We start from the raw sequence: 72,089 nt of genomic DNA, 5'->3' as shown, positions 1-72,089 counted from the left end.
TATGTTTTACCAGCGCCGATGGAATTCGTCTTGTTGCTGATACGTAATGGGCGTCGTCCGGATATAAAACGACACTCAGTCCCGTATGTATTCCGGCTCCGGATATTTGTATCGGTTTTCGCTTGTATACTGAATTTACATACTCCCCTCTAAAATATGTACACACGTATGTTTTATCGACTTTTTATTGATATTGAATAGAATTTTGAGTTGCCATCTGAACATTCTTATGAGTGTGAGAGTAGAGACAGAGTGGATCAAAGATTACTAGCGGACTTTATTCTTCGTAAATTCATAATATAAATACATTATTTATTGTTGGTAAATAATTTTATATAAAGCTTTTACTTAATATGTAAATAATCCAAACTAAGCTCAACCTAATATTATATGACTTGTGACTCATATAATACAAGTATATAAATGATAATATTTTAGTTTATACGGTTCTTACACCAAAGTTTTCAAAACTTATGTATTGATACGTCTGAATCTTGAATTATTTAACTATTTTTAAAACAAGGTGTCATAAAACTTAACAGAATTACACTACAAAATATGGTAAAAAAAACACAAGTTTTTGCTAAAAAAATGCTAGTTTGCTAATTTATGAAAACTTGAAGCCTTTCTTACGTACTTTTACATTTGTTTATGTTTAAAAGATATTTAGTTAGTGCTTAAAAGTTTTCAGACCACCCTGTGTTATAAAACAAATATTATTGTTCGCATAAAATTCAAGCATAACATGAACACATAAAATATGTAATAGCTAATAATTTGAGAAGTACCACTACGTCCCTTTGGGTTTCAGTTTCACAGTCATATTTGTATATGTTCACCAATATTAAAATATATTTATATTTGTATTTATGTAATAAATATGTTTTAATTAGGTTTTCAATCTAATAGAAATACTGGTATTTTGATATTAATTTAATTTTATGTTTTACAGAAATAGAATGGGAAAATTAATTTATTACGAAACTATTGTATTCTATGTATATATTTGTGGTATTTTTAACCTAATTTGTCTATATAGAATGCCATTAAATACATATATAATATAGTTAATATTACAAGAAGAAATAATGCATTAATTTTCCATTCGACTCATAAAAAGTAAACAGATGCGAAACACACAGCAAAACATTTTTAAGATTTATATTTAACTTCCCATAGTATAATAAATATTCTTTGTATATAATGCGCTATGTGTTATTATAAAGTAGATCACAAACGCGATGTTTTAACAAATTTGAACTACAAACTAGTAAACTAAAAGTCTACGCAAAATCGCAAAAGACACAAAATATGTTTTTGTATACAACATTGAAAAAGCTTTTATTACTATAAAATATTTACATAAAACTTTTAAATAAAAGCGGGATCGTCTCACAGCGTCTTTATTATTAAAAAAACAGCAAATAAAGACGTTTCAAGAAAGGGCGCAAAAAAGGTCCATAGTCTCTATTGGTTTTTCATACTGAGTTTTACCCGTATTCTTCAATAGGGATAATGATTTGATGTTCGATATTTCGGCTGTCATACTCCTATCATGGATTTTAAGCAACTGAAAAATTGTGATAAATATTAAGTAGCTGAAAATTCGTAACCACAGCAGGAGTATCACTGCCAAAAAATCGAACAGTAATAAATAATATAAATATATCATATTGTTTTTTGAGTGATATGTTTATTATATTTATTAACATAATATACTCATTTTTTGTTATTAATTATGATAAAATACTTAGTTTTCAATTAAATAACCTCTGCTATACCACATGAAATTACCGTATAATGCATAAACTCACTTATCATATGATTCATTTGAATGATAATAATTAAAAGTGCAGCAGAATCCCTCGTCTGTTTTCACAGTTTTGAACAAATCCATACATTTTACTTCATCTCCCATCCAAGTGCATCTCTTAAGAAACTCTTTGCAAGGTTGCATCAACTGTAACAAAATATTTAAATTAAAAAAACTTAAAATACACAACTATAGTTGCCACACACCACAGTTGGATGAGACAGGCAATTTTAATTTTATCATTTTACATTTCTGATCATCTAGATTTGTTAATTAGATATTTTATAACTAATTTTATAAAAAAATATGCTGTAAAATTGTTCAACTATTTTTATAAATTAAACAAATCGAGAGAACCGCGTTTTGTGTAATCGCATAAATCATCTAGTCTGATAACTGAAAAAAGTTTAAACGAGATTTATGAATTATATAAATATTACATAATATAAATAGTATTCATTCTTGAAAGGTAACCTGGATTATAAATCATTTTAATCACGTTGACGTGTATATCTAAGAGAAAATTTTATTTATATAATACTTTTTTTTTAAATTAAAATTTATCCTTTTTCAAATATGCACCAATTTGACAACAAAGTTACATAAAATTATTTTTTTAATATACATACTTCTAACATCAGCCTCTCGGTGTTGTATCCATTGCTTAGTAGGATCTGAAATATATTAGTGAAATTTCCATTGTCCTTTTGCATTACGATTAAATTCGCCAATGATCCCAGAAATAACATAGCTTCTTGCTCTGCAATTCCGTTGGAAAGCCTGTAACGTTATCACTATTTTTAGGTGGACGATCGCTCGGGAGTAATATATCTTAAACTAGCAACTCTCAAACTTTTATAACGGGCGACCGATACTTGTTTACTATTATTTTCGCGTCCCATGGTAATAATATTTGATAAACACGATAAATCAGTGACTAATTTCAAGTTTTTAAATTTCCATCATTTTTTGCAGATCTTTTAGTGATTATTATATAATTAAGATTCTAATAATTTAAAAATATACCTTATAAATTTCGCAGCCACGCTGATATTTCGACATAATCGATTAAAATATCGTTAATAACTTAAATAAAATGTAGGTATTTTATTTCTTGCTATTTAATGCAAAATAACTGTATAAATATTTTATTTATATTATATTTTCACTACAGTTGTTATTTTATATTATTTTAGGTGTTTATAAATACTTATTGTGCAGCCATAACTATAAAAATAGCGCACCCTTTAAATCATTGTTTATTTAATCTAGTATTTTGATACAATATAAATAAAGATGTTGTTTATTTTACGTTAATCAATTGATTAGACAATGATGGCAATCTTATTGCGCGGATAAATGGTTTTGTGTTTTTGATTCATCTTAATTTAATTTAAATTATATCAATTTACTTTGGATATTATATTTACGGTTTAACAACTACGATTAAAATAAAATTCAAAGGGCGAATATAACTTTAATAATTCGCAAGAACTGAATCGGCCCTAATTCGGTATACGGATTAATTGTTATAAAATACAAAGCCGGTTAGTGAAATGTATGCCAGCAAGGGGTCATCATTTTCATTACAAATGATAAGCAGAAAGGTCAAGGAAATTTGGTATTAAAGTTCTAAATAAGCTGTGGGTTTCAGAAAAAATATAAATACTGGACGCTTAGAAGTAAGAGCCCTACAAATTCATTTTTAAAACAGATTTTTATGCGCAATGAAGAGTCAGATATCTCGCCAATTAAGTTACATGTACAGTTAAACAAGTGTTATAAGTGAGTTCAGGACTGCAGTCACAGTTGATAAAATGCATTCTTAAAATAAATTATATATAAAAATAGAAGGGGAATTGACTTGTCTTTGGCCTAACCAGCTTTCGCTAATACCTAAAACGGAGAAGTAAGTATTCTCTAAATCAGAGGTCGGCAACCTTTTTAGAGCCGTGGGCCACATTCCGTTTTTAGTTTTATTTACCGAGCCGCAAGTGATTTGGAGGACATGGAGTTCTTAATCAGCGATCGCGATCAACTAGTTAATCACAAGATAAATAATCATTCAATTCTTTTTAACTTATAAAATGTGTAATTTTAACTTAAATTATTAGGAACGGAAAATTAGCCGCAAAATAAAAAAAATCCTTATTAACCACTAATTTATATTTTTTGTAGTTAACTTTTAATCCGGTGACTCCACGAAAAAACCTTTTCGAAAGACCCACCGGCTTGGAATTCATTATATAGAAAACGTAAAAAATAATTCAATATAATAATAATATATGTATATTATATAAATATATATTTTTCAATATTTGAGCACAGAATAAAATATGTGAAATAAGTTGAAAAATCATGTTTTTTAACATATTTGCGAAAATTAGGTATAGAAGAATAAAAACCAAATAAATACACATGTTTTATGTTCTATTCTATAATGTGAATTTAGTTGCTGTTTTTCCTTCACTAATTGTTTTATATGTTTTGAAACCGGAAATGGAAATCTAGATACAAGCATACAGATGCTCATATTATTTCTAAAACCAATTGCGGAAAATGCTTATTCGCAAATATACGTACTTCCATGTGTCACTGTCATATTTTTTGCGAATCTCATTAATCCCTCTAATTTTTGCGATTAGCTTAAAAAAACTAGCTAGATATTTTTCGAAGCAAATATCTCTTCCAACATTTCGTTATTTTGTAACTCTAAAATTTCCATTTGTAGTTGATGTGGTACATAATCAATACTATAAACTAGCCAAAAAGTCGATCGCTAGCTATAAACCAGTCGATTGCAACACAATATTTACAATTTTGGGGTCAAAAAGTGTCATTTTGTAGCCAAATAAACAGTTAATAATCTATATAAATGCCTATATAAATAGAGAAATGTAGATGCTGCTATAAGACAATGGGGTTGAAATAGCAGTCTTAGATTTCGGAGGGCTTTTATTGGCGTGTCGAGTTGTATTATTGTCGGCTATGATTTCGGTGGCGCAGCTGGGAGTTGTCGTGATGCTTTCTAAATTATCCGATGATGATCTCCTAGCTCATCTTTGCTGCTGTGGGGTCTCTCAGGTGTATCCCTTCTGCGTCTCTCTCATCTGTTACCAAGTGTCACAACTTTTATAACGCAGGTTTGAGATAACTCGCAGATAGGGAATGTTTGTGAGCCAATTGTATCGTTTCTTTCAGCGCCAATTGACCACATGCTGGATTTGTAGCTTTTTGACGAGCTACAGATTGTAGCTTTTTGACGCGGCTCCTTTTGTGTTAAAGTTTGTTTGCAAATTATTGTTGACTTTATTGATTTTTTTACGTTTAAAAAATATAAGATATGAGAGAAAATATTCAACGTCAAAAATAAATTAGTAGCAGTAAATTTAGGTATTCGATCTGAAAATTCCGATGGCGGGTGGTTTTAAGACACAGATTTAGCTACTGCGGTAGTATTTATTAAAGTAAGTTTATAATTAAATAACTTTTATTTTGGAAATTACATGATGCGAGAGATCGGAGGACGAAGCCCCGCCGGTGGAGGTTCACCATGCCGCCGTAACGTCAGTGTTACCAGGGTGGCACCTAATTATGGCCATAATGAATCGGCGCCAGTCGACCACACGCTGGAGTTCGCTGTTAACAGTGTGGGAGAGTGAGGGACCTCTTTCGAGCTTGAAAACCCCCAGGCTCTTAAGAGGAAGTAAACTTTGTGAACACCCAACCGAGGTAGCGCCCTTTGGACTACCAATGATGAGCAAAGCACTGCATTTCAAACCAGCAGGCTAATAAGGGCTCGGCCCTTAGGGACTGGGAGTCGAAACTGGAACTGAGGAATCAGTGATGTTCAATGATGAAGCATAGAAATGCAGGAGCATGCAAAGCTAATGCTATGCAAAAGCTAAGCGGCAGCTTGCAGGTGATCAGGAGAGCGTTTCCCAAAACACTCAGGAGAAACACTACTGAGACTCAAATAACGTAGACTACGGGGGTGGTTCCCGCTCATCTAGCCCTAAAAAAGCTAGCTGCCACCCATTGGGTTAGACTCGTAGGGCCCTATTACCGGTAACGGCAGTAGTTTAAGCAATGGATCATGTAGTAACACTGTATCATTTCTTAGACGCAGACAAAATGTGTACAAATTTTAAAAGTTACACGATTTTGATGGTTACTCTAGTGTTCGGTAACTAAAGTGTAGAATATCATTAATGCGCAAATTATGCGCAGGGTAGAATGTATAATCTAACGCGCATCCTTTCCAAACAAAGGGTAACTTTTTAGCGGTACATATGGGTGATTAATATCTTGGGACGGGAAAATTATAACAAATTTTGCAAATGGTTGATACCCTTACAACAATATAATTTCCATGATGAATAGAAATTAGTATTATTAAAAAGATAAATGTTGCTGTTTGATATGTGGGGGTTTCTTCGTAAAATAGCATGTGTCATGCTATTTTTTTTAGAGATCTTAAAAGGTTTTAAGTTTTGAGTTTTGAATCAATTTTAAAATAAGAATAAATAAGCTGCAAAAATTTAAATCTAAATTTATTACGCAACAAAATATGTTTTTAAAGCCAATAGACTAATATAAGGCTGCAACAATTGTTTTCTTTTACGAGCGAGTTAGCAAATTCTTTGAGAACAAATTTGTTAAAGTAACCCTAATTGAATTCGCGGATAATACTTGAAAACATTAAAAACAAAAGTGAAATAAAAAGACAAATTCAAGATAAACAAAAATATCGAAATATAAAAATGAGCAAAAATGTAAATAAACGCCTCATGATATAGTAATCAATATATTTAATTTTACTTACAATTTGATGAATCAACGGATGTCAGTGATATTTTACAATTGAAAGTTCTTATTAGAATGATTATTGCAAATTTTTATATTAAGGAACTTGGACGATTTCAGTACGAGGGAGAACTTAGGTATCGATATTTTTATCGGATTAAAGAAAAGCGTAACCAAGATACAGTTGCCATGGATTAATTGCCTTATGTCAGAATGACGAAGAGTTTTCTGATATTTTGAGCTACCGCTGCTTTATTTATCAATTAGTTTTATATAACAAGACCTAAAGATAAAAGGTGTATTAGATATTGCGTTCAAAATTTTTAAATTAAATAAGAGGAAAATCTCTTTAAAGGCGACTTTTTCAAATGCAATTAAAAGACGAAAAACTGTATATATGAGGTGGAAAAACACATAGATGTGAGGTGGTTTATATTTAGATCTACGTATTTATTTTAATCTGTTTTTTTTATATTTAAATGATAAAACATAAAAATCGGGTAACTTTGACGCAGTCACACGGAAGATTCTTTAAGGTTAGTGTAAACCAATTATTCTCTTAATTTTCTCATTTTGGTAGAAGAAATGAAAATAAAATCTAATGCCGTGGACTACAGCATTCGAATACTTAATTATTTCAATTATCTGTTCCGCCCTTCTAAATTAAATAAATGTTTCGCCGAACTGGTCAAAAATTGTTACTACAATATGCTGGTACTATATGTACATATATTTAATTTCATTTTATACTATTGTGCTGGCCTTCTCTGAATACTGGAGCAAAATAATTAGTATAGTTTTAATCTCTATATCTAACTTAGAAATGTACTTTCAAATTCTACTATGTATCCAAACATAACGTCAATATTTTTGTAAAAATCTTGTAATTATACGTTTAATTCATTCATATGAATAAAGGAATCTGAAAAAAACATTGTTGTGTTGACACACGTATGACCATTAAGCTGAGTAAAGTTTGCCAAATTCCTACTTGCAATAAATACTTTGGGTGCCTTATCTGCATAAAAATATAGACATAATAATGCTTAGAACGCGGAATGTTTTTATACCAAACCCTAAATATCTTGTTCCCTGATTCACTTTTTGCCACTAATTCAACTTTTATTTCACTCTTCTACCATAGTTTGATCATCAAAATTTCTAGTAATGGCCAACCAATCACTTGATGATCAACTTCTGCAAAATCCACTTTATAGTGATTCGGCGATTATTGAGGACAATATTTTCCTCGTTGGTTGATATCCTAGGCCGTCTATTTTTCTTGCATTTCCAAAGTTTTCCGGCTCTTTTGAAAACGTTTGTACCATTCATAAGCCATACATTTAGACATAACATATTTTTTCAAAGCCTTCTTCAATACTTACAATATGTAATTTAACCTTATTTTATTTTTAACGCACAATTTAAAGATAAAAGCTATTATAATGTACGATATTCCATAGTTATTAGTATCATACATACACATAATTAACCCCTAATAAAAGCACTAAGTGTTTGTTTTAGCCTACCGCTTAATAGATTTTTTGCTGCAAAATTAGCTTTTACATTTTTTAAATGTATAGCTAATTCCAATATACATATGTTCACAATTATATTTAAAGCCCTGGACATGTGTCTGTACCCATGTTTTATTATATTTTCTTGTTGAGAAATATCGTAACGTTTTCCTTGAATTCTCTTTATTATAATTTAATATATCTCATACTTTCCAATTGTTTCTTCTGCCGAAACAGACATCGCAAGAGGGTCATAAATATTTATTATCATTTTATCGTATAATTATTAATACATTTATTTTACTTTTAACTTATATATAACAAATAATCCGTTAATTATTATTAAAAATAGTGTAATTCTTTAGAATAAGCTTTCTATAAAAATTCAACAGCTTGCTCTCTGTCGTCTTTTAGATCTAATTTGGATGTATAATAAACCATTCTATATAAATAGATGTATGATTAACGTTAAAAAAATAATTTTATAAATAATTGTAATACCTAATGTTGCAATGTATGTAATAATTCATATTACAAAAGTTTAATGTATAATATTATATATATTTATGTTTATAATCTATAACACCTCAGCAAATCCATTGGGTGATGAATTTAATGAATCCGATATTAAGCAAACAGCTTTTAACTATGTATGTTAAGCTTAGTATTAGCTGTCATCTTCGGTAACAAATGTTAAATAGTATTACCCATATCTTATTCGAAATAATTGTCTCTTAGTTGTATAATAACAACACATTACCATATTACAATTGCTGTTGCAGTTAGTAAAATAAAAGAGTTAAAAGTTCAATGTTGACTGAGCTTAAACTGGGTCTACTCCTATGGGGACTGTTGAAATTAAATCGAAAACAACATTACTGATGATACCGAAAGAAATTTCGTTCCGGTTATCATTAAAAAAACAATTTTAGACTAAACCTAATATGATTGATTTAAATACAAAATCATGCAACGTATCAAAAATGTCAAACATGAGTATTTATTTTTAAAACTTATGACCAAAGTTACTAAACCAATTATTACAAGGCATATTTATACACATACTTTAGCGATTTTAAATATTATTATTAAAGCAGTGCTAAGAACGTGAATTTATTTTATATATAAATTTACTAATTTTACTTTATGACTATAATAATTGTTTGACCTTGATGCGCTTCATTCAGTGTGGATATTCTTCCTGGCAAGCAATATATACCTGAACGTATATTGTTTGAGTTTGAGAAACTCTGTCTTAAGCGGCGCTATTTTTGCCCTTTGGGGTTTTTTATGTGTCGGCTTTCACATCGGATTTTCCCCCGAACCATTACATAATTTATGCGATGAGGGGCGAAAACGCTACATATGCTTCGCCCAGGGCGCGAAACACGCCCCGGGCGCCCTGATTAATGCTAGCAATATATTTCCCAAAGCACACAAATATGAAGAAATAATATATAAGCTTTAATCTTGATGATGATATAAAAACAAACTATAATGTTAGTGTCTTCAGAGATGCTATAAAAACTCATTGCATAGATTACTTTGGGTTTGTGTACTTACAAAATGTTTCTTATTGTGTTTATCCTCGGTCTGTGTACTTTGTTGGCGTTGCAAATGGTCACAGAAGGGAACGGTATGTTCCAGACGGGATAATTGATCGTTTCAACCTAAAAATTATAATAAATAGTATAAATTATACATAAAATAATAATATTTATAAACAATTAATATAAATAACATACAATCTCACTAAACACGAATCAGTTCCAATTTATTTTTCATTACACGTCATGATATTCATCCGTGAGATTAAGAAAAAATAATTTAAGATGATCAGTCATAACTATAATTCTGATTTCCTAGACACAAAAAAAATCATATGGGATTTGAACCCATGACTTTCAAGTATTGGTCATTGATATACTATGTTAAAATTAAACATATTTTATTATATATTTAATATTATTCTACGTAACACTGTGTTTAATTTTATATTATTTTTTAATTACACTGATCTTGGATCCCACGTGAATATCCAACGTATTTCTTTAATAATTAAAACTTACCGCCGTAATCGTAGGGTTAGTATAGAACCGAGTCCAAACAAGCATCATTAATATACAGCAGAATACTCCGCCGAGTACTATGAAAGTGGCCCACATCAAAGATTGAAACCAATGTGCTCCTTTTTCTGTGACATATCTTAGGCCGTGTATACTTGTCCTGTCGCAAAACTCTCGCGTGTGTTTCATAGCAAAACTTTTCTGTAATTTATATTAAAAAATATATTCAATATTCATAATAAAGGATTCTAACACGCCCAATTTTTTTTAATATATAAAAACATTTGTATGTAAGATATAAGATAAAGTATTGACTATAATTTCTAAGAACGCTTTGGGGAAAAATTACCAAAGTTCTCATTAAAACTCTTATTGTTATTCTACGAGTATTGTTTCAACATTGATTTAATTGTTTATATATAACGTAAAGTTAATTTTGCCAAAATACAGAATAAATATTAAATTTGATTATAGTGGCATATAATAATACACAATTTCCTACAAATACGTATAATTGAAAATATTATATTTATAATAAATTTTTAACTGATAAAATATTCGTGGAGTTATGAAAAATAAAAAGATATAGTTTGAGTAATGAATACATGTGTCACACAATTCTATGTCATAAAAAAAATATTAAAAAGTATCAGGACTAGGGATTCCAATCCCGGGCCAAAATTTTGATCCCGGGATTTCGGTATTGCAATTAGTCGATCCCGGGATCCCGGGACCAGTCCCGGGATAATTTTCATGTTATTTTATCGATAAAAATAATTTAAAATGAATAATACAATATATTTTTACATCTGTTTTTTATAACGTACAATGTATAAAGTACGTATAATTTTAGTATTGGACTTAAAATAGAAAATAATGTAATAAAAATAAAAAGGGAAGGTCTTATATATTTATTTGAGAAGAAAAAATGAACTTTTGACAATGTATGTATTATACATACCGTCTTTTTCCGAAAATAAGACATCCTCCGAAAATAAGCCCTAGCGTGATTTTCAGGAGTTTTTGGAATATAAGCCCTCCCCCGAAAATAAGCCCTAGTTAAAATAAAATGAACGCCAACATGTGGCGATTAAAATTCAGGATGGAATTCAGAATTTGATTAGTTATCATTATGTTCCAAAAGAAAATGAAATGACTGTATATGAATAAATTTGAAATAAATGTAAAATTCCTATATAAAAATAAATATAAATTTACATATATAAATTTACTTATTGTACGTGAAAAGTAAGCCCTCCCCCGATAATAAGACCTAGCTCATATTTCGGACCAAAAAAGAAAGTAAGACAGTGTCTTATTTTCGGAAAAAGATGGTATGTACATACATAGACACAATTAATTGAAAACATTATTTTGAATAAAACTCACAAAGTAACATCAAAGCATCAAGTGTTTTATCATTTAGCCTTGATCTGATTTTGGTTCCTAAGCAGCCTGCTGCTGAAAAAGCACGTTCAGACTCACAGCCTCAAAGATTCACAGATGACACATGCAACTCGCGCAAGTTTGTACACGAAATATAACGATGTTGTCAATAATAATTCGATTGTGCTTGATAAATCAACCAATCCGAAAAAATCGGGATTATGTTTTATAATCCCGGGACTCATCGGGTATTGAAAATCGTTCGGGATCCCGGGATCCCGGGATTCGGGATCCCGGGATTGGAATCCCTAATCAGGACTATTTATTTTGAGTTTAAAAATTTGTATTAAATTTTAATCAGCACAAAGATTAATTTTAATTAAAGTAAAATAATTTAATAAATATTTATATTAATTTAGGTGAAAGAAAAAAATCCATTCTAGCCATTGAAAAAGTTCACAGCTACATATATTAACTCAAAAATATAAGTGCTTTATGGAATTTCGAATATTACAAAGTGTACTTAAGCTAATTATTTTGTTATTTTTTTAAATGGCCATGCTATAAATAGCATAAATTTCTCAAATAAATTATTTATGGCACATTAGAGCTATAGATAATGCAGCGGTTAATCGAAATAAAAAATTTAAATCACATTATTGTATAATATATAAGTTTTAGATATTTTTATAAATTAAAAAATTAAACTATTCCATTACAAACACATATGAATGAACAGTTTTTCTAAATGTTAGACAAGTATTTCACTAATAAATATATACAAAATGGGCGAGTATATTTAAGAATCGAATATGCGAATATTCTGATTGGAGTCTAAATTTTTAATAAAAATGTACATATACTCAAACCCCAAATTAAAACTTTTTAAATATGTTTTCTAATGCCAAAGTTTTGTGAAATATATCAATCAGGTCAACTCGAAACAAAATCTGCATTATTTTGGTGTTTTTTATACACTTTTTACCGCAAATATTTAATAATTTAACGCTTAATTTAAATTATCATTTTTTTTTTGTCGATTTCATCATTTAGTTAAATTGTGTTCAATCGCATCATAGATTTAATGTATAACTATTACTATGAAACTAATTGTCTAGTGGTATAAAAGTCTAAATATACAATAGTTTCATGAATCCAATATATATGAAAATTGGAAATATTGGAAATAAGTTAGGGCAATTGACTGCTCGTTTCATTGACAGCGTTTCGTTTAGAGTGTATAAAATATGATATTTCCTTTGATGGATTGTCGAAATTTTTCATTATGGTGATGATGCGAATATAAATGATTCATAATATATTAGCATAGCAAATGGTACGAATTATTTATAAAGGACGATCCCTATAATATCCGCTTAAAAAGTATTAAAAAATAATAAATTTTATATTAATTTGATTGCTATAAATAATTCAGAAATCAGCCGAAAAATGCATGTCAAATATCAACGGTTCTGGCGTACAAAAATGTAGATTAAGACACAAAAACTTAGATAATTGGTAAACGCATTACAAAGCATTACAATACATATACAATATTATATCGCCATAAAAAAAATCAGTTGCTTTTTGTGTTTTGTGTAAAAATTTTAAGAGTCAGAGTTGAGCCATTTAGAGCAATTTTAAAGGTTTTAAAAACTTTTGCAACCAAATAATGTTGAAAACATGAATACGTAAAAAAACAGCATTTGATTATTTATTTATCAACAATATTATATATAATTTCATTTTAGATATGTTCGATTTTTAAAGCTTGATACACTACTTACCAATTTAAAAATTTAAATGCAAAAATAATAGTTAATATGATTTTAGTTATGTTATAACTTGCATTAAAAAAATAATTTTAGGGTTAGCTTATGACTACAAAAAATACCTATTCTCTTCTTCTTTCTCAAGAGTACAAATTTAACAAAAAATAAAGTCAGAATTGGGACAATTAAAGACTTTATTTAAAAAACTTAGGCTATTTTTAAAATTAATGTTATTATTATAATAATCAATAGCTATTAAAACTTGACTTATATCATGTAAGCTATTAAAATGTGTATTTAAAAACTATAAATGTAAAATTTGCTTATTGTGAAATCGCGAAAACAACTGAAAAACATTTTCCATCAATTTTCAATTTATGTACTGTATTTAATATAATGCTAGCACCATAACATTTCAACGACATATTTTTTCACCTAAATTTACAAAATATTTCTAAATAAACTACCTAGTAAATCATCCTGTGTACCTTTATATATTATATAAACCGTAATTTATACGAACCTATCATGTTGATATATCACACAATAATACCATTAAACAAGCCATGAACTTTTCTGTGCTATGTTTTTTTCCGTTTCCGAATAAAAAGTATTTTTTGTGCGTTTTACCGGTTGGATTTTATCCCTCCTTTCTATTATTTTTTGTAGGCTATAAAAATCTTAAAAGTTTTTCCAACGAGAAGAATGATCAAATATATGTTGAACCTTTTCCTACCTATGCATATATGTAAATATATTATATATGAATATAAAAAAGTTTATGAAGCGAACTGTGTTTATTTTAACAACGTTTCACCTAAAATACACACACGTGTTTTATTGAACAAGTATATAAATTACCAACTTTATCATATGTAAAATTATAACTTATGTTTTCAATTTATTATTTTAAAATTTAAATATACATATTACTTAGATTTTAAATTGATATTATTATTTAAATCAAAATATGAAATTCACTGAATTAGCGATTGCGTAACTTGGATCCACACAAAAGTTCTATATTGTATAATAATTAAGTTGCTTATGCTAAAAACCAAAAGTTAACAATATATTGCTAATTTAATAAATACTATACATTTTACTGTAATACGACGAACATTTTTGTGTTTATAAATCTTTGCTTTTCCTTAAATTTAATATAATAAAAAAATGTAAAGGTGCTTAAATAATTAATAGAAGAACGCGACCATCGATCTAAGGTATCTTGCAAGCAAAAACACGAGTGAAATCGTCATTTGGGAACACCCAAGAATTAGAAGAGCAAGCTCACAATATCCAAACAAACTTTAGAATGCCTTAATTATTGATGACAGTACAAGTACTATTTATTCACACAAAACACTTAAATGTATGTATGATTAAACTTATTATTGCAATATGTATTTCATATAATATAGTTAAAAACGTTTGAACATTTTCCCAAAATCAAGACCTACGTGAAGAGATATTTATTTTTATTTGTACTACTTTTTTTTCTTTTTTTGTAAGATTTTTTAAATTTAATACGAAAAATGTTACAACAAGAAAATAAAGAATACATAAAAATGTAGTTTATCTAATTGCATTTTTTAAATAAATTTAAAGTGTTTCACGCTTTCTCTATTTTCATACAAAGGTTATAATAAATAAAGAGTAATTTTAGTATATTAAAAATAACCCTTTAAAAAATAAAATTTTACTCCTACTGCGACTACTCTACTCCACTATTTTACTATGGATTACTAGCTCTATCACATCACGATTCATCTGGACTCTTATGTAATATTAAAATATTAGCCATTAAGTTGTTTTTATTAAGACCAAGTCTTATATATAACGATTAAGACCAAGAGAAGAGGTGAACGGCCAACAATCGCGAGGTGGAATTAACGATATCAATTTCAGATTGCTCAATAAATGTACAAACAACGCCTTTGGCTTTCATTTTACTACTCTCGGAAGCAAGTACAACACTACATACATATAATATGCATTAAACCAATAAAAAACATTCTGATTTAATTTTATATGTTGTGTTTTATCTTTTTATCAAATACAATTTTTTATTTTAAAATAATCTATTGTATAATATATTATATATATAACCATAGTTAGCAATATTTTATTTATTACCCTCATTAATATATACCTTTTTGTTAATAAGGGTGAGTTATCATTTAAAGTAATCGTAGGAGGGGTTAAACTAAAATAATACATATATATATATATATATATATATATATATATATATATATATATATATATATATATATATATATATATATATATATATATATATACATATATAATATTGCCTTAAATATGTAAATATATGTCGGTACTTTTCAAGGGTCAAGCACAAACTTTGCGCATAATTGTATGTGTTTATTTAAAGCAATTGCAAAAGCTTTTCTGAACGCAATTCATTAATAATTACATATTTAACGCCAGGGCCAGATTGGAACAATCGAGTTGAAAAATATAATTTATTTACACGGCACAATTTATAATAACAGCAAAAATAATTAGAACACGCTTACGAAATTACTTTTCCCGGAATACCCGCGCTTCTTGTGAAATTCTCTCATGCCGAACATGTTGAAGGAGCAATGAGTGGAAGGGTTGAAACTGAAACACTTTGTTATTGTTATGTTTGGCGATATATTATGTACCTGTCGGTTAAAAGCAAATATTGATTTTCAATCAAAGAGAGTGCTCGTAATTGCGAAGCAAATTATATAAATTGATTTTTTTCAACATAAAAATGCAAAACTTTATTACAATGGATATTTCATTAAAATTTAAGTCTAAATTTATAAAGTTCGAGGGAAAGCACGATATAATGGAGTTTGGAACATGTTTCCGTCAAATCACTTCAGGCGTAATGGTCTGACTTTATATTATATAAGATTTATAAATATTCTGAACTAGCTGTCTCAGACAGGTACCCCCGAAAATTTACTTTTAATTAAGCCTGCAGCATAATCAGCGTTTCTGATCAAATTATATAAAACAATCATGACTTTCTTACAAAAAATATATGTGTTCAAACTACTGTACTTTATTTCTTTTTTTGTGAAGTATTTTATCTGAAGTACCCTTGTGTACTAAATTTAAACTTAAACTTTTTTTAATATCTAATAATGAAGTAATTAGGTTTTCTGATATCCTGTTATATGCATAAAGTTTAAGCGAATTGCTAAAGAAAACAGTATCTCTTTCTTTATTTGTCTATAAAACTTTAAGTAGACGAAAGGTAGAGAAAATGCCCTTTGTGTTAACAGAGAGACTAGGCTAGGCGCTTCAAAATAGTTTTGGTCCAAACTTTTAAACTTTAACCATTCCACCTTTTAAACTATTTTTTAATATTATATCAATTAAAGATAATAATGTATGTATCACAAGAAGGTATAGCACAAAAATTCTTACATTTTTATATACCTGAATATAACTGAATAAAAAAACAGAAGCAGAAGAGGGCGTAAATATTATAAACAAACAAAATAAAATAATTAAAAATCATTTTTTTAAATAAAACAAAACAAAATAAACTATTTAAAAATCCTATTTTCCTTTCATATTGCAAAATCTACACAAATGTCACATTTCACCGCAAATTACCATTTTTAATCATTATCCATATTCAAAGTATTTAAATCTCATTAAAACATTTCATTAAAGAATTTTATAAAATATGTATTTATTAATATTTGTAATTTAAAAGGTAAGTGGGAAATTGAAATCGCCGCTTTGCCTAGATCAGGTTAACCTACTAATTAAACATACTTACCGGTGTTATCACTTTAATTTTATTTTATTTTGCAAGTGTTAATCATATTTCGATTTCCATGATGGACTGAAAAAGATTCATATTATAACCTGAACTTTAAATAAAATGTAGCAACCCGAAATGCAGATTGTGAAGCGTTAACAATTATTCCAACACTAACTTTCTATTTGGTGTACTATATAAAAAGAAGTACTACAAACATTTCCCCATTTATGTTATTTTTATTAAAGGCTCTAGCTCTTAGTTTTAAGACCTCATAAAATACCATGAAAAATAAAAAATATTTTCACATTAACAAAATAATATCATAAGTCAATGCTTTTTGCTTTGATTATTTATTTAATTAAGTAAATGTAATAATTTTCCAAGCCACTCTTATAATAAATAATTATTACTTCGTGCATGATTTTTTTTCGAGAATCGTGAATAAACCCTTCTCAACATTAACGGAATGTTCATTGATATAATTACATTATAATTTTCTCTATTACGCAATGAGTTATTTAGGTGGCTTAGTCATATATCAATATAATGTAAAGGTACATAAAATATTCATTACAGAAATAACATCTAAATGGCTAGACATTTATATACATAAGTATATTTATATATTGTATGTGTACACACATATTACTGATAAAATAAAATACATTTGATTAGCTATATTGTCGATTAAGTTTGAAGTGGTTAATTAGTAGTAATGGAGTAGTATATTATAAGTTTGAACATTAATACTTTTTTCGGGGCGTTTTTTTCGAATAGGATAGCTTTCTTTAAGTTTTTTCCTCGTATTCGATGTTTGCTCATATAACAGTTTTTTTCTTTCTTATTTCACAACCTGTCTTTTTACAACAAGGAATTCTTATAACTATTTTATCTCTTTCTTGATTAAAAATAAAAAAAAAGTGAATAACATAAGATACTCAGTGGAATCTTCCTATACTTTTTGCTATCATTTTTAACATGTTTATGGTTTTGTTAGTAATGTTAGCTTAAATGATGTATATATATATAAACTAATTAAATTAAATAGTATTGTTTGCTACAATGTATATACAAGCTTAAGTCTATGTTTTTTGCGTTTATTGACACGTAGTATTAATTCCTTAGCTGGTTAATTAGTCTTTTTATATAATTTACGCACAGATTTTTCATCATAATTTAAATATTTTCACAGTCACTGGTAATGTACTAAAATGTTTAGTATACTGAGCAGTTTGCTCTAGAACCTTTGTATTATATAATGTGTATATTTAACCTGGAAAAAGCACTTCAGACCTGAGCTTTTTAGGTCCATAGCAGCATCATTATTGTTTTGTATATCAGTATTTTATTTCAAAGTCTAAGTTGCTTTCGTTTGTCCAAAATATGAGTTCTCCAAGTCAAACCTTTATCAAGGTGAATCCCTAGATATTTTGCATTAATTGATCTTGGGATCGCTTTGGACCGGAGGACAAGTGTCCTTGTTTAGCGTGAAGGTAACATAAAGAGATTTGTTTTCATTGGTTTTTGTCTTCCATTTTCAGAGCCATGCTTGTATCTTGCTTGAAGGGTCTTGTAATCTCTTAGCTGCTAGTTTTAAAAACTTCACAGTTGGTAGATCACAGTGAATAACAGATACAGTACTGGTCCCTTAGCACTTCCCTGTGGCACTCCTTCAAGCATGAGAAGTGGCGATCGCTCAGATATGATTTAAGTATTTTAAATAAATTATGAGAAAGTTGTCGCTTGATTTTATAAAGTAGCTCTGGATGCCACACTTTGTTTTCGTGAATCTATAAATGTTGATTCTTATATCCGAATGATTTTTATATTTATAATTATGAGCTGTATTATTTTTAATGCTAAACTTTCTAAAATTTTGACATTATTGGTAGAAAGCTTGTTGATGTAAAATCGTCCGACTCTTTTCCTGGTTTTAGTAGTAGAATTATTTTAGTTACCTTTTTTTGGGTTGAAAAGTAGTTAGGTCTGGTTGTTGCATTATATAATGGTCATAAATCTTATCGTCTTTATTGGTAGTTCTTCAGCCAACCTTGTCCAACTTCGAGAGAGTGTAGAGAAGGCATTAGCGTGGATGTTTGTAGTCGTGAGCCACACAAAGGATGTTTAGCGTTGAAATCGCCTCCGACGAAAGATCTGTTTCAGTGTTTTAAAGAACTCTAACTATTTGATGTTTAGGAGAGCTATATATGGCCGTGGATGATATTTGCCATATGTGTGACATTGGTACTGGTAGCTTGAAGATATTCTTTGTTAAATTTTGGTTTCTCGTAGTGTTTTATAGATGTTTTTATTATTCAGTATGATAAATATTTTTGTAGGAGATTGTTAAATTACTTTTTGAGGTATAATCTAAGAGTAATACTTATTTTTTTAAACGTTTTATGTAATTTTTTATTTTTGAATATTATTTAATAATCAATAATAAAATAGTTATATATTTTTTACATTTATTTTTTAAAATTATATAATATATTTTTTTCATAATTATATTTTTTATACAAATTTGTTCCTATAATTAATATTTTTATAATATAAATTAATAAATAATAACATACATGCTTCTAACACTTATTACAATCTAAAATAAACATAAAAAGTTACAATATATATTTAATTGAAATATAAAAAAAAAATTAACTTATCAACTAAAGGTAGTAATTTAACCACTTCTGTGTGGACTCTTTTTGATGCATAATCATAATTGATTTCATGCAATCATTAGTCCATTTCCCTATTCTAATATACATGTATGTTTTGTATGCCTTCTTATCCAAGTTGATGCTCCGTGATTTCACATTGCTTTATTTTATGTATGATAATATCAATTTGTGTAAGAATCGGAATTAATGAATTAATTAGTTAATAAATTAAAATGTGGATATTCTAATCCAAACTGCTTAGCAACATTAATGTATATCTCATAGCTCATGTCACACAAAAAAGTATATATAATACAACACCCTCTAGTAACTTATATATATTATTCGATATAATAAATAATCTCAGTTCGTTTGCTTGGCGTGACGCGCAAAGTATAAAATGTTATTAACTTATGAATAATAAAGTAGACAATTTCAACAGCACTCAGTATAGACCCGCCTATTAAAAGGTTTGTAATGCCACCGTAAAATCCTGCAAGAATTAAAATATTATTAATACGTACAATTTTCGTGGTCAAATTTTATGTTTTTGTAGTTCTATATTTTTTATCTTTTTTATAAAAAAATGACATTATTTATTAATATTATATTATGTACGAAGAACACTCTAAAGATACAAAATAAAGTATAGCGGAAGCAGTTTTATTATTAGGTTAGCGAAACGTGAGAAATTAGGTCTCAATTGCATCAACGTTTCTTTGAAATGACTGTGCAAAGTGCGAGATTAATTCAGTGCAAAACAAGAAAATAACTCCGAACTTGTTTTTATGTATAACAGAAAAAATGACAAAATGTAGTAAAGCTTAGTTATTTGAATATAGATTATTATTATAAATATTGGTTCAACTCTGAATTTCAGACGTCATAGTTGGTCCAGAGTTGACGCGAAGAGAGAAGCGGCTGCTATCTCAGTCAATGATAGACGTATCTCCGCTTGAGGAAAGTCTGTTTCAAGTCTGTAGTTACTGGTGAGAGTTATTTATGAAGGTTCTTCATGGAAATTAATTCCAAATAAAAGCGCCGATAGAAGCGAACTTCGAATGTAAGTGATAGATATGCGCTATATAAGCGCTAATATAGGTTAGATTTTAAATTTGTGATAGGTTCACTCGGCTACGCAGTTAAAGCTAAGCTCAATTTAGAACTTAAAGAAAGGAAATAGCAACGCGTTTTTACAAATACTCAATATTACAAATGCGTAATTTACACTTGCAACAATGGTGCTAACATATACCATAATTATCGGAGATTTCACCTCCCAGCCAGCATCCGCCCGTTAACCGCTCGTTAAACACCATAAAATTGATAAGTTGGTGCATAACTAATGCAACAGACAATGCGTCTCATAGCGTAAAAACTTTTGGATTAACTACCTTGAAATGTGTTTCACTTATTCAAGGCGTGAACATATTTTATTTGGCAAATATGCAAGCGATGCCATTGACCAACCAATTTCTGCATCTCTGATTCGCCAGAGTCAACTCGAATCAGAGATACATCTAATATACATCATAAGAGATAATAATTTGCATAGTTTTTTTTAAATAATAAAATATTTTATGGTTCACAGACTTTCATTGAAAATCTCAAATATTCCTTATTGGTATATCATTTTTATTATATTTAAAAAAATCATTTTAACCTGTATAAAATAAGGAGAAATCCGGCTGTAATTTTACATATATTTTTTTGTAGCAGAAAGGTTAAAAAAAATAGAGATGCTATAAAACCATACCTATTAATTCATTCCAATCCATAAACACATCGGTTGTGTATTTTTGGCAGACGGCTCTTGGAAAGAAGACAGACATAATTGATATTGTAGATGTATTTTCTCTAAAAATAATTTATTTTATGGTAAAAAAATAATAAGGTTGACTTAATTTATTAAAAATAATATTTATTGCAACAAAAATCTCTTCAGAGCATTTTCAATAATTGGGTGAATTCTAGATGCATGTTTTATATATTTACAACTGTTCTTGTAAGAAGCAATAAATTAAAAAGTAATTGTCTATCAAATCGAATAAGTTCAAACAATGTGTAGTTTTAATTTTGCTAAAGTAGTATATAGAGATTTTCGGTAACTTTAATTATAAAGCATGGTAGATGCTCTGGAGGTTAATTTAATTTGTAAATAAGAAGTTTTGTAATAGGATTAGATTATAATGCATACTTAACTGATCCAACATATGCTGTATTTTTTATTTTATAACTTCTTTTACTTATTTCATAAGCTCTCTCTGAACATTCCGCTTTACATTCACACCTTATTCCATATGATTTATTTTCTATAAATCTGCTATAATAAATTCCTGAAAATATATTTAAAATTAAACGCGATATAGAATATTTTATTATGTAAGCAAAATTTATTAAAAAAAAATAATCTCCTTAAAACGCAAACAATAACTGTCTTCGCTATCAGGGAAATCCCTGTCATTCCTTCATCTGTCCAGACAATCACATTTGATAATGAATTTTTAATTTGCGACTTGTCTTTCTATATAATCTCTTCAGCTGATACGGTTTTGTTTCAATTATATTGGCCGAGATTTGAGCACGTGCAAGAATTATTTATTGATTTAAGCTTCTTGGAACGCGATCTTTCAAAAGCTCTTCTACAATATTGTATGCCAATAAACATTATCTTCTGGATAGCAGCATCAAGTTCATTTTATAATTACCAGCTGAGGTGAAAGTATAAGTAACAGTTTTCTTAAATTGTGTCTGATTTCGAGTAAATGCATGTTTTGTTTTTCTTTCATATAAATAGACTCTTATATAAACATCTGCATAACTACAGTCAGATGGAGAGTGTTCAAAGATTATCTATAAATGAACAGCGACATTTTACAATATATAAAAAAATTGCAAAATTTCATACTGAGCGACAAAGTAACTCGCGTCAGTATACACTGATATAAAATATACAAAATACGTAATTAATTTTTTACTTCAGATTGAAGATTTGGAAATCCTTATATGTTTCGTATTTAATTTTCTCTACTTATCATTATAAATATTTGTTTAGCACAAGAAACCACTACTACAAATACACGATAAATGTCAACAATAAGGATCATATACCTTTGTTAAGACGTAAACATTTATTATCCGATAGCACACATTTTCGTCTTTTATCTATAAAAATAAGACATTAAACATATTGGAATTAAAATAATATTTACTTATAAAACTTACCATCTCCGATAGGAGGATAGTAAAATGGAATACATCCGCAAGTTTCATAAATAGCCAAAGCTCGACATCGCACCATGCAGCTTTGAAAACTATATTTATTCTTCATATGGAGAACTTCGTTTTCAAACCAACACTTTCGCACTTCTGCGGGTAAGTACTGAACACTCGCTGTACTCTCTCTGATGATCGGAGTGACTTGGTATTCAAAGTTGAAGCTGTTTTGAATAATGAAGTTAAATGACGATGTTTCAGGATAGTCGTTTGCATCATTTATTATCACCTTATTAGTTAAAAAAAACATCGAGTCAGTTAATTTTGCATATAAGAAAATATATTATAGCTAACTTGATTACCGATGCTCCATATAGATGCTTCGCAGATGACATATAATCAGCAATATTCACTTGAACTAATACTGAAATACCTCCATTACTAAAACAAATATTTATGGTATTCATTATCATAAAAGATTTTTGATTAAGATGTCGTACATTAACAACCTTACTAACATTTGATATCCCTGCAAGTATTTCGGATGTCTTTTGTCGACTGATGTGTTGAAATTTTTTGATATGCTGTACAAATATATAAATACATGAGTAAAATATTTGAAAATTGAAAAATTTATATTACACATACTTATCATAAAATTCTGTCGCCCCTATATAATTGAATGAACAACAATACCCTTCTGATGTTTTGATCATTTTAAATACATCTGTACAGTTTTGAGATTCGTTTTCAATGGCACAAAATAAAAGCCAATTATCGCATTCTAATTGTAACTGAAATCATGAACACACTGCATTAAAAACTTAGCACATAAATCATTAATACTTTTTACTTTAATAAACATTTAGTTTTGCGCTTTAAATATATTATAAAAGTACAATAAAGTAGTGCAAATATTAGAGAAGGCTTATAAAAAATATGGACATTGCGCTTTATTATAAGACAGCCCAGAAATGCATCAAAAAGGTCATGAATATTGTATCAAAAAATATAGAATTTTGTGCTTTATAAATTGTTTGATATAATTATTAACAAATATATCTACAATCACTATCAAGCTTTAGTGGACTAGCAACACGGTTTTCGTCTACGTCGTTTCGCGGTCAAAAACCTTGCAACAAAGTCACTTAATGCTAAAACTCAGTTTCATATAGTCTATATCGATATTAAAAAAGCATTCGACAAAATTTTTCATTAGCATATTATTTCGATGAAGCTTGAACGAATTGGAAAAGAGGGCAATTTAGGGCTAATTATGTTATTGTTGAACTTCGCCTCCTGTACATCTCTTAGTTAAAGCGTAACTCTGAGGACGACTATCCAATAACTACAAAGTATACATATAGCAATAAAAACGTATTATTCTAGACATATGTTTCAAAGGTTATAAAAAAGTGTCAAAAAATTTTTAATGCTGTGGTAACTGTAGCTTGTTGTTTAGCTAAATAAAATAATTTATGTTTTATTTAGCCATACCTTTTATGTTGTAGTTTTTTGCATTAATGCACCCGTAACATATTAATCAAATAAACCAAACCTGTCTCATTAAAGAATCCACTGTATAATTATTTGCAAACAATATTGAGAAAATCTTATTGTGATCGGTAATATTTTTATCGTAATAGTCAAACGTAGAAAATGTGACGAGTGACGATAAAGACCTTCCAAAATCTTCAATTTCATCCTCCTGAATATTGTTATTGACCCTGAAAATAAATTATTTATTTAATATTTTTAAATTACTAACTAAATCATATTATTATCATACAGTAATTCTTTGACAACTTGAAACTTCTTCCTCGACACTTTATTAATATCGCATATTGTCACGCACGGAAATGGAACATTTTTTACCGGATGTGTACTAGAAGAAATCTACAATTGAATTATGTAAATGTAACATACTTATTTTATTATAATATATATTATTACCGATATAATTGTGTAATTGTTTTCAAATTTAGTGTTCAAGAGTAAAGACATCCAAATGCAAACGACGCAACTGACGAAAATCAAAATCAGCCATATAATTTTATGGTTCCAAGAAGTGTTCCTTTGGTTGTTGAAAACATAGCGAAAACGGTGTATAGTGATTTTATTAAAAAACAATATATTGTCATCGAATATACTTTTAAAATATTGCCAAGTAACTCTTGACTTTGATTTCTGTAAAATGTTTTATTTAAGTATGTAATACATAATAATAAATAATTTAGCTTACTTGTTTATCCAGCAATTTATTACTCCTTGACTTCATATTTAAGTTCGTTGTTTGATCACTTGAGAGCATATGTATATCTGTTGTAAGTTACAGTGCTTTATATAATATTTTAAACTAATTTGTATTGGACAATTATGCCTAATAATACATTTACGTGCGGAAAGCCAATATTAATCAATCAATCACAGCTGAATAGCTTTATTCACATCAAACACTATAATGTCAATTAATCACAAATTAATCCATTGCTTTGTAATTTATTCATGTCAAAAAATTAATCATTAAAGTAATGCGTGTTGATTTAATTCATTATATTTTTTTAATACGAATTTTATAACATATACAGAACGGCGCATACAACTCGCTTAAATCTAAATAATCAATAACTATTTTTTCTTATATTAATACTTACAAGAAAAACTTTGTAATAATTATAGTAGTTAAAATATACAGGTAAGTTAATTCCGGCAATTGTATATAATATTTACAATAAAATTTTCGTATTCCAATCATGAACTGCCAATCAAAAATTCACTCTTTAAATGTATTATATAATATAGCTAATATTTTTAACCTTAACCAATAGACCGTTATGTGTGGAGTATCTTTTGTTAAATCCCAAAGGAGCAAAAGGTTCGACAAAGGCAAAGGAACTATATAGAGTTCAAATACATTCACCAGTGATTGAAAAGTGCCACAAATTCAACTTGCTGGCGATACTATGCTTTGTAATAAGGCCTGTGTAATATGTAGCAGAATATTGAATGTATTATTTGAATTGTGTATCATTAGTGTGTGCTCACATCTCGTATCTCTTATGAATAAAATGTATCAATACAACGTTTCAATGGAGAAAGAGAGACCAATACCCGTATTATGCCCTGTGCAAAGAGGTGTACCCCAGGGATTTTTTTTTCAACCAATATCTAGGTATCAATACAGCATTGGCGGAGTCAATTTAAACTAATATCTAAAATTATTGTTTAGTCAGGAGAAAACTTATAATTTTGTATATAGTTGCGTGCTTTCAATTGCAATTATTTATAACCATAAATATTACAAAAACAGCTTAAAAATTGCTAAAAGATATCTTCAGTGCATGGGTGCATTAAATCTATCACAAACGGTGAAATTGAAATTGGGAACGATTGTATCAGACAGATAATGTTGGTTCTGCTCTCGATGTTTTTTTATGAGAAAAAATTTACCCAGAAAATATCTAACGACCAACATAATTTATCCAATATGGTTCTCGAAAGAGGTTATTGCCGTTTTTATAAAAAAAATGCTATACATAAGAATATGTTTTACATTAAAAGAACGCGTAACTCTCATGTCTACGAAAAATTTCGTACTCTAAAATCGATTACAAAGGTCATGATTTTCGATTGCCATCAGAACTATATTATGGATTGTGAAAAGTCGTCCTGGAAAAAAATTTTGGAAATTCGTAAACTCAAAACGGGACGGACTGGAACATCAATTTTGACGGTTCTGAAGAAATCGCCGTTGGGTGTGAAAAATATTTACAAACCATCTAGCCTGCCAAGAGGGAGGAAGAGGGGACAAATTCCCGGAGCCCGTTCTCTTTGAGTGGGTGCTTTGGAACACAATATTCCACCGGAATATTGTGTTCCAAAGCACCCACTTTCTATGTAGTACTTTCACAATAAACATTATTATTCAAAGGGACAGATTGTAGCTTTTTGACGCGGCTCCTTTTGTGTTAAAGTTTGTTTGCAAATTATTGTTGACTTTATTGATTTTTTTACGTTTAAAAAATATAAGATATGAGAGAAAATATTCAACGTCAAAAATAAATTAGTACCAGTAAATTTAGGTATTCGATCTGAAAATTTAGATCGAATACCGAAGGAAGAATTTTCCAATGCGGCATTATGTATATCTCACGCAAACTAAAGAAAAATACATATTTATGCAATTTTATATTAACAATAAATGATTTTTTATTCTTATTTGTGTAATTTGGCGGATGGATGATGGCGGGTGGTTTTTAGACACAGATTTAGCTACTGTGGTAGTATTTATTAAAGTAAGTTTATAATTGAATAACTTTTATTTAGGAAATTACATGATGCGAGAGATCGGCGGACGAAGCCCTGCCGGTCGTTGTCTTCCGGTGGAGGTTCACCATGCCGCCGTTACGTCAGTGTTACCAGGGTGCCGCCTAATTATGGCCATAATGAATCGGCGCCAGTCGACCACACGCTGGAGTTCGCCGTAACAGTGTGGGAGAGTGAGGGACCTCTTTTAAGCTTGAAAACCCTCAGGCTCTTAAGAGGAAGTAAACTTTGTGAACACCCAACCGAGGTAGCGTCCTTTGGACTACCAATGACGAGCAAAGCACTGCATTTCAAACCGGGAGTCGTAACTGGAACTGAGGAATCACGAAAGTGATGTTCAAGGATGAAGCATAGAAATGCAGAAGCATGCAAAGCTAATGCTATGCAAAAGCTAAGCGGCAGTTTGCAGGTGATCAGGAGAGCGTTTCCCAATAACACTCGGGAGAAACACTACTGAGACTCTAACAAATAACGTAGTACTACGGGGGGTGGTTCCCGCTCATCTAGCCCTAAAAAGCTGGATGCCACCCATAGGGGTTGGACTCGTAGGGCCCTATTACCGGTAACGGCAGTGGTTTAAGCAATGAATCATGTAGTAACACTCTCTGGCCATAATTAATAAATAGTCCCTCAGTGATAGAATAAACAAAAGCATTGTGATAAATTTAATTTGTCAGCTGTTAATTATTTTTTTTTTCCTTAAATTTGAAAAGAAGCGGCGTTTTAGCCTTAACTATGACTAAGGCATGCTTAGGCAAATATAATACCAGCTATGTATAGCAAAAATAACGAAATAAATTGAGCGTAAGGCTCGCCCACCAAAATAAATGGAGCTTAAAATTTCATTCTGTCGAATTTATGCAATCCATAACAAAAGGCTAGAAAGTCAATTTTAATATTTGAAAGAATAACACAGAGATCACCTCTTCGTCCCAAGTATCCGAATTGTGCAATGAGTCTATTGAAAGTAAAAATGCTGATCTCCTCCCCTTTCTCTGAACGTTTATACGCTGCAACACTGCCATACAATTTTTTTTACTTGGACTTCTTTCGTTTAGAACTAATGGAATTTTTCTCTAAGCTTCCAGCTTAGAATATAATAAAGTTATGCGTGAACTTGTATCTAGCTGAGCTCACGCCAAAGCAATACAATGGAAAAAAACAGTAAATGGATTTTCAAGATTCGAACTCACTATGTGTCAGGTGCCGGTGGGAGTGCTGCGCTGTGGTGTGATGTAGTGATGCCTTGATCATCCCAGACGCGATGTAATCTAGTCACGTTGTTGAAAAAGGCAGTTTCGATACATCATCATGTGGATTTATCGATGGAGATGGGAAGTCACAGTATTTGTCGGTCACCACTTTAGGGAACGTGGTAGTAATGAGAACGAAGCGCCACTAACCGTTTGGTATACTTTTATTGATGACGTCACAAGGTAAAGACAGCCGATAAAATTCCACTACCGACCAGGCTGTTGTGCCAGGCGAACAAAATACAAATATAATTCCCACGAAACTATTATCGTATTTTAATGAATAATATTCTTGAAATATGAAACTTTGTGAACGAATTGTGCCTGCGCATACATAGCGTCGCTGCAGTTTGTTTTGACGCCAATCCGCCGCCAACAGATATAAAAGGCCCTCGCCGCATTTTAGCCGTCAGTCTTTTGGTAGCCGGCGCAGACGTCGGAGGAGAATAGCGCAACGAGCCGTCTGACATATTGGAAACCTTGTCGCAATTACAATAATTTGTGAGTAAAACACTTTGTATTTTATAAATGCATATTCAAAACACGTGTATTTTTACTCAATAATTCATCTAATTAATTGCAATATCCATAAATTTTAGACCAAATCATCGGCCTACCTCAGGGTTGAAGAGCTCTTCATCTCGAACCAAGATTGAAATATAAAAGGACAAGCGAAAGTAGAAATGAATTTCTTCAGAGCGAGATATGCAGATGAGGAGCGGTTACAGCGTGATACGAATAAGAAACTAGGTAAATTAGCTCATTTATAATAATTAGGCCATATTAGAAGAAATGCGGCACGCACTGGATTAGCTGACTAGACACTAACATAATTAAAACATGTATAATCATCAAAATATCACGACTACAAAGAACGTCGATGTGCATTTTATCGTGTCGTGCCTTAGTGTGCGTCATATCATTATTAGACACGTAATGTCAGCATCATTTTTGCAACGCGTATACTCGGTCATATACTTTGAAATAATCTTTTACACTTAAAAGCCATAAACAATATTGATAGGTATATCACAGACCGTTGATACTATAGAAAAAATATATGATCAATAGAAGCTACATAGTGAGCTTAACACTAAGAAATGGATTACTACGTAGTGGTTTTCCAATTACCTTCTACGAGTATCATAGTGGTAACATTTATTCTTGTATAACCCAAGTGTCTGTAATGTAAATGGAGTAATAATAATAGCATTTGTCTGTACTTCATCTTCCGTTTATTTTCCCCTGAGAGATGAGTTGGCTTAATTTGTATTTTGAATTTGACCTAATGAAAGTTCTGAAACTAATTAGTTTTAGAACTTTCATTGGGTCAGGTTGAGTTTGGATAATTCGTGTAGGTTAGGTTTGGGTTTGAACAGCAAACGTACGTTTCACAACTGGCAAATTGAGTTTCATCTTCTGGTGAAAATGTATTTGCAGTATTTATATAAATTCACTGAAAAATACACATTTACTGTAACACTTGTACTCCCCATCTAAATAAATAATTATAAGTACATATGTAAATGTATATATTACTTGAGAGGACCAGATTTTAAAAATATCAAACGACACTAAAATAAATAAAATGTCATCTCAGAAATTTTTGTTCGTTTAGAAATACTGCGGGAACTAAAAAATAAAAAAGGATCACTCCGGTCATTTTTGTTCAAGGAGGATAAATAAGAACAAAAGGAGGACAAAAATTTTGAGGACAATCCTACTCAAAGGAGAATGTATAGTCATCTTATATTACTGCATATAGAAAAGTTGAAATCATATAAATTTACTTAAACCTTGCAGATTTCACTATTAAAAATATATATCTACTGGTGAAAATGTATTCCGATATGATTTCACTGAATTATTTATTTCAAAAAATATTTTTGGCATAGATTCAAGAAAAGTTGGCCAGTCATGGACTTTTTTGTTAATATTAAGATTTCATTAAATTCATAGTATTTCATTAAATGACTTGAATTTGGTCAGAAAAGATTTTTCTGACCAAATTCAAGGGGGCAAGTGTCTCACCTGCCCCCCTTCTTCTCCAATGACTCTAGAGAAACTTGAATATGGAAAAGATCCTGGGCATCCTTGTTTAGTAAATCAAACATGGACCAAGACAAGGATATGTTATTTTAACATCAACCTTTTCGTCGCGACGCAGCGCAGCTAATATAATATTTTATCAGAATAAATTACCAGCGTTAAATCTTTTCTAAATGCCCATTTCAATTAAAATTCGCAATTTTGCTGTTAAATAAACGATACGATCGTAATTTAATATTTATGTTAAAAGTAGGGGTTTAATTAAGATAAAATCCAGTTTATTATTGGTTAATGTTGACAGTACACCGCTGCGTACATGATCTTTAACATAATACGAGCAATTACACAATATATTGTTACTTGTTTCAGATTTTAAACGCATGATTATAGCGTTAGTTCTGATATGTGGCGCAATCGGGATTATTTTTATGTCTCTAGGAGGAATTGAAAAAGTCAGCAGAAATGTCAAACCCATTGACACTTCGACACATTGCAAACTCCAAACGAATAACTTAAATAACAATGTATATACACACATCATTCTCAAAGAAAATGAATCTCTTGATCCCAATAAACACGAAAAGATATATAAAAAATTCGAAAAAGAGCATCCCAACACCATACTAAATATCCTAATCCTGCATAACCACAGAATAGAGTATCAAAATGAGCAAGCAACAATATTAGATTTTCAAATAAAACTGGAGACTTGCAATAATGTCAAAATTGTTGGTTCTACTTTAAGCAATTTTTTCAAAGGCGGTCCGATGCAAAAGCACTGGAGAGCTATAGCTCCGGAAATGCTTCCATTTATTTTAAGGGTTTTGACTATTTGGGAGAATGGAGGAATCGCAATGCCATTTTCACTGTTATTTGCAAATTACCATTATTACATGATCCCAGAGGAAAACACACGTAAGTTTACAAAATATGCTTGTTCATTAAATCTATCATATTAAACTAATAATGATTTTTAACATTTCAGATGAGACTAAAGAGACAAAAACTTGGCCAAGCTTGGACAACACTAATAAATTAATTTTGAACTCAAGTAAAAATTTGAAAGAATTTATAGAATTTAATGTTAACCATGACCTGTTAGAGTATGTGAAAAATCTCTCATTGCCTGAAGTAGCTGGCGTTATAAACACAGACAGACAGGGATATTATTTCTCTACAGATTTCTCATGCCATGCATTTTTGGGCACTGTTATATCTTTGTTACAGTCGAGAGTTGATTTAGCAGATCCGAGAACTGTAATGTATGAGAGTTTTCGAAAATTCTGCTTCAAAGAAAATGTTTATAGTTGCAAAGGTATTAATCTGTTGTAAATTGATTATTATAGAGAATATTTGCAATATAAATATTGTATTGTAACATTGATTATATTTTTATTTTGCAATGTTAATGTAAAAAGTTGCAAAGCAATCAATTTATTGTACTATAACACAACTTGTCTATGTAACATTTAAAAATTGTATTCACAATACTAATGTACAAATGGTAAAAATAAAGTTTTCTTTCTCATCTTAGTTATGTGTCTATATATTGCTAAAGATAACTCGAACAACAGTTGAAAAATACTTATTACAGATCCTCCGATACATAAGCTATATACTCCTCCGTAAGAAGCTGAAAATATAATAACAATTAATTACAAATATAATACATCATATACTATACGTAAGTCATGTCGAAAATCTGAAGATATATAGAAACTCAATTAATCTATTCATCGATAACTAACTAGCATTCTGTTCGCAGTTCTTTAATAATTTATCATAGAACAAGTTTTTATGTCAGCACATATAAGCGTTTGAATTCTCTACTTGTGACATTTTGACATACAATTGAGCACAAAAGAAGCGCTCATCTTTGAAGACAATACTGATCATATCATTATCACATTATTGTCAGGGCGAATACAAGGCGAAATGGGAATTAAAGCCATTTAAAGTAAATCGCTATGAATTGATAGTTTTTTTTTAAATTAAATAAATATAAATGTGCCAGACTTGATCAATGGCATAATAGGACTACCAATTTTGTGGACTAGCTTTATCTTTATCTTGTAAATTGATTTGTCTAAGTCACTTGATATGATTACTGTGATTTCCTCGTTTCAAAGAATTTAAAAAAAATTAATTCAAGATTATTTGTCCATATTTTGGTGGTTTAACAGTTTTTCAGTGATGAACTAAACTAATTATCACTAATTTGGTCAACACAAAATTATGGAATTGAGTCTTAGTTGTGATTTAAAAAATTTCGACATTACTTTTATAAATATGATTCAATATGAAGTTTAGCTATTAAATAATTGGATGAGTGCTATTCAATATACTTAGTTGTTCACAATGTTATCCTTACTCACAAGCCGATGATTTAAAAGCCACTGTTCATAAATATTTTAGTTATTTAATTTACCAATCGCATCATTCCAATATAGGTAGACATCTTTTATATACAGGGGGCATGTATTTTTGTGATAAGAAATAGTTACTATACTTTTGTTCACCAAAGAAAGGTTCCTAAAAAAAATATTTAATGTCACATACAAATTAATACTATAAATAAATAGTGGGCCAAGAAAGACTCAAATATGATTCATTTATAAATATTTACAGAACATAGCGTCGATTAATCTGGGCTTATTCTAGAATTTATAAATACACTTAACAATGCTCGTGGATGATCGTGGATTAGACTATAATCACCCATGTAATTTTATTTAAATATATTATATTATAAATTTATGTGTCTCCAAACTTCTAAAGCAGCAATTTGTATCCAAATATTATTTTAAAAGTCTTTCTTGACTCATCCTAAATTAAAAAATAAAAGTATATGTACCCTAACTGCTTTAGGTAAGACATGCTAGAAACACTTCTTTGCATAACATTGATATTATAAGTTGTTCCAACACATTCGGCAACGCAATCGCAATTGATTCCATAACTTGAATTTACATCTTTTGGAAATGATATGCTGTTGAAATATCCTTAAAAATATATAAATAAGCTTATATTATATACGTATATTATGTTTTAATTCAAAATAAAAACCTTTATGTTTTATGATGCAATCCATATCACTTAATAAGCAGATCCGTCTATTAGCTAACGGCAAAAGAAATATAAATTATTACTCATAGTACAAGGAGAATTATTTTATGAAACTTATTCTTTTTAAAGTACACTCAATGAAACTTATTATTGCAACTAATGAAGCAGAAACTTAAATGGAGGCATGTTACTGATCTAAGGAAATCACCGGTAAGATAATTATAATTGTTGCATTAAGTCAAATGAGCAGTACTTTGAAGAGGATTATAGTTTCAAGACTGTAATTACTATATAATACCAGAAACTTTTTAATATATCTTTGCTACTATACCTTTATTTGGGTGTATATATAATACACAGTTGCAACTTTTGTATATAAAGTCCATTTTACAATCAAGAATGCATTCCTGAAAACAATAATTAGATCCGTCATAGAAAACCTCTTCAGCAAATTTGCACTGCCTCTTTTTATATGGAACGTGAATAAAAGACGGAGAACTGCCAATGTAGCTCGGCTTAACTTCAATATGAGTGACTTCATTCAGATGAACAGTTGTGTATTGAATTGATACGTCCGGAAAATCTGTAGGATCAGCTATCATGACCTAAAATTTATTAAATAATTATTTTCATAAAAAAAGTATATTTTTTTATCGTTAATTATTCAATGTATATACACATATGTAAAAATAAGTAAAATTATTGTTACATATTTATGTATTATTATACAGATTATAAATAAATAATTTAAAAAAAAATATTCAACGAATGGAAAGAGAAGTAAATTAACACTAGCTTTACGAAACCCATCAAATTGATGGGTTTCTGATTTAATTTGAATTAGACAGTATTATTTCTGGGTTTTTTACGACTTTTTATATATGAACAATATTAACACGATTTTCATTTTCGTGATTTCTTATTTTGGAAAATATGGTCACTATATACTTATTTTTAATGACATCCATAAAATTGACGAGTTTACACCCATAAACCTAGTGTTAACTGTAACTTTGTGGATCAAAACTGATTAATCAAGGGTTCTTGTGAATGTAAACTAAAAGAATCATGAGCAATGTGAATTGAGTCGAAGGTTAAAATTTGGCATAATTAAAACAAATCTCGAAAAACCAAGATGCATCCACTTAAACTTGGTTTTTCTCAATATTCCTCAACTATAAGCTCTAGAGCAGGGCTCGGCAACCTATGACCCGCGGGTCACCAAGTGACCCGTTTGATGATTTGAAGTGACCCATTTCAATTCTGCAAATATCATTTTTTTAGCATGTTACGATGTCACGACTAGACCACATATATAGTTGTTAGGACCAAAAATATTTACTGACCCGAATAATCTTTTTAATAGTCACATTTTAATTATTTTGACCCGCAGTAAAAAAAGATTGCCGAGGCCTGCTCTAGAGACTAAGGATAGACGCATTTGATACATGATGCTGGAGAAGAATGCTCTCTTGGAGAGAAATGTGAGCTGTTGACGATAAGCAGAGATTACTCCATTCACCGACCAACCAGTCGTAAGATATGGTCTCAAATAAGTTGCGAATGACGATTCGATGTACTGAAACTCAGCCTTTTATATCTGCTTTTCAAAAAACTTATTTACAGCCGATTACGTTTAAGAATGATCTGCATTTACATCTACTACATTCCTGCAGACTGTGTTCAATCGATTTTTATTCTTTAAAACTTTATTTGGAGCACACAAGTCATTGCTGATATGAAATTCGAACCAAAGTATTTCAGGTGTTTGTCATCAACATATTATCTATTACCCTTTATCTATCATGCTGGTTTATTTTATTTTAAATATACTACATATAAGTCTACTACTAACGGAAGGGCTTAAACCATATGGTGTCAAGAAAGTTGGACGTCAATACAAATAAAAAATAAAATTTTAATTCAGAAACGCAAAATGATGTAAAGAAAGAAGAATGATTATAAAAACGATAAAAATAATTCTCACCGATGCCCCATAAATTGGTTTAATTGGTGACATATAATCTTCAGGATCAATGTTCAAAACTGTAATTACTCCATTAAAACTATAATTTGATGGTATTACAATAAGAACTTGCACTATTAAAATAAATATGATTAATAATATAAATACATTCCACTTCCAAATGTTCGTTTAATTTGAGAATCGTCAATACTAAAATAAAGTAAATTAATATATAACAAACAGAATGATAATGCTATTGTAATATTAGATAAATTATTTACTTTACAACTCTTCCGTGTCCTTGATAATTGAAAGAACAGCAAAATCCATCCATCGATTTGATCATATCAAAATTTTCACTGCAGTTTACGACCATAGATTTAAAAATGCACATTTGGAGGAGTTCCTCACATCCCTGGTGAACCTGCACTTCAATAATGTGTCTTTAGTAGAACAGTATTCAAAATTATATACATATGTTTAATTCAAGCGACTATTACTTCTTTGAGTAATTTGTCCAATGTGTAATTATACGTTTTCAAAATATTGAATATTTCCGAATGGTTGTTGAATCTCTTGTTGTTGTAATTGAATGTCGATAAAGATGTTAATAAGTGTAGAGACATTCCAAAATCCTCTATCTCTGAATTATCGATATTATGATTTGATCTAAATTAAAAATGAATATTTAGAACAATTTCAAAAAGATTGGGAACTTTTGATGTTTTATACTAGATACAATAGGAATATCTGAGTGGGTGGTAAATCGGTAACTATACTTACAGAATATCAGCTATTTTTTTAAAATGCTTCTTGGAGACTTTGTTTACATTGCATATGGTAACGGAAGGAAACCAAACCTTTCCCACTGGATACGAAGTCGATTGGAGCTGAAGTTTGTAACATTTTGTTTATTTTAAATCTTTAAACTACTAACCCATTAGGAAATTCACCCACCGTTGTAATGGTTGGTATATTTTTGTAATTATCCGTATAAATCATAGACATCCAAGTTGTCAAAGTTATAGCAAACAATATTTGTAACAACCAAAGCAATCTGTGATGCGACGGAATGATTTCAATATCACTTAAATATCGCAAGCCGTGCAATGTAGATATTTGACAATAGTGATTGATGAAATGCTTGGATTGTCTCAGGAAATTTTTAAGAATTTTAAGAAGCAACCATTTTTGCCGGTACTTCATATTGTTGTTTTATTGACATGAAAGCTACAATAATGATTGATCAATGTACTTCTTCGCTTTTTATATCAGTCAAAGCTGAAGGTTAAATGAAAGCCAACATAAAACCTTTTAAGTTAACGACTGTCATCAGAAATAATGGATGAAAAATAAAGTTTTTAAGTTTGGGAACTAAAAATAGCACTAATAACACGAATGGCTTTTATAGTGAAAGTTCTGTAAATTAACAATGCTATACAACCCTTGACAGTCCATTTCCTTAAATTATACCCTTCATTTATGAAATGGTGTGTGATTTATACTGTCTGACATTTCAAACTTTAACGTTTTAACTGTTAAGTGGATGTGCGAACTTATCCCTCATACTTAAGATCTCAGCTACCAGTCAGAACCTCCTTGGTTGAGCTTGAGCCTTTCGAACTGTTAGTACGTTATAGAAGAACACCCTTGTTATTAAGTCTTTTCATGTACCAAAATGTAGAGGAGCGACGGACAGCATTACGGAACTAAATTTTGCATAAAGCACACAACCATGACCACATGTTTTTAATCTTTGTTAGCTGGCATGTAGAAATTGAAACCTTTTTGACTGAATGTATGAAGAAAAATTTTTAAGATACATCTATAATTGAAATGTATTGTTTGTATATGACATAAAAGTAGGGAGGCTTTCATGCTGCCATTTGACTGCACTTCTCCACAAACTAGACATTGCTGGCTTCCTACCGAAGTCGCCTACCGAGGCGACTCCGGTTGAGACTGGAAGCGGACCATCGGCTTGCCGATGGGAAGCAAGCGTTCAAGTGCTAGGGTCGCTAATGAGCCGATAGGTATGGGGAAGCGGGCGGGAACACCTGGGAGCCCGTCGTCGCCAGAGGAAAATATTAATAAAAAAAGTGATTATCATAAAAAAATATTTATTAATTAAATTAAATTATGGCAATACTGATATTAATCAACTTTGAACCACCTATTACAAAAATGAGGATCTTAATTGGTCTTCTAATTCTTATGAATTACTATTTACAATAATCGTCATGAAAATTACCCGATAAACATAAAACTTAACATAAATAGTAATTAAACAATAAATTAAGAATCGACAACATAATTAGGATGGACGACCAGAAGAGGATCGTCTTCTGATTCTTCAGAGTGCGCTCCTCGAAGTCCAGTCGCTGACAATGGAATGATTACTTGATCCTGAAACATTTATAAAGCAAACATATAACATGTTATAACACAATAATGAATCAATATAACAAATAAATACTCACATGATACATAAGTCTGTCCAACACTTTTTCAACAAGACCTTTCTTTTCAAGTAAATCGTCTTCGTTTTCAATTTGATCAACAATTTGTTCCAAATACCAGTTGATTACTTCGCTCTTTTTCCTTCCTGCTTTTTCAGTCCCATCACCTAAAGCAATAAACAAGTTTTATTTATTCTATTGTAGTTTAAATGGTTTCCATTTAAGTAACTGGGAAGGGTTGAAAGACAAAGTAATACTATGTGAGAGGAATAAAATATTTACCCATTTCAGAAGCCATTTCTTCGTTCCTCATATGAACAATCAAAGTATTACTGAGTTTCTTGTATTCTTCAAACGCAAGTGTCAACTTCTTCTTCGGTTGATGATCTTCGGTGCTAGTTCCGTTCGTTCCATTTGTTGTACTGTTTTGTGCTGAAAGTACGATTAATATAATACTCAATAACACAAATTTGACTGATATTATTCTATGAAACACTTACATCCGTGTCCATTAAGTCCGTTAACTGTTGAAGGAGTATCGACATCCATAGAAGGCTCAAACTGTGGTTCATCTTCATCAAAGTGAATATCTGGTTGTTCCACGCGAATGATTGATTTATTTAGTAATCTAAATACATAAATTGGTTATAAAATATTTACCCATATCATATACAACGGGAATTTACAGAGCTATTTCTAAAAAAACAATGGGTAAAATGGAATAATTGCATCGCAAAACTGAGAATCTTTAAACTACTAATGGAAGGAAAATAGAAAGTTAGCGAATTATTCATATATAATATTTAGATTAATAGCTATTTTTTAATCAAAATCAAAGACATGTCTTGATTTAGTAATAGTGCTCATGGTGCAGAAAGCTAGTTTAAGATAAGATGTAGTTAAGAAAATTCATCATGTTAAAATAAATACACACCTATAAGCTTCTTGTACATGTTCAATGCGAACTTCGGAACTACAGTGCAACTTTGCCATTGCTTCCGAAAGACGTATCATCGACTCCAACTGTCTAACTGTAATTCTCCAAGTTGACTTTGTACTTCCACCGGTGCTGTCTTTCTGTCTGAGAATTCCGTAATTTTCTATCAGTAGTTTTCCAGCATCCTGAAGAACAATAATATTTAAAAATTATATGATTTATTTAAAATTTTTAACACATTACTAAAGGAGTCTGCGGTTACCGAATTGTTTAAAATAGGACGAATTTTGCAATTCATGTGAATTCAAAAAACTAGTTTTATTATTTACAATTTTTATGCATCAAAACATGGCCTTTTTAATTGACATTTACAAATACCTCTGAACATGCAAACAAATTTTGAAGAGAAAAACAAAATTTGCCTTCCTGTCGTTTGCATTATTCCAACTAAAGCCAATTATGTGACTTCCTGTCGGTAATGTGTTAATGTATGTATAGTTACTTATCAATACTTTGTTATAAAACGTGTAGCAATTTAATTCCAATTGACCCAATAAAAAGAACAAACTTTTATGAAAGTAGACATATTGTTGCTTCGGATTAAGATTTAATGCAAAAATATATGATTAGTGTGAGAAAACCATCATTATTATATTCACACATATACATCAGAAAACGCTTTTTCAGAAATAGTATAATAATATATCTTCAATCTACACTAGTTTCTATGGTAAATAATATAAACAAAAATATTACTTTGTTTGAATTTAAAAATTAGGTTTCATTTCTCATACCTCTGTAATAACTGGTTTGTATGATCTCGCAAAGGCTATGTATCTTAGAAGATCTTCTCTAGAATAGAAGCAATCGTAAGTTTCTTCCTTATTGCAGTGCAAATCGACTATCTTCCTAGCTATTGCGTAATCAATCACCTAAAAATAAACAAAACATTTAAATTTGAGTGTTGAGCTCCAGATCAGTGGTCGCCAACCGGTGGTTCGCAGACCACTGATGGTCCTTGAGAGAATTGTGGTGGTCCGTGGAGTAATTTGAATATATTAAAATGTTTATTAATATTTTGATTCGGCTTTCTTTTAATTTTCGCCTCATTATATTGTGCGTTAATTAAAGATACAGGTGAGTATATCCAGATCCAGTATGAACGATGCAATTATTAAGTAAACTCACCAGATCTCACACTTGTTCAAAATATTTAACGGTCGATACAAACCTGTTCAGATGACAGGTTTGTATCGATCTTATTCTAAAAACTATCGCATGAGTCATAAATGTCCAGTAAAAAAATAGGCTAATCCAATTACATTTCCAAATCACCGTAACTGGTCATGGTAGCAATAAGTGGGCGAGCACTAAGTCTCCCTCACTGAAAAACATGTACCATTTTATATTCAAAATGTTACTTTATTAAAAAAAATCATATTTGTGGTCCAAAGGATTTAACATGTTGAGTTTATTGGTCTGTGAGGACCAAAAGATTGTCGACCGCAGCTATAAATAACGATTTTTTTTAAGAATAAAAAGACAAAATAACTAGAAATCGGTACAATAAAAATTGTTCAAATTATATTCTTCAAATATTTATTTTTGTGTAAAGTTCAAAGTAAGTTTTGATACGAAATTTGATTTTTGTGGTCAAATCATATTTTATAACCTAATGATAAATTATGAACCGATTTCAAAACTGTCCTTGATTTTTATATAGCATATATAGTTTTTGTTAGTGTAACAAATTATGAGTAAAAAGTTTTTGAAAAGAATTATTATTTTATTGTAGTTTATTATTTTACATTACAGGCCGATGACTTAATTATGCATCATTTGTTGAGAGCCATTGACTCAAATATGCGGCAAAAATTTTGTTGTAGTGTTACCAAATGTAAAATAAAAAAATGTCAATATACCTCTGTACTCTCATCAATGAGAATGAAGAACAAGTCAAATCTAGACATGATAGGAGCACTGAGCATAACATTTTGCTGAAGTGATTTAGACCTATCGTATCTACCACCGATCGGATTAGCTGCTGCCAAAATGGACGTTCTTGCGTTTAAAGTAGCTCTAACACCAGCCTGTAACATTATTTAAGAAATTAAATCAATTATAATTTTTTATAAACTAATGAATAGAAGTAATAATTACTTTAGCTATAGATATAGTCTGCTGTTCCATAGCCTCGTGAATAGCCACTTGATCTTGCGGATCCATTTTATCAAATTCATCTATGCAACAAACTCCATTATCGGCTAACATCAAAGCACCAGCTTCGATTACGAAATCAAACGATTCTTCATCTTTGACAACGGCAGCGGTCAAACCGGCAGCTGATGATGCTTTTCCACTAGTATAAACAGCTCTCGGCGTTATCTCGCTGACTTGTTTGAGCAGCTGAGATTTTGCTGTACTAGGATCGCCCACTATGCAACAATTGATATCTCCTCTTAATGTAGTTCCTGTAAAACAATAATAATTATATAACAGAAACTAAGTTTGCATTCATTTTAATAAATACCTTCAATTGTAGTTTTTGGTACACCGCCAAACAACATCAATAAAATGCCTCTTTTAACTTCATTATTTCCATGTATACTTGGAAACAAGCTGGTGATGAGGTTTTGATAAAGATTCCTATCTTTAGACATTTCTAGAATCTGAAATTATATGTAAATGTTATTTTATTTGTAGAATACAGTAGTAATCAATACAAATCAAGATATACCTTTTCCCATTCTTGCTCAGTCATTTGCTTAATCATAGCTTCGGATGAGAGATCGCCAGTAGGAAATTCTAATAAACCGAATCTACCAGATGTTACTTGCACACTGCAGGCTAAGAAAGCTGTCCTAAAATTATGTTAAACATTAGTAAAACATATTAATTATATTGGTATTGAAAATGATTTTTATAATTTACTTATAATGCAGCTCTCTCACTCCAAGAGCTTTCAATCCTTTAACGCCATCGGTTGGTCCTTCATTACCCGCTTTTCTGGTGGTCATTTCAGCTTTGGCACCAGGTAATGCTAAAGATCCTACTTCAGGTACGACGATCAACGTTCCAGTAAAATCATATCGATCTCCAGCCTATGAATCAATTAAATATATATAAAGTGTCTTGCGATTTTAATCTTGAAAATAAGCTACATGGCCTAACGAAGATGGAGAATGATAAGTTGAAAGATACTACGCAAGAATTGGAAGCAAGGTTTGACGTTACTATCGGTAAGGTAAATAAGCTGGATAGATGGGTGTCGCATGAATTAAATGATCGTCAGAAGAAAAATCTAAAATCTTGTTTTTGTTGTCACAGCATAAAGGCGAACCATTTCTACATTGTATTGCTGCGTGTAATGAAAAATTGATTCTTTTTGACAATCATTGCAATCATTTGGAACAACTTTTGGACAAAAATGAATTGTCGAAGCACAGTCTGAATAATAATATACAGATTAACACTAAAATAAAAGATTATTCTACTGGCATCTCTTGATAAATATTTGTACTACATGAAAAAAAATAAAGCAATGAATTTTTTTTTGGTATGCAAATATAAGTAGTTCTTTATATTTATAAAGAGATCGTAAAATATTTTTAATTGGTGAACATTCTGATAAAATCATCAATCAAAGAAAGTGAATAACAAATATGTTACGCATTCCATTAAAATCATATAGAAATCGAATTTTATATCAGTATGTATTTGACGGGAATAATGCAAAAAATCAACTGCAATAATGTTTAAATAATGTTTTATGCTATATTATAATTTAAAATATTTTAACACCTAAAGTGCCGCACTTTTGCGCGAAATAATACACGTACAGCAGGCATATTTAGGCACGATCGAAAAAAGTGTGAAATAATCGCAATTTTCAAATTGTCATATAACTAAAATTACGCTACTGATAATTATAAAAGATGGTGTGGGCACACACCTAATACAAAATCAATGAGAAATTTTCGTTCGTAAATATCTGTCGGCTTTTGCAAAATGCCATAAGTCATAAAATGATAATTCAGAATACGAACACCACATGTGTGACTATCCTAGAATTTGTCAGCATCGATTCTAAATGAGAATTTGTTATGGTGTGACATTTACATAAACCAATTTAGGATATAGGATATTCGAAAAAATATTTTTAACAAAATCTAGAATCACTAATTATTTTTTAATTATTTAATTTTATATGGAGAGAATTATAATAACGACATATGTTATAATAATATACTATCTAAAATATAATTAATCCCTTTTGATGTCAGTAAGAGTATGTTAGAGATCGAATTTCATAAAAGCATGTTAACATGCATCCGGCTGTAGGATCAAGTCCCCAAAAAGCATGTTAATCGGATTCAGGCGCTTTAGTGTTAATAACTTTATTTAATTTTAAATATTTTGTGTAATAAGAATTTCGAAAATAGAGTTGGATAAGGAGTGATAATGAAATATTCGCAGATAATTTATATCTTTAGTTACGGTAACTTATGAATGTAATATTTTGTGAATGATTGCGTGTTTTCTAATTTAAGAGGATCAAAACTATTTTTCTTTACTTCCTTTGAAACGACGCGGGAATGAATATTCCGTGAAAATAAGATTGGATTGTCAGCTTACACTTTGAACTAGTAGTTACATTTTATTTTGATTCTATTGTATTTCACTATATTTAATTTCTTTATGAATATTTATTTTAAATAAAAATGACATCCATAGATTGAAAACCACTAATCAAATAAGTTTATCGTATGCAACATTACAAGCCAAATTTTTCACCAATTTTATTTTTTTTAATTCCTTTTAATCAATTCAATACAGATTTTTTTATTTTGAATTAGCGCCACGAGAAACTTTATTCACTGAAAATGGCTCGGAGTTGCTGAAAAACTTTTGAAATGACCTTTGGACTCCAAAGGGTTAAAGAAAAAAATAATAGAAAAAGTACTTGTGTTTATCCATCTATTTGACTGGTGCCCCTAAGATAACTATAAATAATGCTTGTAATTCTAGTGTAAGCATCAAAAACAGTAAACACTACCCATCCTATAAATTACCATCAGCAAACTTAACAGATAGGAACTAGCTGACTCGTTGGTAAAGTGTCAACATAGAAAAAAAAATAAAAAAACAAAAACAGCAATTGTTTTTCGTCACCAAAGCTAATATATTCTATACCTGAACAGTTTCAACAATTTCAGCTCTCAGTATGACTTCAACCGAGCGTGGAATACATCCCCTCGGAAGCTCTGCTTGAGTTTCTTGTATGCGAACTTTTTGAAAATCAACAAACACACTCTTATCAGTGTCCAATGTGAATCGCCGTCTATTTGCACAGACCGGATTTCTACATATGGTCGGTATTGTAAACTGAAATAAAAGCCAATCATCAATAAGCATTCTTAAAAGAATCATATGATTAGATTAAATACCTTGAATTGTTGCTCAACGTCAGGTACTACAGTCTGGCAATCCAAGCACACGAAAGTGCCTGATACCAGCTCGGGGTGAACGGGATGAGTTCTTACAACTTGGCCGGAGATTTTGATCAGAATTCCAATCTTGGATGTGGTGAGATCTCTCACTTTGTGTCTCGTCGGTACGTCAACGAAAGAAACATAATAATCCTTCCGATTGGCTTCTCTCTTCAATTCAGCGCCGCTTGTTACATAATTAGCGACAGCTTGACACAAAAACGGGTAGATTCTATAATATTCTTCGATTATGGTAGTGGCTAATTCCGCGTTGTACACTTGAACGTCGAAGAAGCTCACTTCTAAAGTGCTGTATTCGGGTTTGAGGAGTTCTCGAGACGGCGTATAGTATTTCACGACGTTGTTCTCTTTGAATCTGAAGTTTGATCATTAGTTTGTTACCTCATGTGAATAACCTATTTGTTTTTGTGGGGAAAACAGGTAGCTTACTCCTCTAAAAAGTCGTGGAAGAGCTTCTGGCATCTTGTTCCGACTTCGTCTCTTATCTTGGAAGATCCGACGGCAGCCGATGACACATCCATGGCGTAAGGAACGATTTACGAACAACACGATAAACAGGATTTGGCGCGAACTCGTGCATACTCTCAGTGCTGCCCGTAGTGAAAATATTGCGAACGTCAAACTGGGATTTCATAATTTAAAAATAATTATATCAGTAATAAAAAAACTCTTATTTTAATAAATCCAATATAAAATGTATTTATTTGTAAATGTATGCGTCAGACCTAACAACTCGATCTTTTGCACTCGCAGTATGTGTTTAACACATCAGAACCTTAACATCGTGCCTCAAGAGTAATACACCGTCATTTTTATATTTTTTTTGTGAATTTTTGCATTGAATTTTTTGCAAAGTCGTAAATAAAAGTTTCAAGAACTTTATCTAAATAAAAATGTGCTTTATATCGCATTTTATTTAGGACGCAGGTTGCGAGCTCCTGATCTAAATCACAGTCACTGATCGTCAACTAGTAATAGTTGCTAGTAGTAAAAGTTGTTTTTAATAAAAAAAGTAGTAGTAGTAGTTTCAGTTGTTTTTTAAACACCTTTGTGTGGCTTCATATATATAATCCATACCTATAGATAAAATTGTGCCGGCGGAAAAAAACCCAGTTTTTATCCGGACAAAAGCGTGTTTATGGGTAGGATTAAACGGCAATGAGAAAATTTGAAAAATAAAAAGTGTGTTAATCTTTGGAAGGAATACGCTGTTGACAGTCTCGGGTATGAAGTATATTTTTGTAAATTATTGTAAGATTATTTGGTTTTTATAATAATATACAAAGCAGAAGAGGCAAATTAAAACCAGCCGCGGACTTTTCAAGTCGTACTTTCCTGATTTCATATAGTAATTATTATAGAAATAAAGATTTATTAAAAAAATTCATCATAACCTTAAAAGAAAATAACCAGCAATAATTTAATAAGATTAAATTTTTTTTTCTTTACTTTATTATTTATTCATCATTTATATGCTATGGTTCGATTTAAAAGCTATGATAAAAAAGTTATGAATGAGAGTGTATGAGTAATGCAGCGATCACAATTAAACTAGTTTAATAATAAAGGACGCTAAAACCTTATATTACCTAAAATTAATAATTTTGCTCATTATTACCAATGGGCCAGCCTTATCATAAATGTGGGGTAATATCGAACACCATTTGATCGTTTTTGTGAAAAATCCAATATTATTTTTTATTTATTATAAACAATTTAATATAACAAAAAGACACACAATTTGTTATATTTACATCATTATTTAAAATAATAAAGTGAAAATTATTGGCCGACATTTATTTTCTTCAGACAAACGTCAAATTTATTATGGTAGTTGCACGCGGCTTCTGTGGCTGCGATGGACTGTTGCGATGAAGATATCCCACAGATTTCGTTAATGTCTCCACCAAGAGTAGTAAGTTGTTACAGAATATAATTAATTGTATAATATTTTGTTTATTTATTTATTTAAATGAAGTCCACCGTGACCTAACAGGTGAACCTAATGTGTAATAATGGCCAAAAGCATAATATATATATTTTTTTAAATACATACTAATATCTGTATATATATACGTAAACATACATACAATAACATGATGAAAGGACAGACACAAATCACCTCAACAGGTGTGCATTATCCCATACGAACTAAACCAAATCCTTATATGCATGAGAAATTGTTAATATCTCGATGCACAGAGAAGAGTTGGACAAGTTCTTCAGTCCTAGACCTCACAGGGAAGAATAGTGGACGCGACCGAGAACTATAACTACCTTCTGGAGCTTACATTTGGAGCTACTTGAGCACCGAAAGATTGTCTGAACACTTCTGCGAGTTGACACATGACAAATGTAAACAAAATAAAAGCACTGGGAGACAGGAACGGATAGTATTTTTTCCGTATTTCTTCAAGTATAAATATCGAAGGAATTTACGCTGTACTTTTTCTAACCTCAATTCATTACATTGACTCGTTACGCCTGGAATCCATATAACAGATCCAATATTTTGTGTGTAAAGATGAGTTGAGAAGGAGGATGGGGGGGGGAGTTAAATGCAACAATGCCTCCCGAAAAATGCATTTTTGCCAATATTTTACACATAACACATTTGAATATGGGTTTAAAAAGGAGTTTTTGTTGATCTACATTTATAAGAGCTAGATTCTAGCTCTTATAAATTTGTTTTTAATCAAATTTTTTAGTCATCAAAGAAAAAAAAAGATGGAGAAGAGATATCACCATCAAAATTACCACTGCAACTGGATTTAATGCTTGTTAGTATAACTAAATGAAATCTTTAGTGTAGTTATCAAAATAATACATTTTTAGTATTTTACAGCCTAAACCTTCAATTTTCAAAATGCCAAATGCTAGTGAATTGGCCTTAAGAAGAAAAGAAAAGGATAAAAAGGCAACACATATTTCAAGTGTAGCGCTTACACCTAAATCGAAAAATGTTAGTGCTCTTTAATTCATTTTTAAAGATGTTTATAAAAAAATTGTCTCTATTGTTTTTTTAGACCAAGTCGCCGAGGAAAAAACATCTGAAAGAAAAGGAAAAACCTCTACCCGAACTTCCACTTTACCTAACTTCGATTATTGTTAGTCTGATTATAAATATTTTATTTGTAATTATTTAGTGTTGATGTTACTTTTCTTTTCAGCCCAAACCATCAAAGTGTAAAATGCCAGATGCTAGTAAATTGGCTGCAAGGAGAAAAATTAAAGAAGAAAAGGACAAATTATTACCCGATTTAACACCATATTTAAATTTGAATTCATTAAATGTAAGCTCTAATATATTAATAATATTTATTTCTTTAAACTTTTTTTAATTTGCTTGTTTATTATAGGAAACCAATCAAGGCAAATTAGACGAAACCAACATGTTAAAGTTATTGGAGAGTGAATTAAGTTTAAATATGAACAATTACTGTGTAAAAAAATCGGAATCCAAGTTTTCTTTTGTTAATCCTGGAATAGATATAAATACAGTTCAGTTACCATTAACGATCAAGATTTCAACAACTTACTTGGCATTTTTAATGCCAATTATTAAAGAAATAAATGAGCAAAAAGATAGTGATAATTTAAATGATTTATTAAATATTGTAAGTATTTGTTTATATGAGGATGTGCTAAATGAAAATCTTAAATATTTTTATTTTTATCTGTCTCCTTGACTTAGAGATTCGATACTCTGTAAGCAGCTGTACTAATATTTTTACTAATACACCGAGATAAATATTTTTTCATTCAATCAAACATTATTACATACTCCGCTTTTTGCGGATTATGTAATAATGTTTGATTAATGCATACATAATAAATTATAGGAAAAAATATTACGGTTTTCATTTACCTTTTCCTGTATTATATAGATTTAGTTTTTCTTTTTAAATTGTATTATCATTTCTGAATTCATTTAAATTTTAGATATTGGAAATAATAGAAGAACATGATTGTACATCAGAGTCAGAGATTTTAATCTTCTTTTTGTCGCTGTGTTTAGTTTTCTTAGATAAAAATTGTCGCCTGATACCGACAATGCTTGATAAACAACAAGTTTTTCATCATTTTGTAAGAAAAAATACAGATTCATTGCTAAATATGGTATTACTTATGAATTTTTTGTATTATGAATATACATATAAAATGATAAAATTGCCTAAAAAAAATAATAAATTATTTATTTTTAGTTTGATATGCTGGTTGATATAGTCATGGACACTTTTACTCATTTCCATGACAGATTATACTTAGTCGAGTGCTTAGAATCAGTTAAAGTGAATCCGTTGAAAATTTCCACTGATCCTTTATACCTGAGCAACCGACTGTCTAAACATATATTAATAAGGTCTCTTTGCGATTTGATCGATTACGATTTGAAGGAATCGATTGATAAAATAAATACATTCAAGCGTTTGAATAAAATGTTGTTAAAAGGCAAAAAGACCAAGTCGCTTGATCTGTATACTGTATATATCCTTATAAAAATGTTAAACAAGCTGAATACTATGATGGCGTATAAGGACCATTCGGAAATGATTAACGATCGAAAAGGAAAGAATTGGTTATTGAGTTTCTTTACCAATTTGATTGGACATCAAACTTATGAATCTAGGTTGACTGAAGAATATTTTATCGTAAGTGTAATTCATGTAATATATTTAAAAAAAAAGTAAATATAATATACGTAATGTTTATTTCAGATAAAACATTTATGTGCGTGTACTACATATTTATGGAAAGAAAATGTGACTGAAACAGAAAAAATACTTGTTTAAAAGATTTCTTTTATTAAATAATAGTTTCATGTATTTCAACGATAGTAAATGTAAATTGTGTATATAACAAATTTTTCTATGTTATTGCTCATATAAATTCGATCATAATAGATATTTTAATTTAAAAATCTACAAACTGATCTATAACAATGGTTTTGCATTTTCTTGCTACAAAGACGAGATAATTCAATTTACATGTAAAATTAAACGCTGATTATAATTATATTTGTTTTCCTCTATAAAGTCCATGTTTTAAATGTATTCAATTTTAATTTGGAAAATTTTCTGCAAAATTTTTTTTTTTTTTTTTTGAACAAGACTTAATGGAATAGTAATTGCGGCACTTCGTTTTTATTAAAACAATTCTGTGTAGTTATTGTTGTATTTTATAGAAAAACTGCATAGCATTATAGTTTAGTAATTAAATATAACATATATGTAGATATTTATTAACAAAAACAATATTTTTTTTTTTTTTTTTTTTTATTATGCTATATTACACTCATAGTTTTTTATATTGATACATTTTATTTTGAACTTATAGTATATATAGTAGTAAAATAGCAAATTTCCTCAATGAATTATGGAAAAATTTAAGAAACTACTCGTGAAAATTATATTAAGTATATTTTTGCAAAATTATATTATGATTGGGGTATATTAATTAAAAGAAAAATATTTAACATGTAATATTTTTAGGGCATGCATTATCGATATTACCAGTAAATACGGCTAAATTCCATTACCAAATTACCTGTAAACTTATTTCTAATTATTAGTACTTAGGTAAATTAAAAAAATCACATTATTTTTACCTAGAAAAAACAAGATCAGAGGGTGTTTTTATTTATCTAGAAATTTGTGAAATTCCAACTTGCTTCTACAAATGACGGATAATTGGGTCTGGGGATTTGGGGTAAAGCTTAGCTTTAATACCAAATAGTGTTGAAGATATATTAATGTGCACTCATTTGACAAATAATCTGTAATTAACTAATTACTTGTCTTGTTTTTAGGTATTTCAATAATTTTTTTTTTGTTAGTGTATTGAAAGATCTTTAAAGTCCAGTTACAGTTATTTGTCTCATTGTAATTTTATAAATTGTAATTTATTGTGAAATCCTGATTTAACTAACAAACTGTTAAAACTATTGGTTAATAAAGATAGAGAGATAAAAAATAAAGATGTGTAAGTTATTAATCATCATCATAATTATTGTCCCAACAACCTAAGATGGATCTTCGCCTTCCAAAAAAACATACATTCTCTATCTACTTCGGTACTTGCTTTGGTCTGCCGGCTGATCTTCGACTTGTTATCCAGCAATTGCCTCGGCGGTCCATTCGTGTAACGTGGCCTGTCCACCAAAGTCTTCATTTTTTAATGAATGTAGAGACAGCCCCTCCTTGAAAGAGACTGTAGAGTTCGTTGTTGGCCCTGATGCTACAACTCTGAACCATATATAAGCACAGGTTTAATCAAGAGATAGTGTCTGTGATTTGATCTTGTTGATGTCGATTTGGCTGTTACCGCACTTCCCAAGTATATAAAATTTATGAAACTGTTGACATACTTGAAAGAATACTCATTTATTTGGATGTTTGCAGGATGATATCCCTGTTGAGCCACAACCGGCATGTATTTTGTTATCTGGTCGTTAATTCTTAGGCCTATTTTTTGGCTGATGACTCGAGAGCGTCGAAGGTTGCTATTAGTACCTGTTTTAATTTTGAAACAATATCTGTCATCTGCATAGGCGAATATTTATACAGATTTATTATATATACTGCTTGTTATGTTAACTTTGACATCTCTGATTACTTTTTCCAGTGCATCACCCTGTCGCAGATCGTTAAGCACATACAAGGGCCCGGATAGCTCATTCTGCACTCTCACTTGGCATTCGACACTTTTCATTGCGAGTTTAACCATGGAAATAAGCTTCTTCGGGATGCCTAAATCTACTAATCGAGTCATATGCAGCTTTAAAATCAGTGTGGTGCCTTTCGATGTTGAATTCACTGATCTTTTCTAGAATTTGTTGAATTGAGAAAATTTGATTTATGGGTGATTTTCGTGTTCCGAATACACTAGGTATTTCCCTACTATTTTTTCTCCATAGGTTTGCATACGGCTCGCTATAATATTATTTATTTATTTACAATCTGTTTGTACATAAACAAGAAATATTTTTTTTTGATTATTATATTGGCATGTAAAGAAAACATCCCACTGGATGAGTCCGTATTTTTTATTACAAAATTTAATTTATTTTATATAATACTAATTTATTTGTTTACACTAATTTACTGTTTGTCATATATGTCAGGTATATCAGATGGTCTAAATCGTTTAAGTCGTCAGGTCCGGTCATATCTACAGTCAAGTAGTTCGGTTGCATTTTGGCATTTTTTTAGGGTGGAGTTATATTCTGTCTCTGTGTTGTGCATTTGTTCGTTATATCGTCTTTCATGAATTCTATGTAAATGTCGTAATGTATTACGTCATAAGGAACATACCAGGGAGTGTCGACATCATTAGTAGAACCTTGTTTAAGAATCTCTGGATGATGGCGATCGTGGAAGCAAAGGTACTACCCCAAATTTGAATCCCGTATGTCCATACTGGTTTGATAATAAATTGACTTGTACATTAGTAACTTTTTTTCCAGTGTCATCTGGGATTTTCTTCCCATCATCCAGTGCATTTTTCGAAGTTTAATTCCAAGATATGTTTCCGACATATGAGTCTTCTGTCCAGATATACTCCCAGGTATTTGACCTCTTTTTTGTTGTTGTAATATTTGACCATTTAGCGAAACATTTGGGCAGGTCTTTTTATTTAACGTGAACGTTACATGGTTGATTTTGTCGTGTTTGCTTCCATTCTCCTAATTTTCATCCATTGTTCGATTCCGTGAAAGTTTTCTGACGCTTTCAATGGGTCCCGATAAGAAGCGATTACAATTATATCGTCCGCATATGTCGTTATTGTTGCTGAACCTACTTTGCGAGATCAGCTGTATATATTAAATAGAGTACCGGTCCCAATACACTTCCCTGTGGAACTCCAGTTGATTTCTTTCAGCTCCGTGCACTCTGCGTTGACTTTAAAACGAAAGTTTTTACCTTTTATGTATAATTCTAATATTTAAAAAAAATTGTTCAGCAGGTATACTTTTATTTTATAGAGCAGTCCATCGTGCCAGACTGTCGAAAGCCTGACTGATCTATGAACACAGCTGTGTAGTACCTTTTGCCTTCAAAATCATTGCTGATTTTTTTATAATTCTATGGACTTGCTCTATAGTTCTGTAGCGATTTCTGAATCTAAATTGGAGACCTGGAATAATTCTTTTCTCTTCAATTATCGGGTTTATTCGTTAAAGTAACAGTTTTTCGAATATTTTTGACAGCACAGGTAACAGGCTTATCTATACGACGTTGTTTCTTCGAGTCGTTTTCCTGATTTTGGTATCATTATTATATATGCTACTTTCCAGGACGAGGGAAACTATTTTAGTCTTAATATGCCGTTAAATACTATTGTGATGATTTTCATTCCTTTTTTCGATAATTCTTTTAGTATTTTTCCTGATATTAAGTCAAACCCCGGCGCTTTTTTGGATTTATTTTCCTTTAAGCCTCTTAATTATTGGACTTGCTTAAAGGGACGGTTTTAGATAATCTGCGGTTTCCTTTGAATCTATTGTAGTTTCTGTCACAAAACCATATGGTGTGACTAACTTTAAGTGAGCTGCAAAGGTATCGGCCTTTTCCTCATCACTTCTAGCCCATTTATTGTTTTCGTTCCTAATTGGGAGCGAGTATGTTATAGATTGTTTTAGCTTCTTCGTAGCTTTCTACAGCGTGTAGTCTTTGTTTCTTGAGGCCGATAAGTTCTTCAAGTAATTTTGAATTTAATCATTTTTTAAATTGTCTAATAGAGCCTTGAGTTCTTTAACAGCTTTATTGAACTTTGTTTTGTCGCTTGGTAATCATGATTGTCAACACTTTTTGCGTAGCTTACGTTTTTCTGCTATTGTTTTTGTTAATATTACAGGGTGATTTTCCATTTTTTATTTGTATTAAGATTGGATGTGGCTTTACAAGCTGCTATTTAGATTGTCTTTGTTAAGTGATCGACTGCTTGTTCTACTTCATCATTGATTTTCAAAGAAATGTTCAATTCAAAAATTTGGTCAAAGTTATCTCTGAATAAATCCCAATCAGTTTTATGATTGTATAAGGTCAGAGTTTGTTGTTTGTAGATTAAATAAAATTTGGATTAATAATATTATTTAATATTTTATATTTTATATCTGTAGTTCGAACATATTAATGGGTCACCCTTCTTATGTATCGGACAAATAATTCTGTGGGTATGTTTTCATATTGCCAAATACTTTTAATAATTTTGTGTATATGTTGCAGAAGAGTATTCCCACCTCTTTTTAGCATCTCTATGAAAAGGTTGTCTGCACTTGATGACTTATTATTTTTAAGAGGCATTAACGCCTTGTTTTTTTACTTCAGAGAAGCTTTATTAGCACTTCAGGTATATGTTTGTCTCTTTGGAATAGTAAGTTTCTTGTTATCAAAGTACTCCACCCATCTATCTAAGATCTTTGGTTTTTCGGTTATGATATTTCCTCTTTTATCCTTACACATGGAGTTCCTTGATATACATTTTTTCTGAAGTTGGTTAACTTTACGGTACAATAATCTACTGTTGTTGCTCTCTCTGAGCTATTCAATCTCGTTCAGTGTGTGCTTTTCATTTTGTCATTTTTTCTTCTTGTGGGTTATTTTTTCCTCTCTACTCAGTAATTTATAGTTTTCAACAATTGTATGATTTCTTTGCTGCATTATTTTATATAAAAGGTTTTTCTCTCTGGTTACTTATTTATCAAACCATTCTGTGTTTCTATTACCTGCCCCAAGACATTTTCTGCCGCTGACATAACATTTTTACAGTAATTCCTATATGCTTCAGGTTCTTGTGTAGCATTGTTTTCAATTATATCTAGATTTTAGCATAACGTTCTTCAGATCTTTTTTATTAACCAAACATTTGATATATTTCATTAATTATAAAAAATAATATCAATTCAATTGGCGCCTCTGGACCTTTTGCAGCAGCTGATCCTTTCGATAAATTTTTCGTACATTTCGGACGGTATCTCGGCTTTAACTTGGCAGATGTTGGTTTTTAGGCGCTTCTAGGTTTCGTATTTATCGGCGTAGACACGACAATAAAAAAATCCAACGGCGTTAAATCGTATGATCTTGATTGTAGAATAATGCAACCCGGATTTTTTTCACGCAAAACATCCAACGTTGCACCCGATGTGTGGCAAGTTGCGTCGTCTTGCTGGAACTACATATCTTCCACATCAATATCTTCGATTTTGTGCTAAAAATAATCAGTTATTCTGCGACTATGGCTCATCACCGACTTTTATCGTTTTCAAAAAAGTAAAGCCCAATGACGCTGTCTGACCACAATGCGCACGAAACAGCTATTTTTGGGCATATAATGGTATCTCTTGTATCACATGAGAATTTTCTTGCCTCATATGCGGAAATTTTGCTTATTAAAATACCAATAGGTATAGAAATGTGCCTCATCAAAAATTTTTTTTATAAAAAATCAGCATCAACTTTCTTCTGCTTTAACACCCAATCTGCGTAAATTCTTCAGTCATTAATTATCGTGCTATTTAAATTTTATACGGATGCAGTGGCGTTGCTAGGTTATGTGCTGCCCGTGGCGATATTCGCCTTCTGTCCTTCCTTTATCGGCTATGGTATCTGGTATATCATATTGACCGGAGCTCGCGATTTGGGTGCTAGAAGGTAGGACTTTCTACAGTACTTGGGTGCTTCCACCCGCTTTCTCAGATCGTGTGTAAGCCATGTTTGGCTCATTAGCGACCCTAGCACTAAGCACGTTTGTTTTCCTAAAATGGATATTTAACAGAAGTAGCGTATTATCAAGAACATTTATTATTATTAATATATACACAGCGAATTAAACCAGTATTTACATGGGAATGCTGGGTGTGGAGTAACACCATTATTTTTTAAACCAGTTATATAAAATTTAGCTATAAAAAAATACTCTATTTTTTATTTACCTTAAAAAGTACTTTTTAATACTAACAATTAAATAATATTCCACGATCATACCGAAAAATACTATATTAGTCGAAAAATATTAACCCACTAATCTCCAGAATCGGTGACTACTTCAAGACCAAATTTAAATATAAGTATCCTGTTAGATATTCATATTTTAAAATTACTTATTTGAAGTTATTACTATGTATTTTTTTCTCTTTATTTTTTACGTTTGTAAGAGATTTTTGAGTTTTTGAAGAAAAGATTGTGAAAAAGTGGCATAGGTGACCGATTTTCATAAGTGATATCAAACCTTTTTGTGCAAATCAGCGTGCCTATCGCTGTATACACATTCGGATGGTTTACATAAAAGGTGGGTCAAGCTGTTATCAAAAGAGGGGTAGCGACATTATTCGATAGGCTATAACCGCTAAGCGATACTCTATGACCTAAACGTTGGCACTAATGGCGATTTATTGACCTCTATGAAGGATCAATTAGGCGATCTGCATTAGAATCGACATTTTGCTCTAGATACGATGCAAATGCCTATTAAATAACTAGCGTGTAAATTTAGAATTGCAATACGTATATAGTAAAAGCTTAACCAATATCCATTAATAATATACTCACATATTTTCACTAGTAGAAATATATATTTATCTACCGATATGATTTAAACATTAAATGCAAGTGAAAATATATTTTCACTGCAACATATACTTGTGGTAGTGTAACACTACGAATATAAATGTTTGCATAACTCATAAATAATATATTAACTTATGTCGTATATATGTATACGTGGAAAAATGATAGAAAGACAATATTCAGTTTGTACTGAATATGTGAACGTAATTTTAGCTCGTTAAAAGTCGTTTTAACAATGCCCTTAATGATTCTCGTAATATTTTAAAATGTCACGTACGTATAACTCAACGGTCAAATATTAAACGTAGACAATAAAAGAGGAACATATAAAAATGTTGGCGACTATAATATGAATACTTCATATGAACATATTGTGTCAATAGCTTTTATAAATTCGTTCTTAAAACAAAATAGGAACTCCACTATATGATGTTTACTAGATGATGTAAACACAACGAATATGATTAGATTGCAACATGTGCAAGAAAGAATTGCTCCTTTTGTATTTTTTCGTTTGATTGTAAACAAACATACACTTTCCATATGTATATTTACTTTTTACAAATGTTCTTATTATTTCTTAAGTTGGTCTGATATTCTACTTAAGCATACAGGAGGATTCTAGATCAGATGCATTTTTAATTTATAATTCTATGTTGTATATATTATATATTTAAAGTTATACACTTTTAGTTTGTATACACCTGTATAAAATTTATAGAGATATAAAAAAATATATGCTTTCATTTATATTATATTGAGATTATGTGCACAAAAATCACAGTTTTACGATATTCGATTCGATAAACGAGATTAATAATGCAGGGAACGTAATCGAATTGGCTCCAGAGAAATTCATTAACTATATCATATATTTTTGTGTGTAATTTTATTTTATTTCGTTAGAATTGATAAATTATGCTGAGATAAAAATAGTCGATATATTTCATTTTAAAATTTAAAATAAATAAGTTAAAATATAATGCTGTAGCGAAAACCCGAGTGACCTACATTTAAAGTTTAATAAATGATTAATAAATTCAGTTATTAAAAATGTAGGACATTTTGCTTGAGGTTGTATTATGTATTACTTGTCTCTGATGTGTAAAATAATTCTACGAAAATGTTGTTCCGTTGAGAATTTTTAGGCTAAAGCCGGTAACTAATTCCGGGAACATTTCAAACCCGTTTTTCACTCATCTGACGTTAAGGTCAAACGATAGTAGTTTAAAAATTAATTCCTCTGATTCAAATGACTTATATTAATTAAAATTATCTTGTATAATATAAAATGTCTAATGTTTTACTAATTGTGTCGCTGTCACCAGATTTGAAAAATGAAGAGTTTGAATGAAATATTTTTTACAAACCTAACGGTATTCATTTATATATTGTTGTAGTAAAATACAATTGTGATTGATGAGCGAAAATATGCATATTGTTTCGAAGCGTAAAATGCATTGTTTAATGGTGACAAACTGTTATAGAAATCTTATCACTAATAATAATTTTTATGGAGTTTGAAAGTTTGTGATGAGCATTGCCTTAGTCTAACTTTTAAGTGTTATAATATGTCGATTTTTTTAAGGCGCATTTGCTTAGAATAACATTGTATATAGGATTTTGAAGTTTATCAATTATGGCAATATTGCTATCAATCATTACTGAAGTATTATTTTATTATATTGTTAATAGATTAGACTTATATTTACGGATTATTAATTATGTATTATAAAAATAAATCCGTTACTGTATAAATTTTAATTTCTATGTAGAGTACGCTCGGAATGAGGATTCCGGTTTGTTATTGTGTGCGTGAACTGTGTGGCTCAAAACAATTTCGCTCAGAATATTTAATTTTTTTATTTTAAAAGAAAATATATGTTTATTTAACATACATACATCTGAGCTAAGTTGTAAATTTCAACGGACAATTAAAAATATATTATATAATCGAAGAAACCAGACATTGATGTCATTAATTAAATATTTGCAAAATTCAAAATCATTCACTAGTCAAAAAAATATTGAAGTCTTTAGCTATTCTTCAAAAGCAAAAAAATATAAAATGGGGAAAGAAATTATTCGCAGATTGTTTAATGGCTCGACGACTCTATTAAATCATTAGAATCCATTGAATAAATTAAAAAAATATCATTGGCGCAACGATAAGAATAATAACTTTTTTAAGCCTTACAGATAATAGTGTAAAAAAAACCAACAACGTACGGATTAATAGAAAAATAATTAAAATATTTTAATCCACGTGTAAGAGAACGAATAACTTAGTGTATATTTGAAGCCTTGATATCAATTAACCCAGATATGCTCAAGAAATTTTGTTCTCTTAAAATTTCATTTATAAATAAAAAACAGTGGCACGAGTTTAGTGACCTACCCATGGGACAGTGGGCATATCTGGGTTAAACCAATATCAACACAAAATTATTTAAAATAAATCACTAGAGAAGATCGAACTTCTGTGCCACACTGCACTTTAATGACGAATACCAGCGTTGACGAATCAGCGACTGTCCTTAAAAGAGAAAGCGAGACAACGAAGTGCACGCTACATCGCTTCTCCCTCTCATATACATGTACACGCACACAATAACAAACCGGCATCCTTATCCCGAGCGTACTCTATGCACGCAAATAAAATAATTTTAACATGTGGTCTTAAAATTTTATTTTTTGTTAAGTCACTGAAAAGTAAATGATTAATAATATACTAGAAAATTATAGAAAACTTTTACCTGAATTATTTACCGGATAGTATTACAAGTTAATCCATAGTAGACGTATTTTACGCACCTATAAAACAAAAGCTTCAAAATATTATAAAATGTCGCTTTTGGAAGGCAACCGTAATTCATGCTAATATATTTGGAATTAAACACCCAATACCTAGGTACAATATAAGACATATTTCAAGGGGTTCGCAAATCATATTTCACTCGGTTATTAATGCCGGCATTTAGGGGCTCGATGTATCCGATATCGAGAGCCGATTTTTAGACAAGTACTAATCTCGGCTGGGTTGTTTTTGTTATCCTCGCAATACGTCAGTTTTCCCACGCCGTAATGAACGTTATGAATACGCAATGAGCAATTTGTTTTGGAAAGGGGTGTCAAGACGTCGCGCCACCAATTTGCAATCTTACGTGCTAATATTTTCTGATTTAATGTATTAAGTAGGGTGTGAAACGTAAATACGTGTCGATGGATATCAAACTAAGTACTTTTATTGAGATCGCTAAGATATTTATTTATTATGTCATAAAATAAAGCAATAGAACAGAAAGTACATACATATACACAGAGAGTTTTTCGAGGAATAAAAAGTGATTTAAAATATTTTGACTGGTGCTGATAAAATCGACACCGGTTCTATCATAAATTTAATTTGTCTTTTATGTATACTTCAGGATTGTTATATATCCAAAGACTCTTTTTTACATTTAATATTTTTTTAAGCATGCGCGAAAATAATATTTTTAATATCTTCATTTTGCTTGTATACACAATAAGGCTATGTACCTCTAAAGAGGCTCGAGAGGCACACACACCGCGCGTTTGACACCGCTGCACCGCCGCTTCCCTGTGTGCATTGCGAAATTTATCGCCGGCTGTATTTTAAATAAACAGCCTGTAAAAAGCCAGATAGCGCACCGTGTCGCCCCGACGTGCTGCATATTAATATTTCACACACGTGTGTGTGTGTGTCAGTACTTTGTTTTTTCGAGTAAGTGCTGAGTCGCGAAAAAGCGCGCGGATGGACATAAAAATATGATCAACAGCGCGACAGTAATCGGAACAGCACCTACCTAGCTGGCGATCGTCAAAGTGATGTGCTGGTGCATGCTTCGCTACTTTTTACATGAAAAGATAATGTGACGTGTTGTATGAACGCCAGATTCATTCATCAAATTTCACGTACAAAAATGACGTTGAAAGTGCACTTGACATGCTATGAAATACGTCGTTGGACTTATTTAATTTTGCGCTCGAGCTTCTACCTTACAAATTGCACCTTACATGTGCGAGGGTGAGTCAATAATAATTATCCGCAATGCAGTTGCATTTATGTTTTTGTAGACAGCGCTGTCATTTCATGATCATCCCTAAACCAGGTCAGTTTCATTGTCTTAGATTTAAAATTCAAAAGATGATAAAACACAGTTATCCATATTACCTTATTCTATTCCAGCCCTACGTAGATAGAATCAAAAAGGGTAAGAGCATGAAGCACAAGTTGGCTCTAGTATAGAAAAAGCGCTCTAAGAGTCGACTGGGCGTGTCGCACGGTTCTGAAATAGCTAATTAGCAATATAAATGGAACGTCTCTGCAAAGGGTGGGTGGATGCATTTGATTATCAGGAATATAAAGGCTTAGGGCCAGACGAAACTACTAAAAGGGACCATTTTTATATATATTTATATTTAGCTCTTATTATGGCCAAAACTTGGCGACACTCTGGTAACACGGGCGGGCTTGCACGCCCGCGCACTGTTCACTGTATATTAAATAAATTAAACACTACAGTAAATTGTCCAGATTTTCCCAGGACACAGCTGCTTCAGATTTAAAAATGATAGGTAATAAAGGAACCCCAGAGTGTGATCACTACGGAAAAACGGTATATAACGCCGATCTCATAGCATTCAAATGCTTAGTCTTCCTGAGCATATGGTTAAGTCTATGCAGAAGCATGATTGGCTTGAGTGATATTTTCCTTATGCGCGATAAAACTAAATTCTCATTAGTAAAGTAAAGGAATTAATATATTATATAAGGCGTAGGCGCAAGCTTAACTTTTTATTAAGAAATGCGTTAAAACGGATACCGGGTGTATCGCAATAAACGTTTAGCTGTTGAAACGCGAATTTATCTCTTTTTGCTGTTTTAATGTAGCAATAGTCGAAATCCAGACTTTCATCATAATACAAAAACAATGTATTGCTAAAATTAAAACATCCACAATCGCCCATTAGGAAAAATATTTATGCTATTACAATACTTTACTAGATTATAATATTTATTTTATTTATTTAAATTAAGACTGTCATAACCTAACATTTTACGTTAATGCGTCACGATGGTTAAAAAGCAATACATATTATTATTCAATTACAAAATAATATAATGAAAATAATACACATTAATAATGTAAATATTAAAATTAAATAAAACAAACCGGACCAGCTCCTCGTAACTGACATTAAACATATTAAGGTGCAATGCCAGCGTATTTAGGAGCTAGATGGCGACAGTCATAGGCAAATCGGTTGATGCGGACTTCCTGACCCTTACTGATAGCAAAAGAGAACGCGATTGTGATTATTGAAGACGTTTTAGAATTTAAAACTATTATTCCTCAAAAATAGTTTCATTGTCGACATTACTTTTCAGTAGTTTGTATAAATGCTTAGCGTTAACTTTTTGTCAGAACTCAGCGGTCAAATTCAAACGCTCCTAAAAGAAAGGCGCTGGGATACAAGAACAGATAAAAACCAAATATCCACTTATAAAGGTATCTTAAGAACCTTTTAGATTAAAAGGGAGTATTTGATTATTCTATGATTGCGATTCAAGAATGCTGCGAAATAAAGTGACATAAAAGACGAAAATAACTGCCAGATCGTTAAAATAAAATGCGCTATTCATAACAAAGCCGGCCATCTTCGAAGATTTGTCATAGATTAGACAGAAAATTATCAAACGACAGCGTGTTCTTAATGACGTCCTAATCTCTTTCATAAGTTATAAAAGGCGTGCTTTCTTTTTAGCAATGGAGTGACCCAGCAGAAAACCATCTGGGATATGTCACTTCAATCACTTAAGGGCGCTTTCGAGTGCACAATATAGCACCTCATAGAAGGCCAATAGGCCAGATTTAACATTAATGCACTCGCCCACTCGATTCCAGTCCATAAATAATAGTAAATTATTTAATAATTAATTTAGATCTACAACATCTAAACGACAATTTGCATAAATTCCAATCACTCACATGTTCCACGTCATTTACAAATATGCAGTTTTTATTTACATTTAACTTAATCATTAGCGCTGGGTGATAATTATCTTCTGAGACTTAAGTGAATTTGATCCTAATTACTTAGAAATGATGTACATTTGTTTATATTAAATCAAATTTGTCATAAAAAAATTTAAAATTTAATTTTATAATATTGCTTATTAAATTAGTGGCAATATTAGCATCATCATTCGTAGTCAAATTAAAATATCACAAGACGATAAGATATTTTATATGATATTTTTATTATTAGTCTATATTTTCTGTATTATTACATATTGTGTATTTTTATGTGCAAAGTAAGCCCCTGCACATATAAATCTATAAATAAATAATCTCATTAGATGTTGTTCCTATATTATATTACGTTGTTCAAAAAGCAATAACTTTTCTTCTTCCTCCCCATACAAATTACTCTATGACCATTTTTACTTTTTTAGAATCGGAATATCTAGATAAAAGCATAACGAAATTGTATTAAATAAAAATAAGTATCTGTATATATATCTACAATGCATATCTGTCACACTGTATCAATAATGAAAAAGTTGCGTCGCGAAAGAAACGATTTGTTCGCGTATTAATCGAATTCCCAAAAGTTCCGATCTTTCGTGAAAATTCCCCTTGAAAACGTCCACAAGACGGGAAATTAAAAAATGTCGCACACAAAGCGTTTTTATGAAGGGAAAAATTCATATAGCATTCAAAAGAAACACACTGCGTATTCTCCTCTCTCTCTCTTTTTCTCTCATTCTTTGTGTCTCCCACACAAAGAATTGATATGCCATTTAGTGGGGATGATTTTTATGTGCCTTTAGAGGCGCGCAACAGGATGAAAAACCAGCCAATAGGATTTTATTCAGAGTTATGTTAAATTTAACATTCACATACATGCATGCATTTTGTGCCTATAATATTAAATAAATCTTAAGTGTTATCTATGAGAGAAAAAAAATTGTTGAATGTATCTGAAATATTATTGTTTAAATTTTAATGATTATATTACTAGCCTTTAAACAATAATTTACTGACCAGCACTTATAACTAAGCCTCTCCTATTATTATATATGACAGTCTCTCCCACTCTATAGTTTATTCCAATCATACATTTTCATTCTTAAGGAAAAAACTAATAACTTAAATGCAGAAATATATATTTTGACTTTATGTGAATGACAAATTTATTCATCTTACTTATTTTGTTAGCCTTGATTATTATTTTAGTAGGAAAAAATGTATGGAACAAATATGATTACTGACACTTTAGCAATTTTAGTTAAAGAATATGAATGTTCGCAAAACATAAAACAAAAATAACCATTTCAATGATATTGTGTACACCTGATAATAGGGATTCTGTCTTAGCTTTTGTGTTAGGAGTATTTATTTTTATATAAGTCGTCCCCGAAGCGGGTTAGAGCTCTGGATTCCGGATGTCGAGCTGGGCTAGCGTTTGACGTGAAGAGGGAAGCGACTGCTTCTTCAATTTTCACCGTCTATAGTTGATCGGCCCTTTCTTGGAGATAAGTTAGCTGAGAAGTTATTATTTGGGCCCTGTGCATCTGAATTTATGGTATAGATATATACAATTTATATAAATTTAGAGAGATTTGTTTACGCCCACTTTTGGCAATAACGAAGATTCAAATGTGTGGAAGAAAAATAAAAAAACATGCATATTATTTAAGAAAAAAAAGCTTTTAACCATTTTCAAGATAGATATTTGATAATAGCCTAACTCCAGACAATGGAGATAATAGTCCATTAACTTATCTTACATTATTAGAAGTTCAAAACAAAAGCTACAAGAATATTAGCGAAAGAGAACCCAATGGATTTGATACTATCACTGAGAAAATAAAAAACATAACCATCTGTTTTATGCTGTATTTTCAGGAGCACTCATAATCATTGCGACAAAATTATTTACAGGAGACTTACAAAAAGGATTTTATAAAACTAGCTCAAAGGAGCACAGTTTTTTCTCGGCGCTTTGAACAAGAGATATTGCGTATCCGTGTGGCCTATATTTTTTAACAAACTAAAAAACAGGTAGCAAGCATCCCCAGATTACGCATTTCATATAATATAAACGTTGCTGATTTTTATCGATTTTGAATCTACTGTTATATAGATGGAAGCCAATAAGTTGAATAATATATGTAAAGGAAAAATAAATATTTAATGAATCTGGTTCGGGTCCGAATTATCGACATTGGTCAGATGATTGAGGACAGTAAAAGACGTTGAATTTTCCTTATTTTCTCAAGGGTATAAAAATCAAAACCACTTCATTCAGGAACTTTTACTACTTTTTTCAGAACTACCACTTTGCTTCTGTGGAACTACGTTGACCAAAGAGTTCATATATGCTTATAAACATTTATGGATATGCTAAATATATGAACTGATAAAACTAATACATACTCATATCCTATATAACATTCAGATAATTAATACACATTCATGTCTCTAAGACTGGTTACTACAAAGTAGTGCTGTTACGTAAACTATTTTATATTAGGAAAGAATATATTATTTTATAAGGACGGAATAGCGTAGTCCGTAACGTCTCAGACTAGTAACTCTGAGGTTGCGGGTCCGAGCCCCGGCAGCAGCACTCGAATTTTTAGTTATAAAAAATGTGCTATTAATAAAAAAATCAGCCCTAGCGGCAGTGACATCTATTGGTTATAAATTCTATTACACATAATAATTTATAATTATTAATATACATGTCACCGATTCCCAGACTGTTAGTCTGGTGGTTAATACTTGTAGGTATTTATTATATCTGATTGACTTAATCAGTTGGTACAGATTTTTACCGTTGTAACGCATTGGGCTTTATGCCTGTCAGGTTAAAATAAAATAAAATTAAGTATATTTTATATTAATTCCATCCAGACATTCAATATACGTTGTAATTTGTAGGCAATGTATATGATTATAAGTAACCATTATGACAAACAATTAAACATAGCCATGTTTTGTATACATATAGTACAATTTCACTTTAAATTTGATTCATTTACAAAATGATCTTTTAATGAGATCTTTCATGGGTAAGACAGACTTTTTCTGGACTTAAATATTAAGACTGTTGTAGAATAAATCAGAAAGCATGATGCATGTGCATAAGCTGAGTCTGCATCAGAATAATAATGCTAAAGTAGCAATATTCCTGAATATCGCTGGCCACATGAGACGACTACGTTGGACTCGATTACCGACAATGACATAGTTAAATCTGAGGTTTATACATTAATATCAGCTTCATAACCATTAGCCTACATTTACAAGAAAAGTGATGAGCATTACAAATTTATTTTCATAGTATGATCGGAAACAATGCCACTGTGGTGGAGTTTATTATAAAAAATTATGCAATGGGGAATTTTCACATTTTAAGTGCTGAAGCATCGTTATGGTTTATTGGTTGCAATAACTATTTAAAAGGATCACGACAGATATTATTAAAAATAGCTTATTTTTAATAAGCCAAGCAAATTGTTCATTACAGCAAAAGGTCGATTTAAAAGCGATTTGTAATTATTTTTTCTTAACCCCCCTCTACACAGCCTCGTCAGCGGCTGAAGGGCTTCCGACAAGAATTGCGATTATTTGACCGAGCCCCGGGCGACGATTATTAATCGAAACGCAAATAGAATTTTGGGCGAACTATTGGGAATTTTTGAATTGTGTGCCAGGGGTCAGGCGAGCGGCGTTCCTGTTCGAAATTCTCGATTAATTCCCGTTTTAAGGGGTACGCACCCCTACGAAATAATTGGTTTACTTTTCGAAAGACACGTACCATCAATTTGGCCATTTCCAAGACAACGACTTAAAATCGTCCGACACGCTTTTTTGTCATTATCCACTTCTTTAATAAGCGTCAGTTATAATTTTAAACAGAATGTCAAACGCGATGAATCGATTGATAATATTTTTTGTGATTAGTAATAGTACACTTTATAATAAGCTGTAATGAATCTGAGCGCAATAGTGCGTGTGATACGGTCACAAATATATTAATGTGTTAATCCTATCAAGAGCCACGTAAACGGTTACGATCGTTCCACTCATTGTCTGTTTAATTTAAGATAATACGATTAAAATTAAAGATGATTAAGATGGCTAATAGCTTTTTGATAAGATTTTACCATTATTTTGCTGTGAACTTAGTAAAATAATATTGAATTAATTGTATTTTTAGAGAAACGTTAAATTTCGACTCTATAGCGGTAACCTTTTTCTATCAAAGGACAAGTTTTGTTGAAGTTATTATATTTTTATTTTTAAAAAGACGACCTAAACAGAAAAATAGCGAATGTCTATATAAATAATATATTTCGTACCGGCTTTCGAAAAAATGTCATATTTCTATTTCTGTAATTGTTAGCAAGCGACCACTTAAAAGTGAGTGACGCTGTCCCCTTGCGATCGTTAAGAAAGTCGTTTTTTTGGTCGACAACGATATAAAATTCGAGCAGCAAGCGGATGCTGAAACGTAGTGTATAGAGGCGAATTTTTCCCCTTTTTAAGACTTTATTTTTTATTATTCCATATTATACATTTACTTCTATAGGTATTTAATATGACATGGGCAAAACATAATAAATTATTCATATTTGTTTCATCGAAACTAATTCTGAGGGCTTAAAGTATAATTTGTAAAAATTGACTGTGGAAATGTTTTCACGACTTTATAAATGTGTCGTTAGAAATTGAACTATTTTATGGAACGGATATTACCACTATGGTTTGATGGATTATATGGTAAGAAGTTAAAGAAGCAATCACATAAGTTCAAAACAAAAAGATACAAATCCCCAAGAAATATCTGCCGAATCATTAAAAATAATTAAAATAAATAATAAAGCAAACTAATTTGTTAAAATAAAATAAACTTTTATTAAAATTCTACACATAAATATAAAATACAGTTTGATGAAATGAGTTTGGATTAAAACTGAAAAGTTTTTTTATTACATTATATATTAGTTTTGATAAAGCTTTGAGCGGTATTCATTTAGATGTATACAAGATCGATTCGAAACGTCTTTTGACAAAGTCCAACATGATACAATGATGCACGTACTATAAAGATCTCTGAATTATTGCGAATTTGTACTGCCAACACAAAGTGAGTTAGAGTAAGCGATAAATTATTAGAATATATCACACTACAGAAAAGAGTAAGAAAATTTTGTTTTTTATTTCATATGATTTAAAGAAAAAATAAACAGATTTATTTTTTGATAAATATGAATGTAGTCCTAATGTAGTCCTACTGAATTATTTATTTATTTTAACTTATCCAATATTAAAGCTCTGTTTTCCTTATATGAATGGTAGCCACATCGAGTAAAGTAATTACTTGTGATACAGTATATGGATAAACGTTAGCTCTGGTTGTTATAAAAATGTATTGACAGCCGCGCACGGTCATGCCTTTTATATACATGTAATTACTACCAAAATAACTACATTAGATTTTGCTTACCTTTTTCTTTTTAAACACTGAATGACTAACTCTTACCAAAGCTCTATATTTGACACTTACTGTTAATAATAGTTTGACCTGATTTCATAAGGAAGCTGTCTCATGACTTTTGATCTACTTATCGTTATCGATAAGTAGGGTCAAGCGCAGAGTGATCTATTTTCGTTCTAAGAGATACATTTTATATTATTTAGAGTATATGTACAAAAGTATTTAGATACATAGCCATAAAGAAATAGCTGTGAAGCACAACTAAAATAAATATTACATTTTTATTGATTGTTCTATTTTTTTATATCCTGAAATTAATTTCAGGATATAAAAAATATATGTATTTTAGAATCGAATAAAAAACTCAACCAAGTTTGAAGTATAACGACTCAAATATGAAAGAAAAATGTTTCCGTCATTAAAAACTTGGAAAAGCTTACATTGTTATGCTAAAATATTATATTGTAAAGCATTATGTATTGAGTGGAAAAATAAATAAATTGAAAAGTATTTTTACAAATATATATAAATGTTAAATGACGTAACAGATTTATCACATAGAATTTAAATATTTACATTTGACTGTTGCAAGCTTCGTACTAGCTACTATCCTACCTACTATCTATCAAAATAAGTCCTCTAGTGATTACTGACTGGATGGATTCTTTTATAAAATAAAGTCTTAATCTCATTTATCTTTCCATTAAAAGTTGTAACTGTCAACAAGGACACACTCTTTAGGCTTAGGTTTGTTATGGTCGGGAAGAATGTGTTAGAGATGGAGCTCGCACTCAGTTTTTAAACATCTTAGTATAGATAAGAACTGTTTCCAAAAAAGACAATTCAACAAGAAGAGCCAAAAATAAATAGCAAAGAACAAAAAATAGCTTGACGAAATCAGATTTATTGTAAAAGTGTTTTTGATTTCATAAATTATTTATGTACGAACCGTAAAAAATATATAATTGAAAAAACTAGAGAACAACAAAGACAACTGCAACTGGCGGTCGGCGAGTAGTATATCCATCCCTGTTCAATTTCAAGATATTCGGTTCTTGACTTGAAGAATAATGTGCTATTCTTCAAGTCAAGAATTTGTTACGCCGATATAGATTTAGTTATTCCGATATTTGAACCGATACGCTGACGCCAGCGGGTGCGTCCTGCCACAGGTGTCGATGCTATAGTTAGAAGCCGCTTTAATTTGGCATTCTCGTGTATTTACACATAAGAATAACTGTAATAATAACTAGCAAAATATTAAGTACAATTCTAAATATTAATTTATTTTGACGAATATAAGACGGTCTAAGTTGGATGACACAGTTAGTACTACAAAACATTAATACTATTTATTGGCCAATTAATTATAATAAAAACAAACATTTATCCATCGAATTAAAAATCTCATCTACGTTTCGATTTTCAAAACGCGTCACGTCAAAGTCAAAATGTAAACATTTTTGTGCGTGTGTGTATTTGTGTCATAAAAAAGTTGAATTATTACGATCAATTATTCACGTGAAATCCGACGTTTGGTTGCGATTATAAATCAACGGGCGCCTATTTGTAAAAATTAATCCATATCGCGCACTTTAGGGCATCACTTTCATTGTCCCGTTGACGTATGGCGTGGATGTTGCGGGATAGTGAAAGTTGGATGCTGGGGATGGACCGACGTCAAAATGATCAACTGTCTGCCGTCCGCGCTGGTTGCCGTATAATGAATATGTCATTTGTCTACGCTCTCCACCCTTACCGAGCCAGGGGTGCTTAACAGGAAATAAACATGTATTTTATTGAATGAAAAAAATATATTATCCACATAAAACCTCAAAAATGGATTTACAAAATAGTACTAATTTATTATATTTATATTAGCTTTTAACATAGAATATATGAGAGTTTACCCAGTGGAGCTTACGCCAAATCGACACACACGACATTTTTAAAGGATAGGAAAGTAGCCGCTTCCACAGCGATCGTCAGATCTGGGCTAGCCAAGTAGGAACTTTATATATAGAATAGTTTAATTGGATCTTACAAATGACTTAAAGACTACTACGCAAATTTTCGTTTAAAAACTTTTGTAATCTGAACTAAAACGTAATGTCTGGAATCCGTTTTACGAAAGAAAGTAAGTTATGCTTTATCGTTAAAACATTTTTTCATCGAAAGCCACAGATATATTTTTTTTGTCTGGAATGGCAACTGTCAACAGGAAAAGTATATTATTTACACACAACAGTCACAGGTGCTAAGGTTATTTTATTAATTATTAATCCCATAGCGGTTTATTATATTATATTTCTCAAAATTTGATTTCAAACTTTTTTTTATATTTACTGTATTTTGCTTTTGTATCTGTATCTGTTATTTTTACAATTTTTTCGTAACTAAATAATAAATATTAGTCTATTTTTAGTATCAATTGTACTACAAACAGACGTTTAAAAAAATGTATACATTAATACATTATGTTGATTAAAACATTTTTTTAATTAGCTAATTGCTTATTTTTTGTAAGCCACGTTAAAAAAATACGTAATAAACTTGCTTATTTTAATAGTTTTATATTTCTGGATTTACGATGTTTGCTCTAATATATTAATAGCCTGGTTCGAAAAATTGGGATTTTTAATAATATATTTTATTTTACACATGGTAGAATTTCTGTTCCTATAAAATATAATATCGTTGTGAAAACATATATGTTTCGATTTTGCATACTGCAAGAATCAAAGCACATGTTTACTGCAAATATTCCTTAAATAAAGCTGGTAGGAAAATATAAACAAAATATTGAAATCAACAATTTTGGCATAAACTTTAAATATATTTTACATTGTTTATATTTGATTAGCAAATATATAAAGCAATAGTATTTATCGGATCCAGAGGTATCTAAAAGTGCATTTTATAGAAGTAGTAACATGTACCTGTGATTGCGTCATAAATGCAAATTAGTTTAAAAATATAAAAAATAATGCAAACTCCTGTGCGGAAACATTTTTCCGTTACACGGTTAGTCGACTGGTTGAACATATACTGCAATTTATTAAGTTGTAAGTGTGTGTTTCAAAGAAATAAATGTACATACACGTTTGATGGTGATACGACGTACATAAATTATTACCCAACTTTTCCCTATTCGGATTGCCATGTGGATTTAAAGTTCATGACTACTTTATAGAGTTCTCTGAAACAATAATAACTTTAGATGTTTATATTAGCCGTATTATCCCTCGCAACTCCGAGAAATGAAGAATACATTAAGTATAAACCTCACTAGAAAATATATCATTGATTAATGTTTTATATACGTAGTTTTACTATACTGTGAATTATTTTCAGGTCAAAAGCATATAATAAATATTCCGAGTTCTTAATTGACACATGTATGTCGTTGATAAAGAGCAAAATAAATAGAGGAGTTAAATTGGATCTTTGTGGTACTCTAGAATTAGCGAAATACTGACGGCAGTGACATAGTAACTCATAAAAGCTGGCAAGATTGTTATAAATATCATAGTTGTTTAATTTACGAAAAAGTAGCATGATACAATTTGCCGATTGCTTTTTGAAAGTTTGTAGAGTACGCTCGGGATAAGGATTCCGGTTTGTTATTGTGTGCGAGAACTGTGTGGCTCAAAACAATTTCGCTCAGAATATTTAATTTTTTTATCATAAAAGAAAATATATGTTTATTTAACATACATACATCTGAGCTAAGTTGTAAATTTCAACGGACAATTAAAAATATATTATATAATCGAAGAAACCAGACATTGATGTCATTAATTAAATATTTGCAAAATTTAAAATCTTTCACTAGTCAAAAAAATAAGTCCTTAGCTATTCTTCAAAAACAAAAAGATATAAAATGGGGAAAGAAATTATTCGCAGATTGTTTAATGGCTCGACGACTCTATTCAATTATTAGAAACCATTGAATAAATTAATAAAATATCATTGGCGCAACGATAAGAATAATAACTTTTTTAAACCTTACAGAGAATAGTGTAAAAACACCAACAACGTACAGATTAATGGAAAAATAATTAAAATATTTTAATCCACGGGTAAGAAAACGAACAACTGTACAGTGTATATTTGAAGCCTTGATATTAATTAACCCAGATATGCCCAAGAAATTTTGTTCTCTTAAAATTTCATTTATAAATAAAAAACAGTGGCACGAGTTTAGTGACCTACCCATGGGACAGTGGGCATATCTGGGTTAAACCAATATCAACACAAATTTATTTCAAATAAATTACTAGAGAAGATCGAACTTCTGTGCCACACTGCACTTTAATGACGAATACCAGCGTTGACGAATCAGCGACTGTCCTTAAAAGAGAAAGCGTGACAACGAAGTGCACGCTACATCGCTTCTCCCTC

General features: G+C 30.5%; 3 protein-coding genes across 3 annotated transcripts; 2 read left to right on the top strand and 1 right to left on the bottom strand.

The window, feature by feature from the left end:
- The first annotated feature begins 29,054 nt into the window (after nucleotides 1–29,054).
- LOC148228187 (uncharacterized) lies at nucleotides 29,055–32,175 on the top strand. Its single transcript, XM_088200227.1, has 4 exons — nucleotides 29,055–29,094; nucleotides 29,193–29,343; nucleotides 31,012–31,557; nucleotides 31,628–32,175. Exons 2-4 carry the CDS (start codon nucleotides 29,277–29,279, stop codon nucleotides 31,972–31,974), a joined length of 960 nt encoding a protein of 319 aa, XP_088056353.1. The 5' UTR covers nucleotides 29,055–29,094; nucleotides 29,193–29,276; the 3' UTR covers nucleotides 31,975–32,175.
- Nucleotides 32,176–37,780: 5,605 nt separating this feature from the next.
- On the bottom strand, nucleotides 37,781–46,046 carry Mcm6 (minichromosome maintenance 6). The gene is made up of 14 exons (XM_088198954.1): nucleotides 45,010–46,046; nucleotides 44,518–44,935; nucleotides 44,264–44,455; nucleotides 42,002–42,171; nucleotides 41,808–41,931; nucleotides 41,601–41,739; nucleotides 41,231–41,541; nucleotides 40,993–41,160; nucleotides 39,865–40,002; nucleotides 39,068–39,255; nucleotides 38,634–38,761; nucleotides 38,416–38,565; nucleotides 38,155–38,300; nucleotides 37,781–38,080 (listed from the first exon to the last, which is right to left on the bottom strand). The coding sequence occupies exons 1-14, from the start codon at nucleotides 45,099–45,101 to the stop codon at nucleotides 37,970–37,972; spliced, it is 2,475 nt and encodes an 824-aa protein (XP_088055080.1). The 5' UTR covers nucleotides 45,102–46,046; the 3' UTR covers nucleotides 37,781–37,969.
- Nucleotides 46,047–46,374: 328 nt separating this feature from the next.
- On the top strand, nucleotides 46,375–50,557 carry LOC148228185 (uncharacterized). The gene is made up of 9 exons (XM_088198956.1): nucleotides 46,375–46,495; nucleotides 47,289–47,360; nucleotides 47,426–47,542; nucleotides 47,607–47,687; nucleotides 47,751–47,873; nucleotides 47,940–48,197; nucleotides 48,523–48,699; nucleotides 48,786–49,232; nucleotides 49,299–50,557. The coding sequence occupies exons 1-9, from the start codon at nucleotides 46,439–46,441 to the stop codon at nucleotides 49,371–49,373; spliced, it is 1,407 nt and encodes a 468-aa protein (XP_088055082.1). The 5' UTR covers nucleotides 46,375–46,438; the 3' UTR covers nucleotides 49,374–50,557.
- The last annotated feature ends 21,532 nt before the right edge of the window (nucleotides 50,558–72,089 follow it).

This window comes from Plectrocnemia conspersa, unplaced genomic scaffold (genome assembly GCF_051122295.1).
Source record: "Plectrocnemia conspersa isolate PC_06_02 unplaced genomic scaffold, ASM5112229v1 ptg000012l, whole genome shotgun sequence".
Classification (NCBI taxonomy): Eukaryota; Metazoa; Arthropoda; class Insecta; order Trichoptera; family Polycentropodidae; genus Plectrocnemia; species Plectrocnemia conspersa.
Note: the sequence above shows the minus strand (reverse complement) of the source record. Positions and strands in the feature narration are given on the sequence as shown.

Coding starts and splice junctions, on each gene's coding strand:
- LOC148228187 (XM_088200227.1), top strand. CDS start 29,277: ATGAATTTCTTCAGAGCGAGATATGCAGATGAGGAGCGGTTACAGCGT. Junction 29,344..31,011: donor TGATACGAATAAGAAACTAG/GTAAATTAGCTC, acceptor TACTTGTTTCAG/ATTTTAAACGCATGATTATA. Junction 31,558..31,627: donor GATCCCAGAGGAAAACACAC/GTAAGTTTACAA, acceptor TTAACATTTCAG/ATGAGACTAAAGAGACAAAA.
- Mcm6 (XM_088198954.1), bottom strand. CDS start 45,101: ATGGATGTGTCATCGGCTGCCGTCGGATCTTCCAAGATAAGAGACGAA. Junction 44,936..45,009: donor TTCCACGACTTTTTAGAGGA/GTAAGCTACCTG, acceptor ATCAAACTTCAG/ATTCAAAGAGAACAACGTCG. Junction 41,740..41,807: donor CTGAGCAAGAATGGGAAAAG/GTATATCTTGAT, acceptor ATATAATTTCAG/ATTCTAGAAATGTCTAAAGA.
- LOC148228185 (XM_088198956.1), top strand. CDS start 46,439: ATGGACTGTTGCGATGAAGATATCCCACAGATTTCGTTAATGTCTCCA. Junction 48,700..48,785: donor CAGATTCATTGCTAAATATG/GTATTACTTATG, acceptor ATTTATTTTTAG/TTTGATATGCTGGTTGATAT. Junction 49,233..49,298: donor TGACTGAAGAATATTTTATC/GTAAGTGTAATT, acceptor TGTTTATTTCAG/ATAAAACATTTATGTGCGTG.